Below are 70,870 nucleotides of genomic sequence, written 5' to 3'. Positions count from 1 at the left end.
GTAAGGCAAAAAGTAGTCTGATTGGAACAAATGTACATTCTTTGAGGTGATGCAGAGACTTCAGTTCTTTGGTGCATGTTCATTGCAAAGCCGAGAAACGGAGAGGGGAAGAACCAGGAAGTGAAGTGTCGGAGGGTTTGGGACTCCACTGTGGCGGGGGAGGGGTTCGTACATTTTCCAGTTGGTTGTAAACCTGTTGTTAATTAGACAATACAGCTTTTATTTGGTACTTCTGAAAATGAATCATCTCCCTTACTTCTCACACGGGCATTTACTGTGTTAATAACATAGAGTGCTTTGCACAAGACCTGCTCAGTACATGTCAACTCTTGTTAATGGTTCAGTTAGTGTCAGTCTTTTCCTGTGGCCCCAGACAGAAGCCCTGGATGTGTGGACAGCTCTTGGGCCCTGTCTTCCCTTGTACCTCCTTCCAAGTCTTCTCCAAGCTAGATCATTGCATTTTCTTTTTCAACTTTTTCTAATGTTTTATTTATTTTTGAGAGAGAGAGAAAGCATGAGTGTGGGGAGGGGCAGAGAGAGAGGGAGACACAGAATCTGAAGCAGGCTCCAGGCTCTGAGTTGTCAGCACAGAGCCTGACATGGGGCTTGAACTCACAAGCCGTGAGATCATGACTAGAGCAGGTCAGAGGCTTAACTGACTGAGCCACCCAGGTACCCCGATCATTGCATTTTCTTTAGCTGTTTATCAAGAGATAATCTATGAGAGTCACACAAATGCCATTTCCATGCTCCTTCTGCTGAATGTGGAGTGTAGGGCTCTTTGGCAGGTGCCATGATGCTTGCTCTCCTCTCACCATTACACAGAATGCTGGCTTTTCCCTGATGCTGTGCATCTGACATGGAAGGAAAAAGCCAGTGAACTCCTTCTGCCCCCAGCCTGCTTTTCATGGCTTCTTCAAAGGCCATTAAGACGGACCTCCCCTTTCCTTACCTGTTACAAATTTGGGCCATTGCACTTTGTAAAAACTGAGCTCAGATTCTCTTAGCCCTTTCCCTTCCCCCTACATTTCTCTTCGCATTTATTTTTGGTTTAGTTCCTTTACTTTTCAGGGTATATGCATATTAGCTATTAAATGAAAGCCTCTGAACACTTGTGTAGGAGAAAAGATGATTAGCCTCATCTTACAGATCAGGGAAAGGGAGACTCTCAGAAGCTGTGACCTGCCCCGGGTCCTGGAGTTATTAGCACATTCAAGGCTGGTGTCCTTTTGTTGTGTTCCCTGTTCCTGAACTCTTCCTGGCAAGGAGGTGGACTTAGTGCTCGGTGTGTTTGCAGGAGAGTGCTCCAGAACTTTCCCTTGCCCGGCAGAGACCCCCTTGGGAGAGTTGCTCAGACTGTAGCCCCTTATGAACCTGGAGGCCTCTTGAGATCAGTGGCTTCTACCCCTTGTTACTGAGGCCCAGGGAGCGAGTGGTCCAGGCCCACACAGCCTGCTAGCAGGAGAGCCAGCCCATCCTCTTCCTCTGATCTTGCTGAAGTAGATTTTTTTTTTTTTTTTTTTAATCCAGAGTCCCATCTTGGACCTGGATGGACTTAGCTCCTGCTTCAGTGTTTAGAAGCTGGATGCCCAGATTCCATGAGCCAAGGGCAAGACTGAACCTACCCCTGGAACTCCCTTTTCCTCTTTTGACTTGCTCCACTGGATTTGGCATACTAACTCCCTTCTGCGGGTCCTCTCTCAAGTTCCAGCCTGGACCCTAGCTTTCCTATCCTCAGGAATCATAAATTGCTGCTTCGTTTGGCATATGTGCTTATTTTGGGCTTTGAGACATATGGCTTTCAGTCCGGATGGTTTGGACTCCCCCCACCCCCACCAGCCCCCCTCCCCGCCCACTAAAGTCATGTACCTGCAGTGCCCCTGCCTGAGGCCTCTATAACTGCCTCCCTTTCAGTTGGCTCCCTTTCAGTTGCTATCAGAGTGTCTAGACCTAGAGCCTTTGTGTGTCTATCCCTGTGGTGGAAGCCAAAAGAAATAATTTCTTTTCAACCTGTAAGAAATTTTTATGCTCAGGATGTCAGAACTGGTAGGTGTCTTTGAGATCATGAGATCCAAATATTCCATTGTTAAGTTGGAGGAGTGGACGCCTGATGGGGAAGGGACCTGCCCACGGGCCCCAGCAGGCGCAGGGATCCTGCCTCGTTTACCTGTCAGTGCCTCTGTCTGTCTTGTTTTCAGGACAGGTCCCATGACCACAAGTTTATTAAGGTAATCTGTCTGAGCTACCTAACTGCCAAGGAAGCCTTGGACTGGAGAGACGGCTGGACTTAGGGCCCGGCCTTGCTTGCTTTCCTGAGCCAGAGGAGCAAGTAGGTTGAGAACAGGGATTGGGAAATGAGCCATGATTTGCAATCCCCAAATGGTAGGCATGGCTGCTGCCTCAAAAGCTCCTGTTGCCTTCTGTTCTGAGTACCTCCTGTGCTGTGCTTGTCCTGGCTGGGGGAGGCACGGTGCCTTCTGGCGGTACAGCCCCACAGCCTTCCAGCCTGGGGGGGACACCCCAGGCAGGACTTGGCCCCCGCTGGCCCCCTCATCTTGTTCAGGGCACATCTGGCTCAACCATTTTCATTGGGGAGTTGGTGAAGCAAGGGCTGGGGAGATGGTACTGGCTAAGAGAGAAGGTGGGACAGGTTGTCATGCAGGAGTTAACGTCTGGATTTCAGGCACCGCCACTAAGTGATTTACAGCCATTGTCTCACTCTGTGGTGGGGTGGTGTGAGAAAGCTAGGCACTCTAAAATACCCTGCTTTTGCCGGTAAGGGAAAGGGCGAAACGAGCAGTAGCTCCCCACCAGGGCACAACACTAGGACATGGCTGGAGTAGCTTTCCAAATACTCTTTCAGTGCAAAGGGGCTGGGGCAGGTTTGGCAGGAGAGCAGAAAAGAAGGCCGGGAGGGGACCATGCGGGATAATGTGTGTGTCAGCAGAGCGGCCTGAGGTCAGCCAGAGAAGTAGTTTGAGTTTGTCCACAGGCTATATTGAAGTCTCCCTTAGGCCTGGGCCTGGGTCCTGACCTCTGGGGCAGTTGGATAGCTGACAGCCTGGGGAGCCAGCCTAAAAAAACCCAGCAGGCTCTGGGGGAATAAGTGCCCACCGGAGTTTGTCTATTAGAAACAAAAGCCCTAAATCAAGCAAGCCTTGAGGCTGAGGAACATAGAATGCTAGAATGTCAGAGCTGAAAGGGATCCTAAAGTTGTAGTTTCCTGCCCATACGGAATCAGATGCTTGAATGAGCTCGCTTCCTTCAGCCCTTTTCTGTTTTCCCTTGATACATTTGGTGGGGCACGAACATGGTCCAGAGAGACTACTCACTTAGTGAATGTTTAGCATGGGCCAGGCTCAGCTGGCATGTCCACCTGGAGGTCTGGCCACTTCTGGGTCAGCCGCAAGCTCCAGAACAGGAGTTCAATCATGATGGCGTGGAGGTGTGACACGCATCACAGATCTTCTCATCTAGCTTCTCTCTGGGCTCAGGGGTCCTTCCGTGGCTGGGTCCAGGGAGCCCGCCACTTCTCGTGGTAGTTCTGTCTGTTGCACCCTAGCTGTGGTTGGTAAGAAGATCTTCCTTACATCAATCCCAAAGTGATCTCCCTATGAATTCCTCTTGTTTCAAATTCTGTCCTTTATGGCTCGACAGAGAAAGTTTGATCCACGAATAGCAAATCGGTTTCATGTTGGTCACCAGCTCCGATCGGCTGGTGGTACCGCCTGAAGTTCTCCACAGAGGGGGGTTGTAAAGCCAGGGTTGGGCCGAGAAGGGAGATCGAGGAAGCAATGCCAATTAGCCAGTTAGCAGTTCAAGGACGAATGCATTTCAACTCGAGTGTTAGCTTTAACCAGTGGAAGTGACTATCTAAAGACACCTGAGATGGTGGTTCAGTCAACAGGGAGAAAAAAAAAAAATCACAGCAATTATTAATGTCTGCCTCAGGCACAGGAAAAGGTTAGCAATGGAACATGTGCCGCAGTATTGTCATTTCTGAATCCGAGTATCTCCAAGACCCCATCTAGTTAGAGATTCTGTGATTAAAATGAAATGCTGACCTTTCAAAGATGTAGAGGAGCTGGTATGTTTGCCTTGGGATTTATGCTTTTTCAAACTCTGTCTCGCCAGGTGGAGCTAACTGTGGAAAAAGAAGTGGCTGGCTTCTGGGCCAAAGTCCCATGTGTGGAACAAATTGGCAGCTGTACCTATGAAGACTTCTGCCAAATAATTGACACTGTAATTCCCCCTGGAGAGCCCTGCCCAGAGCCCCTGCACACCTATGGGCTTCCCTGCCACTGTCCCTTCAAAGCAGTACGTACTCAGGGAGGGAGAGCATCATTTCTGGGGCTGGAGTAAAGACATGGGGTCTGGAGAGAAGGGTTCTTGCCTTCTCCTCCTGCAGACCTAGATATCTGTGGATGTAAGTGGGTGTGATCTATCCCAAACCGCTTATCTTCCGGGAGCCTTGGTTTATCCACCGGTGTTCGAACCGGGAGACTTGCACTGCAGTGTGCCCCCCCCCCCCCCCGCCCTTTAGCGATCACACTCCGTGCTCTGCAGGGCTATGGCGATCTCTAATCTTGCGTGCTTGTCGGGAGAGTGGGAGGAGGAGCAGGTTCGTGGCTGCAGTCCGACAGGCAACTGCAGGAGAGTCCCATCAGGAGGCTGCCACTGACCTGTGACCCCTGGGTTTTCCTGCAGGGCGTCTACTCACTGCCGGAGAGTGATTTCACCCTGCCCCAGCTGGAGGTGCCCGGCTGGCTTAGCTCTGGGCACTACCGCATCAAGACGGTCCTCAGCAGCGGTGGGGAGCGTCTGGGCTGTGTCAAGATCTCTGCCTCTCTGAAGGGCAAATAATGTGGCACCAGCCACAGCAGAATGAAGGGGTGTGAGGAAGATGGCCCTCTTCTTCTGTCTTGCATTTGCCAAGGTCCAAGTCTGACTCTCTGTCCCCCTTCAAGGCCATTTCTGCAACGACGCCACTACCCTTGCTGAAAATCATTCTGTGCCACCGACGTTTTAGACGCGGCCAGGCAGCCCCAACCTAGGGAGGAGCTGGGCAGTGCTTGATAGCCCGCGGCACCTGCCATGCTGGCCGCTCCATTTCCCTCCTCAACCCTGTGGCTTTCTAAGAGCTTAACTCTGTTTCTAAACAGTCAAGGAATGGGACCAATATATTTTGTACCCTCAAGCTCAGACTGACCCCATCTTGGTTTCCTGAAGTACCTTCGTGATTTTCTTTAATTTTTTTTTTTTTTTTGTCACTGACTCCAAAACAGAATGAGAGTATTAACAGTTGGTGTTTTACTCTAATCCCCTCTTACAACGAAGGGGCTGCAGTAGTTCATCTCGGTCTGTTCCTCCATTAACTCCTATGATTAATTCAGTATTCTTTTCTAGATTTACTCAGTGAACGGTGGGACATAGCATATCCTGGAGAGGCAGGGCATGTAGCAGAGGGTGGGAGAGGTATTTAAGAATGGGAGAGGTATTTAAGAATGCTCCTATGTATTTAAGATAGGTTATAAACTCAGGTGCCTACAGGGCCAAGCACAAGTGACCAGGACCACCAGGAACATATTGCTTCCAGCATGTTTTTTTCCTTTTTACAGCAGCACATATGCATTGTTACAAGGCAGCTGACGTCCAGTCTTGAGCTGGGATATTATCAGGGATGATGGGGCCTGGGATGAGTCAGAATGAGTGCATTCAGCCCTTAGGGGCAGCTGCTATGGAACTATGGCCACTTGGTGTCACCAGAGAATGTTGTGGGCCCAGTATTGCCAAATATTCTCAATTCCACCCCACCTCCGACCCCCCGGCGAGGCCAGAAATCCAGACTTTTATATGAAATCTTACAGTTTTTAAATATTGGCAACTAATTATTTTTTAAGACACTGTGCACGCCAAAAGGGCCAAACAGACTTGTCAGTGGGGAAATCTGGCCCCGGATGGCCAGTTTGCGACCTCTGACGTACAAACCTGCATTCCCCCTGCCCTTTCAGTCTTGAGACCGCTCGTCCTGTACCGTCTCTCCCTCCCTCCATACGTACAAACCGATAGTGTCTGACCCACGGAGCAGCCTCTTCCAGCGCTAGGGGATGGGGACGCAGCCTCTCCGAGCTGTGAGCCGCGGGGATCATGAGGCAGCCTGCCCCAGCCTGGGAGCGCTGTCAGGGTGAGTGGGGCAGACACTGAAAGAGCTGGAACCCACCAGCAGCTGCTCTGTAGAGCAAGGATCCAGCGAAGAACGGTGGCCTCACATCAGGTGCCTGGATTCGTCCATCGTCCCGTCCTCCATGACAACTTACTGACCCACAGATCACCCCCAGTTTCTGGGCTCATTTGAAGCCCGGAATGGCAATAAACCTTTTTAACTTGCTGACAATTCCTCCTTTGTCTTGGCCGTGTATTTGTCCATGGAGCACATCTCGGCATTTTAGGAGCTTGTCTGGGGTGAGCTGTTCCTGCCAGGGAGGTTTGTCGCGGAGCCCAGGCGATCCCGGGGACCGTCTCTTCTGTTTCTGCCTCTTGAGCTGCTTGGTATCTCTGCTTCGTTCTGCATCATCACCATCCAACTTTCCTTGGTTTGCTTTTTTGCTTTCCTGTCATTCGGTGACCTCTCCAGCCTTTTCCCTTGTTGGCCTTTTTTGGTCTTATTCTCACAGTTGTTCTTTAGCTCAGATCTCAGAATGGAGTCTCGTGAGCTTGGTTAATGTTTCCATTTCATGCCAGGCTCTTGGGTCAAATGCTCCCCCAGTTCTCGGGAGGAGGCAAGAAATCTCAAATCATAGGCAAGAGAGAATTTTTAAGAAATGGTGCTGTGCCGACTGGGAAGCCACTTGGAAAAAGTTGAAATTAGATTCACACTTCACACTGTATGCAGAATAAACTCCAAAGGGATCCAGTGTCTAAAAGTCAGAAAATGAAACCATACCTGTACTAAAAACAGGTGAGAACTCCAGAGATGGTAAAAGATGGATACATGTGACTACATAGACCTAGAAAATTCCCTCAGCAAGAAATACCATAAAGTCAAAAGACTGGAAGAAAATATTTATAGCACATATGGACAAAGGGCTGATATTTCTACTATATAAAGAATTAAACATTTAAAGGACTAAAAACCTGATAGAAAAAATTGAGAAAAGACCTAAATAAACAACTCTTCTCTATCTCACATACACTAAGATGTAAAAATGGCCCATGTAAAAATTGCGCATGAAAAATGTGCAAACTTACCCATGATGAGAGAAATGTAAATCAAAACAATACTGAAAGAATCACTTTTCAGGCTGATGAAAACACAAGTACAACCACACTTCTGGGAAAACTATAGGGCAACAGGCCCTTCACAGTTGGTGGGAGTGCAAAGTAGTATGATCCTTGACAACCTAACTAAACTTTAAAAGCGCCGCTCTTGGGGCGCCTGGGTGGCTCAGTCGGTGAAGCATCTGACTTCGGCTCAGGTCATGGTCTCATGGTTCCTGCGTTCAAGCCCGGCATCGGGCTCTAAGCTGTCAGCACACAGCCTGCTTTAGATCCTGCCCACTCTCTCTGCCCCTCCCCTGCTGCCTCTCTCAAAAGTCAATGAACAAACTTAAAAAAAAGTGCTCGCTCTTTGACCCAACATTCCAGCACTGGGAATTTCCTCTTAAGATACATCTCCAACAAGACGAAAATGCACCTGCATGAGATTATTCACTGCAGCGTTGTGATTGCAAATCTTGGAAATGCAAATGTCTATGAGAAAGTGACTGAACGTAGCATGTCCACACTGAGTACTATTTGCTATAGAAAAGAAGGAGGAAGATCTTTGAATCCATTTTGAGTTATTTCCAGGATATATTGTTAAGTGCAAAGGCACAGTACAGAGAAGTGTAATGTGCTACTTTTCATGTAAGAAAGAAGGGTTGGATATAAATAAATACAAATGCATTTGCTCACTTGTAGAAAATAAGGAAAGATAAGCCAGAAACTAAAGAGATTAGTTATGTACAGAGGGTAGGTAGGTATATTGTGACAAGAAGGGGAAATGATAGGGTGTAAAGGATGAAGGGGGTGGGACAGTTCTGACTATATCTTTTTGTGTAACTGTGGCTCTTAGAACCATAATAATGTTCCTCATAGCCAGAGCATGATGAAAATCAACCACGAGATGAGTGGAGTTCAGAATTTCACCACTGTAAATGACTTGCTTTGGTCATTGCACTAGGGTTATGGAAGATGTTAACATTAGTGAAAGCTAGGTGCAAGGTATATTGGGAACTCTGTACTGTTTTTGCCACCTTAAAGTCTTTTTCAAGATAAAAATTTGTAAAAATATATTGCTGAAGTTTCCATTTTGAGAACTAGCTCTTGGAACTTCAGGAAGGGAGACAAACATTTATGCAAATATGTGATGTGTTCCAAAATAGAGGTTAAGGGAGACTGCAGAATCTGGGTCGGTGCCTGAAGTCAGAGAGGGTTTTCGTGGGGGAAGTGATAGCTGACATCTGAAAAATGAGGAATTAAGTAGGTAAAGAGAGGAACAGCATATATGGAACCTCTGCAGCAAAGGGGGAACATGGTGCTTTTAGGGAGATGGACAAGGACCATTAAGACTGGAAAGAAAATTTGCTACAGGTGCAAGATGAAGCTGGAGTGGGCGGGGATGAGGGTGGGGGAGGGTGGGGAGGATTCAGATCACCTGGGGCCTTGCAACTGGGTCCAGTTGGGTCTCAATTGCCAGGTCCCAGATTTTGCCAAAGAAGCACAGACAGCAGAGAATTTATCCTACGTTGTTGCAACTAGAATGACCACTTGGATCCTGTCAGTGATCTCAGGGTGCTGGTTGCAATCAGAGAGTGTGTTATACTCGTCACACGGTGCCTGAGCTTCTGTGTCTGGTGGCTTACCCCCCTGAACTTTAAGTCTGGCTTCCTAAGTTCGAGTCGTCCTGAAGATTTTCCCTTTCGAGAGTCCTATCATCTCTATTTCACTTTCAAGTGGTATTGGCGTACCAGGTAAAAGTTCTGCCCCCACCCACTTTTCTTTGATCTTTAAACTCAGGAAATTGCTTGAGGGGCAGGCTCCTGTGGCGGCTGGATCAGCCCGGACATTGTTTGCCAATAGCAAATCTTGTCCAACCTTAGGAATTTGCCTTTTAGCGTCATTTCCAGGGGGGCACTGTGGCTTATAAACCATTGCACTGGGGCGCCTGGGTGGCTCAGTCAGCCTTCTGACTCCTAATTTTGGCTCAGGTCATGATCTCGAGGTTCGTGGGTTTGAGCCCTGCTTCGGGCTCTGCACTGACTGTGCAGAGCTTGCTTGGGATTCTCTCTCTGTCCCTCTCTCTGCCTGTCCCCCGCTTGTGCGCGTGCACTCTCTCTCTCTCAAAATAAATAAACTTAAAAAAGAAAACCATTGCACTTATGTCACTAATGTTCACTTGGAGCCAACTCTGAATGCCTCAGCTTCACACGGGTGACTTCTGCTGCTGCCTCCACACTCGCCCAGGGGGGACTTGTACTGCTTAGCAATCTCAGCTTGGGCTCTAAGTAGCAATCCCAGTTCTTTCTTTCAGTGGGCTTGCTGAAGATCCAAATTAAGCCTCTCTTTAAAATGATGTTGCATATCTTTCCACTCTACACCCCAATCATAGTCCAGCTCCATCATTTTAAGATTGATCATATTTGTCCAGCAGAGAACTGCAATGGGAAATATTTGTGAGGGTCCTGGGGGACAGGAATCCCCCCTCCAGCCAACAACCAGGTCCAAGGCATATGGCAGTGGAGAATTCAGCCTACGTTGTGGCAACTGGAACGACCAGTTTGGGTCCTGTGATCTCAGAGTGCCAGTTGCCATCAGAAAGTGTGTGTTGTATGAGTCACGTGGTGCCCTGGGGTTCCTCGTCTGGTAGTTTACCTCCCTAATCTGATTTTGCAGCACTCTGTTTTGCATTCAAGCCTCTGCCAGTGTCAGGTTGGCTACCAAACTGTCTGTATGTAGGTCGTTCAATGCTCTGAGAAGCAGAAAATCTTACATTCCTTTTTCCAGAGGTATTTTGCAACACAGGGTCTTTTAACATCATGGGCTTTGTGACTGTCTCTGAAATTGCATGTAAAATTTAGCATGTATGCGTCTATGTGAATTTTATGGAGGGTCCATAGCTTCCATTAAAATCTCAACAAGGTGTATGACCATCCCCTTCCCCACCCCCAAGTCATAAACCATCGTCTTACCTGCATTTTATTCTTCTATATTCTATGCGAAGGTTTCCATATATTCCCCAAAGCCTCACCTTCTCCACACTCATGCATGGTCTGGGTCCCAAAAGAGCAATGATTTTATTATTGGCTTATAGCTTTCTTATTTAGTGATGGGATGCTCCTCTCCACCTCCCTCTCTTTCATAGCTACTTCACATCTCCTCCAAGAGGTCGTTGCTTGACATTGGACCATTGGTAAAAAAATAATGATTCACTGAGGATGAGGGCTCTAACTCCAGCTGGGATTCCTGGGATTCCATAGCATCAATCACGTAATAGAGGGTGGCTTTGAAAAGTGACGTTACCTATACATGTTCATTACACTATAGACTCATGCTTTATATACTTTTCCATATACACTGCTACAGCTCACAATAAAACATTTCTTAAAAATGGTGTTTCCATTAGAGTGACACAAATCATCGTCACATTTTCCCCTCACATGAAGTTGCTTTAGTTATAAAATCAATACATCACTGTTTGTTTTTTTTTAACGTTTATTTATTATTGAGACACAGAGAGACACAGAGCGTGAGCAGGGGAGGGGCAGAGAGAAGGGGAGACACAGAATCTGAAGCAGGCTTCAGGCTCTGAGCTGTCAGCACAGAGCCCGACGCGGGGCTTGAACTCACAAACTGCGAGATCATGACCTGAGCCGAAGTTGGTCGCCTAACCAACTGAGCCACCCAGGCGCCCCAAAATCAATACATCACTGTTAAAAATGCAATAACAGAGGTAAGAAAACAAAAGAAAGAAAGAAAGAAGAAAAGAAAAGAAAAGCATAAAATTTCACTCTTAAGTCAATCGACTTGGTGAAAATTCCCAAAATGTTTTGTGTTCTGCATACACTTCAAAATTCCTTGACTATATGCATATGACTTCTTTTTAAAAAAGAGCCAAAATGGAATCATGCTTCACATTTTATTTTTAATAGCTGTATTGAGGTATAGTTGATAACCATTAAACTGCGTGTACCTTAGAGACTATACTCGGTAAGTTTTGAAATAGACACACGGAATTGGGAAACCATCTTCCCAAAATTGGGAACACATTATCCATCACTTCGAAGAGTTTCCTCATGCCCTTTTGTAATACTTGCTGCTCATTCTGCCTCCCCTTTCCCCTTTAAGCAACTAGATATGCTTTCTGTCCCTACAGAGCAGGTGGCATTTTCAACTACGATAAAGCTACCATGAACATGTAGCTTTATCATAGCTTGTACAAGAACATGTAGCTTGTACAAGTCGTTTTATAGCTATATGCTTCCTTTTCTTTTAGGGGAGTTCCAGTTCCTCCATATCCTTGCCAACACCACTATGGTCGGTCTTTTAATAGGGTCGACCTTCTAACAGATACATAGTGGTATCTCATTATGGTTTTTATTTGGATTTCCCTAATTACGACTGATGTTGAACATTATTTTCATATGTTTATTTACCATCCATATATCTTCTTTGGTAACGGGTCTGTTCAAACCTTTGCCTATTTAAAAAGATGAAGTTGTTTTCTTACCGCTAGGCTTTGAGAGTTCTTCATGTATACTGGATATGAGTGTTGTTTTTTTAAATTAATTTATTTAAATTCAAGTTAGTTAACATACTGTGTAGTGTTGGTTTCAGGAGTATAACCCAGTGCTTCATCCTTACATATGACATCAGGTGCCCATCCCTGCAAGTGCCCTTTTAAATGCCCATCACCCATTTAGCCCATCCCCCCCACTCACTTCCCCTCCAACAACCCTGTTTGTTCTCTGTATTTAAGAGTCTCATATGGGTTGCCTTCCTCTCTGCTTTTATCATATTTTTCCTTCCCTTCCCTTATGTTCATCCGTTTTCTTTTTAAAAAAATATTTATTTTTGAGAGAGAGGGAGAGAATGCGCGGGTGTGAGAGTGTGGGAGGGGCAGAGAGAGGGAGACAGAGGATCTGAAGTGGACTTTGCACCAACAGCAGACAGCCCGATGTGGGGCTTGAACTCATGAACAGTGAGATCATAACCTGAGCTGAAGTCGGACACTTAAGCGACCAAGCCACCCAGCCCCTATCTTTGTTATAATTCTTGAAATCAGGCAACATTAGCACACCAACTTTGTTCTTCTTAAAAGATATTTTGGCTATTCTAGGTCCTTTACATTTTCAAATGAATTTTAGAATCAGCTGATCAACTTATACACACACACACACACAAAAGCCTGCTGACTTTGGTGAGAATTGATATCTGAACCCCAGAGTCTTCTGAGTCATGAACAAGGTGTATTTCTCCACTTATTTAGGTGTTAATTTCTTTTAGCAGTATATTAGTCTTTATGAAGATTATATAATATAGTTTTTAACAGGTGTTTCATATCTGCCATGAGAGTGACCCCCAATTACTGCATATTTTTGATGCAATTGTAAGTGCAACTTCTGATTGTTTGCAGCTAGTAGAGAGAAATACAGTTGGATTTTGTATATTGACCTTGTATCCTGAAGCTTTGTAAACCAATTAGTAGTAGCATTTTGCAGATTCCATTGGATTTTCTGCGTTGGTATTATGCCATCTTCGTAGAAACAGTTATTTCTTCCTTTCCAATCTGGATGCTGTTTACTTCTTCTTCTTGCCTAATTTCATTGTCTGGATATCTGGCACAATATGGAATAGAAGTCTCTGATTTGCTTCTGATCTTACAGGGAAAGTATTCAGTTTTTTCCGTCAAGTATGACATTAGCTGTAGGTTTTCACAGATGCTTTTTTACTGGTTGTGAAATCCCCTTGTATTCCTAGTTGCCGGGAGTTTTAGATTAAGGATAGATGCTGGATTTCACCAAATGCCTTTCCGTGTCCATTGAGATGATCATTTATTTTTTCTTTTCTAGTTTGTTAATAGTGGTGAATTACACTGATTTCAAATGTTAAACCAACCCTGGATTTTTTGTGTGTGTGTGGTCTTGGTGTAAGAGATGATTTCTTTTGTTTCCTCCAAGTTTTTATTTTTATTATTTTATTTACATTCTAGTTAGTTAACATATAGTGTAATATTGGTTCAGGAATAGAATCTAGTGATTCATCACTTACACATAACACCCAGCGCTCGTTATATAACAAGATCCCTCCTTAATGCCCACCACCCACTTAGCACATTCCCCATCCACCTCCCTCCATCAACTCTCAGTTTGTTCTCTATCATTAAGAGTCTCTCATGGTTTGCTTCCCTCTCTCTTTTTTCCCCCCTTCCCACATATTCATCTGTTTCCTAAATTCCACATATAAGTTAAATCATATGTCTTTCTCTGACTTATTTCACTTAGCATAATACACTTTAGCTCAATCCATGTTGTTGCAAGTGGCAAGGTTTCATTCTTTTTGAAGGCTGAGTAATATTCCATTATATATATATACATATATATGTATATATATAACATTATAAATGTTTTTATATATCTCACATACTATTTTTAATAAAACAGCTTTTCCCTACTGATCAACCACAAATATATTTGCATATCAATAGGTGAATTTTTGTAATGTTTGGGGGCATCATACCATTTTATTTGGGATAAATCATAATTTAACCTAACGTTGGATGTTTGTTTCCAACTTTTTACTATTATCAAAATACAAGCTCTCCTTTTGCATAAAGTTTTGCAAACACAAAATATTCTTAGGATAAATTCCCAGGTTTAATGGGTCAGAGGGCTACACATTTGAAGACTTATGTGTCATAAAATCGCCCTTCAGAAAAGCCATAACAATGTATACCCCCATCTGCAGAGTATAAGATTGTCTATTTTTCAAAACCCTTCCCCAAACTAGGTATTTTTTTTTAAGTAGGTCGATAGTCCTTGCACATGATGAAATCCTTCTCCTTCACACAAATCGCTCAGCCTCTTCAGCCTAAATGGCTGTAAGTGGACTTAAGATATCAGAGAAGAAAAAGAAAGGTGATGTGCTTCTACGTAGGGAAGTTACCATAATGACAGATTGCTAATAAATAAATTTGTATCCCTACCCTACTTCTGGTAGGCACATATCTCCGGGGCAATAGCATGTCTTGCTGATGGCAAACACCTTGATTTTCACACGTGGTTGAAAGATAAATTAATTTTTTTTCCTCTTTCAGAATGTCAGATCTAGATGAATCCTTAACAGATCCGTCTAGTCCTTCATTTCATAGATGGGAAAACGGTGTCAGAGAGAGTGAGGGAACTTGCCCAAGATACCACGGGAAATTAGTGGCAGGGCCAAATGGTTGGGTAAAATTACTGCTAAGTTCTGTTTTTGTTCTGTCTGTGACTCTTCCACTTAGAACAACATCTGAGCCTGGGTGGCTCAGTTGGTTAAGCATCCAACTCTTGATCTTGGCCCAGGTAATGCTCTCACAGTTCGTGGGACGGAGCCCGTGTTGGGCTCAGCGCTAACAGCATCAAGCCTGCTTGAGATTCTCTCTCTCTCTCTCTCTCTCTCCCCCTCAAAATAAACAAACTTAAAAAAAAGAAGAATATGTGAATAGAAAATCCCCCTTCCCCCAATATCCACTCTTCTAAATCTTATGCCTTAAGGGCAGCAACTGCAGATTAGAGAAAACAATTGCTTTTGCGTTTCCATCTATGCTTTGTCTGATTCCAGGAATGTCATGAGTGAATGGCATTCCTTTTCCCAGTAAATGAGGCTGATGGTACAAACGGTCGGATGAGGGTTTGGTTCATAGGTACAAAAGACCTCCGAAGCAATCCCAAACCAAAAAAGGCATACCCTGAGGGGTGTGAGTACTGACTTGTGTCAGGTCCATTTCTCCTGGAAAGATAAAGATGCCGCTAATTAATATAGAGATGTTGGGGTTTGACGAACGTATATAACATCCACAACGGAAGTCAAGTTGGGGGTGGGAGGAGGGGAGAGCGATTAGAATAAAAATAGATAATTATGCATAGACACCTGTGGCGTTGGCTACGGAAGGGCCGATGGGTTGGATCAACTCATAGAGGGCTTGGTATGTCCCGAATACACACCCCAAAAGGCCCAGGATGCTGATCATGATGTCCTTTGCAATGGTGACACAGCTCATGTCTTCAGGATAAAAGGTGATGAGCTCCAGGAGGGGCGGGATGATGAGGGCCAGGGCGCTGCTGCTCACGGAGCCCACAAAGGAGATGACCAGGTCCAGGCGGGGGATGAGGATGGCTGAGACACCTGCAACGAGAGAAGAAATTTAGAATCACTGAGTGTTCCTGCAAGAAGGGAGCTCAGAAACAAACCATTTCTTTGGAGCCTGATAACCCCACAGATGCCTGATCGACCATTTTGGGAAACGATGGTGGGAAATGATGGGAAAATGGGAATGGTGGGGAAAGATCCCATTGAGGACGTGAACAGTAGGTCAGGCACTGTGGCTCTGGACTCCCACCTCTGTTTTAAAGACCAATGTAGGTGCTCTCCTTTTATTTTTTTTTAAGCTTATCTATTTATTTTAAGCAAGAAAGAGCACAAGTGGAAGAGAGAGAGAGAATCCCAAACAGGCTCCATACTGTCAGCGTGGAGCTCGGCATGGGGTTTGAGCCCATGAACTGTGAGATCTTGACCTGAGCTGAAATCAAGAGTCTGACACTTCACTGACTAAGCCACCCAGGCACCTGGGTGGCACCCCTCCTTTGGGTTTTTCACATATCATAGTTGTTAGAAAGTCTCCTCTACCACTTATCTATTATTACGTTCTCATTAAAGAGATCAGGAAATCTAGAGGTCTGGAGGGAATGAGATGTGGCCAAGGTCATACATTCTCTGAGATGAGAATCCATTGAAATGCCTATCTAAGCCTCTTTCTGCTCCACTATGCTGCCTCCCTTGTATATGAAAGAACTTGGTATATAGTAAGTGCTCAATAAACGTTTGACTCTTACTCAGACACTGAATCTACTGTGAATCTATACTACTCTACAAAATACAGCTACTGTCTAGAAGCAAGAATGAATAAAAAATGAGAGATGGATTTGTTGTCAGAATCTCAACCACTTGGTTCCCTATTCCTAGAAGGATCCTGGTAAATTAAAAAGAACATAAAACAGCCTTAGGCTGTCTGCTCCCTCCTCTTCTCTTCTCTTTCATTCCCTTCTCTTCCTCCAGGCGAGTCCAATTTCAATAATGTTTGAATGAACAAACATACAATTCATGTGACTTCACTTTGTACAACCATATGATTTTCCTATGAACAAATTAGGGAAAAAACTGCCCTGGGAAGCACCCATACTAGCTTCCTGGATCTGAAGAAAACATCACCTCTTTCTGAAATTGCTGCAACACATCCAAACAGAGAATGAGAGAGACTCATCAACTCTTGCAGGTGAGAATTCATCACCCCTCTGATGGGATGGTCCTGTCCAGTTTTCCCTCCCCAGGTATTTGATAAATTGCTTACTGGAGAAGGCACAGAGAAAGCTCAGTGTCCTCCCGGAGAGCTCACACTGACAGGGCAGAGAAAATATGTTATAGTAAAGCTATAATGCAAGATAGGCTGCAGGAGTTCTCTAGAAGGTTCATATCTGGTCATGCCAACCCACTGCTCACAGATCTTTCGCGGTTCCCCATTGCCCAGTCTCCTTAGCACAAGGTCCCTGATGATTTGGGCCCTTCCAGATCCTCTGCTCCGTGTCTTATCACTCCCCGCTGCTTTTAGTTCTCCAAAGAGGCCATAAGTACTTACCTCAGATCCGTGCATAGCGTGCTTCCTACACGTGGTACATTCTTTACTCCTCCTCTACCTCCTACTTGTCTCTTAGGTCTTAACTGAACCATCATTCCCCCGGAGAGGACTTCCTGACCTGGCCTAGGCTAAAGCATAGGACCTTTGTGTGCTTTTAGGGCATCCTCCTCTTATGATCTTAACCATCATATGTTACATCATTATGTACCCTCTTAACACTGATCACAACGCACTATAATTATTTCCTTGCATATGTTTCTTACTCGATGGTAAGCCTCATGAGGGCAGGCGCCATGTCTGCTTTATTATTCATTATTGTATCCCGGGTGCCTAGCACAATAGTAGGTGCTCAACAAATGACTGTTGAATGAATAAGGAATAAAGGAGGAGGAAGTGGTCACCCATGGTATAACAGAAGCAGTGCATATTATTAGAAGGTCAGCTCTGTCTAGCACTGCCTTCCCTGATCTCAAGTGGCCTCAGTTTTTCTCTTCAACTTAGACCATTCCTACTAGGAATGATCTCAAAACAATAGAGCTACAGGGCCCAAATGTCTTGGGTACATACTGGAAACTCTGTGATACCTTAAATCGAGCAGGAGTGCTGTTTCTGCCAATAGAACTCCATTTATGTGAAGTGTAACATCGGATAGCATATTCTTCTGCTAGAAGGCTCCTAGAATTACACAATTTCTCCTGACCCTGAACCGAGACTGGATTTCCTCAACTTTAAACTCTGACTCCTGGAGTCTTTAAGACTTCATTTTCTCTCTCTCTTGCACAGTATCCCACAGGTGTTTAAAGACAGATATCCCTTAAGGACAGATACAGAAATTCCCCAAGGCTTTGCTTCTCTAGGAAAAACATCCCTAGTTCTTTTTCCCTTTCCTCACGGGCACCTTTTCTCATTTCCTTTCTCTGGACATGCTTCAGAGAAAACATTCCCCAGCCTGTTCATGATGTTTCCCAAACATCTACAACAGCGCCTAATGTAGGATGAAAGAGTGAATAAATGAATGGAAGGAAGCATTAAGGAAGGAAGATCGGAGGGGGAGAGGAGAAAAGATTGCACCCCAAAAATGATCGCTAAGACTATAACAAATCAGCCCCTTGTTTTCCCCTGCAGTTCAACACCACTTTAGATAAGTGCCTCGATCTTAATTTAGGATAGGAAGGAATATGGCACGTGATGGAAAACAGACTTAGGCACTACACGACCTGTGGCTCAAACCCCAACTCTGTCACTTAGCAGCTCTATCATCTGAGTGTGTTACCCAACTTCTCTGGGCCACAGTTCCTCCTGTTGGTGATATTACGTCGCTAGGCTGTCGTGAGTATTCGACAATGTCAGTATGGTGCCTGGCATACATACAGCAGGCATATAGGAGCGTGATTGAATGAATGGTATTTTTTTTTCTCCCATAAACCAGCCAGTGTCTACTTTCCATGTGTAGGCAGCAGAGATGTCTGCAACATGTGATGGTTCTAGTAAGCCCGTTTTTCAGGTGGAAAGTTGAGGTTCAGGGAGGCGAAGTGTCTTGCACAAGGTCGCAAAGAAGGTAAGTGGCAGAGCCAGTGATAGTGGGACAGACGCCAGTGTGGCTCACAGGCACAGCTTTGGGCAAAGGGTGCCCTTTTATCCTACTCACAGGTCAGACAGACCAAGGCTATGCGGACAGACAGGTCTACAAACAGCGTCCACCTCTCTGACACCTGGGAGACGGCGAAGGGGAGGATGATGTCGGCCGGGACGTGGAACTGGAGGGCGTAAGTGAAGAAGATGCCAATGGAGTAAAGCAGCTTGACCGACTGGTACGGCCTGCAGAGAGATGGATAGGACGTGAAATGTAATGTGGCTCTGGGAAGGGCCATTCAAGACTCACTCATTGCTCAGAAGCTGGTACCTTGTCACTGAGTCACGGAACTGGCTAACTTCCATTGACTTGGGCTCGACCCGCCATTAGAGCCACCTGGGAAGCTTCTAAAAGTGCACGTTCCTGGAGATTCTGATTCAACTGGCCTACGGCTCAGGAATCTGCGCCTTTTATTCTTTTACTTCTTAAAAAAAGTGTATCTGTCTAAAGTTTCTAGTTCAAAAGTCATGCAGTGAAAAGCTTCCCTCCCACCCTTAACTCCCAGCCTCCAGTTTTTCTTTCCATAGACAACTCCTCTAACAGTTTTCTTGTAGCTCTTTCAGAAATAATCAGTGTATAAACAAGCTTATACCAAACGTATACACGCTTACACACATGTGGTTGCATCCTCTATATAATGCTAAGCTCCGTTTTTGTTCATTAGATATATCTTGGAGATTGCTTTCTTTCTTTTTTCTAAATTTTATTTATTTATTCTGAGAGACAGAGAGAGAAAGAATCCCAAGCAGACTCTGCACAAGCGGGGGAGGGGCAGAGAGAAGGAGAGAGAGAATCCCAAGTAGGCTCTGCGCCATTTGCACAGAGCCCTATATGGGGCTCAGTCCCACGACCTGGGAGGCCATGACCTGAGCTGAGATCAAGAGTTAGACGCTTAACCCCACTGAGCCACGCAGGCACCCCTCGGAGATTGTTTCCTAGTAGTCCACACAGATGTGGCTTCTATTTAATAGACGCTTGGTATTCCTACAGCATATACTATAACTTTTTTGACGAGTCTTCAAATCATGGATATTTAGATTATTTCCCATCTTTTGCTGGTAAAGAATGCTGGGAAGTATACCCTTGCACACAGATATCTATGCACATTTAGCATACAACCTGAGACGTATAAATGCTGGCTAAAAGTATATGCGATTCAAACTTTTGAGAGCTACTGACCTACTGCCCCTTTGTTGTCCTAGCGTATAGAAGTACTTGCTTCCCCACATCCTTGCCAAAACACAGCCTGTGTGCTGGTCTTTGCCATTCTGGGTTGTTTTTTTTTTTTTTTTTTCTTGGCATTTCTGTTATTATGAAGGAAACAAATGATCTTTTCAAATGTATAAAATGCCATTTAAAAAATCTGCCTGTGAACTGTGTGCTCATGCCCATCGTTTTCTTGGGCTGTGGGTCTTTCTCTTATTGGGAAGGGGTGCTTGTCTAAGACTCCTCTGGGGAAGCTGATGGCCAGCCAGGTTCAGAGCAGGTGTGATGTGCTCATGGGCTACGTTTTCCAGCCGAGGTCCCCGTAAGGAAAGTGCCTTGCCCAATGTAGCTAGCGGCAGCCCGAACTGCCCCGACCAGGAACAGAGTATTAGAATGATGTCTTACTGGTGTAATGTAAGTCGTGACTTCAAAGAAATCCCATATTATTATCCCATGCCTTATTCCACCACCGCACAATGAGGTGGGTGGGCTGCTGATATTTGTCTCATTTTACAACTGTGGCCTTGTGGGAAATGAATGCCCCGTCATTCTGCTCCCCATGAAAGAACAAGGCTGTGGGAAGACACAGCGATGATCGTAGCTAATACTCGATGAGTTCTTACTCTGTGCCAGATGCTTTTCTAAGCATTTTATGTGCATTAAACCAGTTAATCCTCACAATCACTCTTCGAGATCATGTGACAGTCATTTGTTTCTGCTGTTCACCAGTGCTTCCAGTTCTTCCAGACAACTGGTAGAATTTCACTTCTTCGCCCCCGGGAGTGAGGTGTGGCCCTGGGAGTTGTTTTGACCAAGGAAGTGCAAGCAGAAGAGATGTATGTCACTTCCCAGGGAACCTTTAGCAGCTCCATGGTGAAGGGCATGATTCACTGCACTCTGCCATGGCAATGTTTCAGGGAGTGGCTGTCTCAGCATTCTGTGTCCTGGGGAGGGGATGGTGCAGAGCTGAGCCCCAGCCACCCCGTAAGGGGCGGGCAACTTGAGCATAGAATCAAGCGTGTGTGTGTATTCAGCCACGGAGATTTTGGAGTTGTTTATTTCTGGAGCATAACCAAGCCTAGACAAATAGGCATTAGTATTATCCTCATTTTACTGAGGATGGGAATGAGGTCTGCAAGATGAGGCAGCTTGTCCAGGGTCACATAAGAACCAGGATGCAAATTCCTTTACTTAGTTTTGAAACCTTTGCTGTGAAACGCCTGGCTATACTGACTGCCTAGTCACAATGCACTCACTATAGTGCCGGAATAATGAGGATAGCTCACACTCGATGATGCTATGTGCCGCCCCCCCACCCAGATTGGTACCTGGAAGAATGAATGAATGCATGCATAAATAAATGAGCGATCAAATATAAAAACTCCAAAACTAAATCCCCACTGGAGCACAGCAATGGCAGCCTAGGCCCATTTCTGGAACCGGGGGCCTGAGTAGTGATCCGTGGGCAGGACCCCCAGTCATCGTTTTGGAGTTATACTTTTTGTTGTTGCTGTTTGTGTTTCCCAAACACTCCCAGATCGTTTCATTTTAGGGTCTTTAAACCACAGAGTCGGACAGATTCAGTTTCAAGTTTCAGCTTCTCACACACATTGTGATCTGGGGAAGTTGCACACAGCCTCTCCAAAGAGCAACTTCCTCATCCATTAAATGGAGCTGATGATAATAATGGTAACTCGTAGGGCTGCTGTGAGGACTCAATGAGACAATGTACAGTGTCTGGATTATCACACCTACCTGTTATTATAATACTAATATTAGCAGTTAATATCTGGTGCTAATGATAACCCTAGGGGATGCCACGTTCTGTTGCTGAGGCTCAGATCCCATGACTCACCTCCCCTTCTCCCCCCAGGCAGGCAAGGATGGGCGTACCAGCAGTTGGGCAAGTTGAGGGTGATGCTGGCTTGGGTGCTTGACCCAAACTTCATGTAGCCCAGTGTCCCCAGGCAGATGTAGAGGGTGATGACAAGGGACATCCCCAAGTACAGAACAAAAGGAAACTGCTGTGGATCCCTCATCTGATTTTTGAGAGGCAAGACCTGAGGGGAAAGGAGATTGAGAAAGAAAGAAAAAAAAAAGTAGTAAGAAATGTGGCACCTTGTGAAGGAGTAGGGTTCCCCCACAGACACAGACATCCTTTTTCAGGTGGCCCAGGGTCAAGAAGGGCCACGCCCCTTTTAATTTTCTATTTTCTATGGCCAGGAGTGCCCTACTCCATCTAGGCTAGTGAGTAATTTCACATTCAGTCTTCAAGGCTTAGTGTGGTGCATGGAGCAGTTGGTGCCCAGCGGGTGGGTCCTGATTTTCCCTCCCATCAGGAGAAGATCACATTCTGCACTTCATAAATACTTCTGGATATCTGGAAAAGCTGGCTTCCCTAGAGGGCAACAGGGACCAGCCACGCAGAGCCCTCATCCATCTTACCATACCAACACCTTCAAATGTGAAGATGGCTGTACCAAAGAACAGCAGGAAGGTCTTCCAGCTTGCCATCAAGGGGAGGTTGCTGGGATCTGGAATCTCCTGAAAGGAAGTAGAAGAAGGACCTTCGTTTTGCCATGGCATGGACGTCATCCCCAAACGTTGCCTGGTAGAGAGTTGATAGAAAGCTGGTAGAAAGCTGGGCCATACGTGTCATCAACAGAGACACGGTAGCTAGAGATAGCTAGAGATGAATCAGCCTTCCTGTTTTTAAAAGAAGTTCTTTATTTTTATTGTAGTAAATTATACATGGCCTAAAAGTTACCATTTTATAAACATGTAAGGGTACAATCCAGCGGTATTAAGTACCTTCCCACTGAGCTACAACCGTCATCACCACCCATCTCCAGAACTTTTTTATCCTCCCAAACTTAAACTTTGTATTATTCATGAAATAGTAACCCCCTATTGCCCAGCTGCACTCCCCCCCATCACCTCATATAAGTGAAATCATGTATCCGTCTTTTTGTGACTGGCTTATTTCGCTGAGCCTGGTGTCTTTAAAGTTCATTCATGTTGTAGTACAGATCAGAAGTTCATTCCTTCTTAAGGAATACATTGTGTATATTTACCACATTTTGATTTCCCACATCTTTACATGTGGGGAAAGTGGGAGCGAGGGAGGGGAAGGGAGTTGCCCGAGGCTATTCTGCAAGTTAGGGACATGACCCAGATAAGAATTCAGGTCTCCTGTCTTCACGTTCTCCAACGCCTCTTTCTCACCACTGCTCCCAGGGCTGTGCAGTCTAGTAGCTGGTACAGGTGCAGTGGGAATGATTATTCAATAGACTCCTGTGATGGGCAGAACAGTGGCTCTTTCCCAAAGATGTCTATATCCTAGTCCCTGGAAACTCTGAATATGTTACATTACATGGCAAGGGAGCATTAAGTTTTCAGACCGAATTAAGGTTGCTAATCAGCTGACCTTGAAATAAAGAGATTATCCTGGATTATCTTCGTGGGTCCAATGTAATCACAAGGGTCTTTAAAAGTGGAAAAGGGAATCAGAAGACAGAACTAGAGAGATGGTGGCAGGGGAAAGGTTCGGCCTTACATTCCTAGCTTTGGAGAAGGAAGGGGGCCATGAGCCCAAGGCATGTGGACAGCCTTTAGAAGCTGGAGCAGGCCAGAAAACAGATTCTCCCCATAAGCTTCCAGAAAGAAACCCAGTCGGGCTGACACCTTGATTTTATTCCAGTGAGACCTACAGAACTCTAAGATAAATTTGCGTTGTTTTGAATGGCTAGATCTGTGATGATTTGTTACAGCAGCAATAGGAAAGTAACATAGCCCCAAAGACTCTCCGATTCAAAGAAATGAAGCTATAATGGTAGAATTTCAGGGCCTGTGTTAATAGCAAAGCATGGGCTTGGGAGGTAAACTGGTTGGAATTCGCCGAAAAATTACTTTCAGTTTATCAGTTTCCTTGTCTGTACACTGAGGATAAGGGTAGTACTTGCAAAATAGTATCGTCATAAAGAGTCAATGAGTTAATACATGTAAAGAACCTGGCACCAAGGAAAGAAAATTTCTTTATCATATATGCGTCCCTTGTCAACCTACCATTGTTACAATTTTTGTTGGTTATTTGTTGAGGTTTATCTCCGTGAACGAATGTAACCTGCATGAAGGCAGGTAGCCCCATCAGTTTCGCTTACCAGTGAATCCCAGCCCCATTTGCACAATGCCTGGATCACAGAAGGCGTTCAATAACTAATTGTTGAATGACTCACTGTTACCCAGTGTGACGACGACGACCATGACGAAGATGATGACTAGCTTTTACAGCTCGTGGGGCAGGCAGAAGTGTTCACACATGTCCCTTTAGCAGAGGCTGCTCGGAGCAGGTTACCTTCCTCACCTTCACCTGCCCATAATGGTACTCACCTTCCCCAGGTGTCTCACAACCCCCTCCTGCAGTGGTTTCAGGCACAGACCTGAACGATATACTCAAAGATCAGAGCCATGCTCCCCAGCGTGGTGATGTTGGCCAGCGATGAGAAGATGGACAGCAGCTTGAGGTTCTGGATAAACACCAACAGCATCAGGAAGGGCAGGATTGTCAGCATGTAGAAGCGGATGTCTAGGATCGGGGCCAGCACCAGGAACTTCCTGGGTTGGCAGTTGTTGGACGTCATGTGGGCTTCTTCAACCATCTGATGTAGACACAATGCGGGGCAGTGTATTTAGAGTTGCCAGATTAAACACGGGATGCCCAGTGAAGTTTCAACTTCAGATAATAAACAAATAGCTTTTTAGTAAAAGGATGTCCCAAATATTCCATAGGACATACTCATAGTAAAAAAATAAAAAATATTTGCTACGTATCTGAAATTCCAATTTAACTGTGTGTTGTATATTTTTATTTGTCAAATCTGGTAACCTCACCTGTAGTGCCCATGACTGTCACAATAGGAAACCCTTAGAATCTTAAAATCTCAAAGCTGAAGGGTCCTTTTGTGATCTAACTCAACCTCTTCTTTCCTGCCACATGGTTTCCTTTCATTCACCCAGAGAACAGGAGTTGATAACACAAGAATATCTTCTTTAACTTAAGAGAGCCCTAAAAGTCAGAAAGCTCTGAATACTGAGTGGAATCTATCTTCTTGACTATTTCACCTAACATACTTGGCTGTTTGCGCAAAACTGATTATGCTCCCTCTAGCCCATGAAGCCAAGAAAGAATGCTGTGACTGATTCATAATGCCTCTTGGGAATGCAATGAGGGCAAGATTGCAGCTTGCTTGTCTTATATTTAGTTAGTCACCTTCTGTGTGACAACCCTGCCATACCTGAAGTGAATCTCACCGACACGTTTCAGGCTACAAATTCTATTATTTTTGATTGGACATAATTGCAAGCCTCTCCCTCCATCGTGGTTACACTCCTCAGATGTTGCTTTGGCTTCTCAATAATCCTTTACAAAAGTGATTCCCAGGACTGAGAGAACTCCCAAGTAGTCTGATCGGGGAGTCGAAATGCAGCCACTTTTCTCCCATGATCCAAACACTATGCTTTTGCTAAAGAAGCCTTAGGGATGTCTGTTTTTCTCCCACTCTGTCCAGAAGAAGCTTCTTTACCTGTTGTAAATTCTCTGCCATAAACATAAAATAAACACTGCAGAATCCCAGTTGGGTGGTGATTAGTAAGAAGCTGACAGTGTACCTGAGCCAGAAAAGAAGAGACAGAGAGAGAAAACAAATTACTTTTTAAAATGCACTTATTTTTGTTTTTTGAAGTGATCATTTCTGTTGTTATTTGTGGTATTTTCCTACATTTTTTTATTTTGGAAATTTTCAAGTTCACAGAAACAATTGAGAGACAGGTATAATGGACACTCATATATCCTTTAAACTAAATATACCACTTGTTAAATTTGGCCTTAACTGCGTTATATAAATATGTATGTGTATATGAATGTATGTATTCATCCAAACACAGACACACACACACACACACACACTCACACAGACACACACACACAGACACACACTCACACACACACAGACACACACTCACACACACACACACACACACACACAGAGACACACACTCACACACGCGGTTTTTTCCAGAACCATTTGAAAGTCAACTGCCGATATCCTAACACGTCAACCTTGACTCTCTCAGCCTATCCCTCTTAAGATCATAATATCCAGAAAATCAACTTCAATATCCTCAAATACATAGTCCATAATTTAAATAGCTCAATTATCTCCAAAATGTCTTTTATAGCTGTTAGTTATTTTTTGGATTCTGGATCTAATCATGGTTTACATATTGCATGTGGTTTTGTTTCTAGTGGTTATCCACATAGAACACGCACATTTTTTGGTTTTCCGTGACACTGGCTTTTGGAGAACAGTCCAGGCCCATTGTGTTGTAGAATGGTCCACACTGTGGACTTGGATGATTGTTTCCTCATGATTAGATTCAGGTAAGTATTTTTGCAAGCATCACACATTAGGGATATTTTGTACTTTTTCCATCATATTGGAAACCACGTGGTATCCTGTGGCTCCACTGTGGTGAAGGCCGTCAGACCTGTCCATTGTAGATGTACATTTCTCTTGTTATAATCCAGAGGTAAAACCGACATGGTATGAATATCCCCTTCCTCTCAAACCAAAGGGTCTTAATGGTCATTGATGATCCTTGTCTGAATCAACTATTTTATCAGTGGTTGCATGGTGATGTTTTTCTAACTCTCATTTTTTCTAAATTCATCAATTGGCATTTAAGAAAGATACATTCTTCCTCTTATTTTGTATCACAAAAAACTGCACGTTAATTTTTTAAATGCAATGTATCATAATCTTGTATTGTCATTACTCTTTTTGGATTCTTCAATTGTCCCAAATTTGGAGATGCGTTCAGCGTGGGATGGCTGCGGACCTTAGATCAGTTTAGAGCAGTGGTTTGCAAAGCTGCTCTGTAGTACCAATTGTATCAGAATTGCCTGAGGTTTATGCAAAAAATACAGATTCCTGGCTCTCATATCAGCTTATCAAATCAGAAGCTCGGTGGCATCATGTGAGACCAGAACAGAGATGTTCTCTCTCTCTTTATTATGGAAATTTTCAAACACATGCAAAAGCAATGACAATAATCCACTGACTCCTCGTGTGCCCCTTCCAGCTTCAATACTTATTAATTTTTTGCCAGTCCTCTTCCATCTATCCCTTTACCCCTACCACACACATGCTTATTTTGTTGGAGTATTTGTAGCAAACTAGAGAACTTAAGGCACTTCATCTGTAAATAATTCCATATGCAGCTCTTATGGACAAGGACTTAAAATATATATATATATATATATATATATATATATTCATATCCAATGTGCCATTATCATCACTTGCAAAATTAATAATTTCTTTGTGTCATTTAATAACAGCCCGCATTCAGATTTCTCCAATTGCCTCAAAACCATCTATTTTACCGCTGATTTATTCATTTATTTTTTGGAGAGAGAGAGAGAGAGAACTTGAATGGTAGAAGGAGAGGTAGAACTGGAGGCTGATGTGGGCCTTGGTCTCACAAACCATGACATCATGACCTGAGCCAAAATCAAGAGCCAGACGTTTAACTGACTGAGCCACCCAGGCGCCCCTTCCGTCTGATTTCTAAACAAGTCTATACATTGCATTTCGTTACTATGTCTCTTAAGTTTTTAGAACCGCTATATTCCCTTTGTTCTGCTTTCTTTTATTCCTTGTAACTTTTAACTTTTTGGTGGGGGTTGAGGACACCAGAGAATTTATCCTATAGTATGTTTCACTTACTAGATTTGATTTGGTTGATGACTTCTTCATAATGTCAGTTATCATATTTCTCCATCCCCTGTGTTTCCTGTGAACTGATATTAGATCTAGCAGCTTGACTAGATTGAGAGTCTTTCTTTATTGCTCTGCTAAGCATATTTCCAGGTCCCCACTATATCCCATTATAAGACACATTGTGTCTGGTTATCTCATTTCTAAACATGAGATGCTAAGATTAATACCTGGGACCAGGTGGTGTCAGTGTAGTCTTTCTTTATAAAGTTTCCCAGTTACCTTTCACCTTATGGCTTGAGCATCCATTGATGATTGTTGCCTACATCAAGTTCCTAGGTATCCCTTTTGCACACGAAAAATTACAAATCATTAAGATATTTTCCCAACTCTTTTGCAGTTACTGGGGCTCTAGAGAAATGGTGCATGGAATGGGTGGAAGCTAGGTGTTCTGGATTCTAGTTCTTGCTCTGCCCCTAAATTCCTAGGTAACATTGGGCACTTTTATTGCCCTATCTGGGCTTTATGTTCCTCCATTGAATTGCCTGGATACAATGGTCTCTAAGGATGCTTCTTACTCGAAAGTTTTATTTGGGGTGTCATCAGAAACATAAATCTTGGTGAGAAATGATGAGCAATTGTGAGTCATTCATTATTACTGCCCCATGACCTCACCTGTCTGATCATTAGAGTGACTCCTGGTCAAGAGAGCGATGACCTACTAAGAGTCCCAAGAGAGGGGCTGAAGAAGGGATCTTGGCAGCCACAATACTGACTCACTACCTCCTGAAGGGCTCTGCTGGGAAAGGCTGAAATGTTAGGTTTGGGTCAAATTTTCGCACAACCACTATCTATATCTATTTGTGGACGTGTTATTTTTTGCCTTATGAGCCTTGGTCATCTCATATTTCCAGGACAATAAAGACCCACCCTGCCTACCTACAAGGTTGTGGAGATGATCAGAGGAGCTAAGACACAGAAAAACATCTTGTGTACCAGGCACTTTCATCAAGCAAGGGACAGCCTGAATGTTCACCATTAAGGGAAGGCTTCAATGAAACTATGGCACACATCCCCACTGAGGAACACTGTGAACCTTAAAAAATAATCAGGTAAGCCTGGGACCATCTTAAGCTGCCACAGGACGCCATGGAGTTGATGCCAGTGTTGAAGCCTGGAGACAAGCCCAGGAAAGCAACATGGTACACCATGACACCACCCCTCCCCACCGCCCCTAGAGACAGCTCTTGTCCTCAGGTTGGCCACAGCTGCTCGTATTTAGCCCCAGTTGGTGATGCCAAGAGAGGGAAGGTCTTCATTGTTGGGGGGCCAGGTCCAAACAGGAGCTTCACAGATGTGCACACCATGGATCCGAGAACATACCAGTGGGATTTAGCCACCGTGGAGGGCCTTTTGCCCTGTTACAAGCATGCCAGCTTTGTTCCCTCTTGGGCACCTCATACATAGCATCTGGGTGTTTGGAAGTGCTGACTAGTCAGGAAATCAAAATTACCTGTAAGTTCTGAATCCCGAAACTAGGACTTGGACCATGCCAGAGGTAACCAGCCCCCTGCCATCCCCAAGAACATTCTACACATCATCTATAGCCATCGGAAACCAGCTGTATGTCTTTGCAGGTAGAGAGAGATGTGCCCAGCCCGTGCGGGATGTGAATGCTGTGCCCAGCCCATGCGGGCTGCATATGTTGAAGGCAAACACTGTGACTTGGTCACAGACAGAGACACTTGGAAAACCTCCATCCCCCTGGCATGGTCATGTGGTGGTGGCAGCACGGACAAAGCTCTTCATCCATAGCAGCTTAGCAGGGGACAAATTTTATGATGATCTCCATTGTCTTGATATAAATGACAGGAAGTGGCAGAAGCTAAGTCCCACTGGGGCACCTCCCAGAGGCTGTGCTGCCCACTCAGCTCTACATATCCTAGAGGGATGACTCCCACAGGAGCACTGGATACCATGTATCAGTATCACATAGAAAAGTAGCACTGGACCTTGCTTAAATTTGACAGTTTTCTCCCCCTTGGACCATTGGATCATTCCATGTGTGTCATTCCATGGCCAGGGACTTCTGAGAAAGAAGATTCAAATTCTGTCGTTGTAAACTGTGATACTCAGAAAGGGGATTCCACCAACCAAGGAGTGACCCCTGGTGGTGATTCACATGACGAAAGCCATACTGATACATGCTCCCTTTTGTGTTTGGAAGGATGAATACGGAAGGGGAAATATACAGTGATTGTACTGTGACTGTAGTTGACTAACAAATCCCACGTTTTTATTAAATCACAAAAAATAGATATAATCAGGTAGATGTCTATGTCCCAGCGTGGAGAGAAATTAGCGACATGTTGTTAGATGAAAGAGCAAATTTCCAAAAAAAAAAAAAAAAAGTTCCAATTAGTGTAAAAGAAAATGCAAAATGCAATCTACATTTCCACTCACACACGTATATTCATGCACATGCGGAGAAAAAGTCCAGAGGGATATTTACTAACTAGATGTATCAGTGGATACGTATTGGATGAAGAGCAAGATGGGGCTGTAGTTCTCAGGGAAGGTTCCCTGGGTTGTTTGGTGGTTTGTAAGAACATATTCACCTAGCCCTGTGTAACTAAAAATAAAGGAAGATCAGGTGAGGATTATCATTGTTATTACTACGCCCACCACTACCAGTAGGACAGCAACGAGTCGTACCTGCCCCACGCCGAGTGGGTCCTCAGCCAGGCGTTTGGGCAGGTTTCTAGGCTGTACATCATGGCCTCTCCATAGTTCACAAAAGTCTTTTGCCATCTAGGGAAAGGACAAGAATGTGTAACTGGAACCGTTTTTGTTAAAGGTGCAATTTACTCCCAAAGTGAGTCATTATTATACATTTGTGTGTTAACATGGAACATCCTGGGAATTTCCCAGTAATAGTATTAATGAGATATTTTATAATACACTTTAAAAGCTTTCAGGAGTCTGCCTTTTCTTCTTTTTTGTAGTTGTCTTTGAAACAAAGTTTTTTTTAATGTTTATTTTTGAGAGAGAGACAGAGACAGAGTGTGAGCAGGGGAGGTACAGAGAGAGAAGGAGACACAGAATCCGAAGCAGGCTCCAGGCTCTGAGCTGTCAGCACAGAGCCCGATGCAGGGCTTGATCCCATGAATTGTGAGATCATGACCTGAGCCAAAGTTGGACGCTTCACTGACTGAGCCACCCAGGCACCCCTATAGTTGTCTCTTTAAACACTAATATTTAAGTGAAAGAAAAATTTTAACTTAACAGTAGCTGTGCATTGACTTAGGTCTGTAAACCAGGAAAGCAGGGACATGAAAGGTGTGAGGTGTGCAAACCTAGTTAGGGGGAAGAGGAAATAGGGGCAGAGGGGTGTGAGTATGGCCAAGCCAGTAATGGTCTTTTCTGGACTTTATTCCTTCCTTCCCACTGCTGAGGATGTTGGGACATTTGAGATGCCTGCCTCAGACCAGATCCCATGCAAACGTGGTACTTAGGCTTTTGCCCAGCACCCCTGTAGGATGTGACACCCAAGTTCCAGTCTGTCGTATCCCTCTTCCCTAGGTGGCCCTTCCTAAGGGCAGGGAAGGCCCTACTGAGGAACCATCTCTAAGCAAGTGGGAGCAGCAGGTAGCCAAGGAACGGATCCCCAGTGCTAACTGCATGACTGAGGGGAGTAGCTGGGAGAAGGCAGGAGACCGAGACTTGGGTCTTGGGTTTAAATCCCAACACACCCCCTCAGACTTGAGCAAGTCTCTTTAGACTTCTGAGCCTCAGTGTTTTTCACACGCAGTCTGGGGTTGGGGGAAGGGACAGGGACAGATGAATGTGGAGACGCTTTGGAAACATGGCTCGATCCTTATTTTTATGATTGCTCATTGTGCTTGGCATTCCAAATACAAATGAGGTCACACTGCATAGGAGTGGCAAACGTATTAGTCTGAGGGTTACAAATTCAAAAGCTATGGGGCCAGACAGGTATCAGTAATATGGTGAGAGGGGCTGGTGCACCAGAAGGGGGAACAGTGGAGACAGTAGCATATACCACCGTCTGTTCTGAAAGTGATTTTTTTTTTTTTTGAGAGAGAGAGGGTGCAAGTGAGCGAGGGGCAGAGAGAAAGAGAGAGGGAGGGAGAGAGAGAAGCAGGGTCACCTGAAGCGGGACTTGAACTCACAAACCGTGAGATCACAACCTGAACCAAAGTCAGATGCTTAATCAACTGAGCCACCCAGGCGCCCAAAAAGGGATTGTTTGGGATTTGGTGCCCCCTGAGAAATGACGGAATGAGACCCCGGAGGTGCCAGATTGTCTAATTGGGAAGGAGAAGGTGGAATTTGCTTTTTTTTTTTCTTCCAATGTGAAATCTCCAGGCCAAAACAAAACAAATCAAAAACTGGGAAGCTCTTAGGCCATCAGTCTGTCACCTCTATATTAGAAAAAAAAAAAAAACAAGTCATAAAAAAAAAAATCAGAAAAAGGCTATCGTGAATGGCTGAGGTGTCAGAAACCTTCATGGTGATATAATTGTCCCAGTAGGCTTGAGGGGAGAGAAGATACGCAAAATGGTTAGAGTGGGGTCAGATCAGACCGGCCTTCGAAGACCGGCTCTGCCATGTGACCCTGAGCCAGGCATTCAACTCAACTGAGTCTCAGTTTACTCATCTGTGAGATGGGAATAATAATAGTGCCTGCCATAGAGGTTTACTGTAAAGAGTAAATAAAAGGCTCGTTAAAGCTCTGGCCATGTACCCGGCACGTGTAATTGGGCAATACATTTAATTGCTGAATAAGTTAAGTGCTCTTAAAAGTGTTTTGCGAGCTGGAAAGTGGCCTACAAGTTAGGTGTGACTCATGTATGCTCCAGATACACCTATTTGGGTTTGATAATTTGGCTTTATGAGGAGTTTCAGTTGATGTCTCTCTCTACTCTGACCTGGGGGGAGTTTCTGATCTTGGGAGCCCCTAAGTGCTGCAGACAGAGAACCACCAGGCAGGTGGCTGTAAGGAATTACTAATTACCCTCGGCTTGTTGGTTTATAAATACGAAACTCTCCGCATTGTTTGTGTTCATTGTATTTGACTTCTGTTTCAGGATTTTTTTTTTTTTTTGCATTGGGATTTCAAATATGTAAACACTGAGTATTGTATGTATGCTTTATTAATGACAGGGGCCACTGCGAACTATTCATTTCAACTATGCTTTTTGCTCTTACTAAATTGTCCCAAAAGAGGCTTACCTAGAACAAATCACCCTTACAAGGTGTGCGTCTTGGGGCTGGGGGAGGCTGGGCAGGAGGAGATAAGAAGGAAGGAAGGACATCCTAAGTATCTTGCATATTTATGGCAGTGTTTAGAGCATGCTGGCATCTTTTATCACTTTTGATCTTGCCAGGTACGGATAGTTAGGGTCAAAGGGTACAGGAACTTGACAAAGTCATCCAGCAGGTTAGCAGAGCTGGGCCTAGACTTACTTAGGAGTTTCCAGTTGGGACTTTATCATCCTCTCCACCAGCTCTATAGAATCTACGGCAGCAGGTGCAGTGGCTGGAAAAGTGGCCGGTCAACTGGGTCAGTGGTCAAAGGAAACTTAACACAGATGGGGCCTGATACAGGGGTGAGAGAGAAGCAGGATTCTCACCTCTGACTGAGGTGATGGGCGCAGTTCAACAGGATGACCATGCAGTGCACGGTGAGGACCCCAATGCCCAGCAGGCTGATGGGACCCACCTGGAAGGGAAAAAGAAGTGGGGACAGTGAGCCATAGACTGATCATTCCTATAACTGGCCCTCTCCCAGTCTGGGTGTTGGGCCCCTCTCATCATAAAGCTGCCTCTGGGATGCAAGTCCCTGCCTGAACGTCCTTGTGCTCCCAGACACTCTAGTTCTTCTAGAACACTTCTTAGCATCACTGCAAAGTGACCGCCCAATCTCTTCTAGGATACTGCCCGTGACTATTCCACCACCTCCACAGACAGCCCATGCTTTTCCTCATCTGCCTTGAGTTCTGCCTTCTAGATCCCTCATTCCTTTTTCACACCCTGGCCCTCACCTCCTCCAAGATACTTGAAGACCCAGGTTCCTCTTATGACTGGGTGCTCTTCCTCCAGCATAGAGTTGTCAACAGGGGCATTAGTGATATTTTCCAGGTGAGTCTTTGTTGTGGAGGCCCTGCTTGCATTGTAGGGTGTTCAGTACATTACTTGGCCTCTATTCAAGGTGTCAGTAGCACGCTCTCTCCCCATGAGTTGTGACAGCTTAGACACTGTAAATGTCTTGGGGGGTGTATGTGCAAACGTGTCCCCAGTCAAGAATCCTTGCCCCTGTATGTCTAATTTGTCATTAATCCTTTTATTTTTTTTAAAGATTGTATATATTTAAGGTGTACAACATGATGATTTGACAAACATCTACATAGCAAAATGATTACTACAGTCAAGCTAATAAAATCTTACTCTCACATAGTTTCCATTTTTTATTTGTGTGATGAGATTAAAAAACAGAGCCAGCTCATTGTTAATTCTAATCTCCCAGATATGATCAGAAGGGCATAAAGAAGGACTCTTTCACCTCCTCTGTGCTGGACACTTGTGCCTTTATAGATATGACCTGATGTAACATTATCACAAAGAAACAAATGAGAGATCAAGGACACCACTAGATTTCACTAGAATTCACTAGATTTCACTAGCTTCCGTATAAGGGAGACTTCCTTTGATCTCATTTACTTGCGCATTCCGAGGACCTAAGAATGCACATAGTAGGTGCCCAATATGCATTTCTTAAATGAATCATGGTCAGAAGTTCTGATGGGAGTGGGGGGGGGCGGAGAAATAATCTAATGACTCTTGAGAGGCAAAAATCAGGATAAAAGAGATAACAGCAAATACCACACTGACAAAGGCAGTTTGCCTGAGGGCCATGTGGTAATAATACTCTTCAGAAGTTCTAGAACCCTGAGGATTTCAAAGGGGGAGAGTCTCATCTCTGGGTTGGAACTGCGACAGATTGGAAGTCATATCAGAAGAAGCCGGGGTCTCGATATGCCTTCTTTTGACATGGGGACCACTAACCAGGCCTGGGAGAGAAGGAGGAATTAGCATCATCTAAAAGGAAATCGTATACTTGGCCAATTCAATAGACATGAATTGGGACTTCCTGTGTTCCTGTCTCTATAGCAGGTTTTGTGAAGAGGTGTAAAAATACATCAGAAAGTTCCTGCCCTCAGAGCTTTCAGGGAAGTGAGGAAGGTAGGTATACTAAAAAATTATGTCTCCTCTTTGTGAGTGCTGTAAGGATTCCAGGTGAGGTAGATAGAAGTTCTAGAAAAACACAAGGTGAAGGTGGCATTAATTTTAATAGGAAAAAGTAAAGTTTCACAGAGGAGGCAGATTTCGAAAGGCAGAACCAAGGGAGAAGGAACAGCATAAGCAAAGAGACAGAGGTGGGGTGACACAGGGTGTCAGGGGACTGGTGAAGCCTTCATCATCCTCGTCTCTCAAGCCATGTTCTCACAGCCACTATAATGGTGTGAAACAAGAGCTCAGACTCACGTATCTGCAGGGACCAGGCTACTAAGGTAAATGAGTGAAACGGGCTGGATATAGTTCTAGGGAGTGGGGACGACTGTGGCAAAGTAGCTTGTGTGCCAGTGTGTGAGGATGGTGGGTGTTTAAGAAGAGCTGCGGGGTGGGGGAGTTGTATGAAGGGGTTCAAAAGGTACAAGCCTCCAGTTAGGAGATAAACAGGTACTGGGGATGTAATGTGCAACATGATGACCATGGTTGACACAGGTGTATGGTATGCTTGCTTGAAATTTGCAAAATAGATGATATATAATATATATACATACACATGAAGAGATGATGTTAACTAAACTTATTGTAAGCATTTTTCAATATACATGTGTGTCATTATGTGGTACACCTTAAACTTATAGGGTACTCTGTGTCATTTATATCTCAATAAAACTGGGGGGACAAAAAAGAGTAATGGCCTGTCCCCTCCAGCCACACTCCATTTGACTCCACTGGATTGATGCCAAGAAGCACCTTTCCTATTGCAGAGGGTATCCCCAAACTGCCCATTGATAAACAGTGCAAAGACCTTAGGGGCCTACTACCTTCCCCCCCCCACCCCAAACAGTGGGTAAACCTAGTTTCCATCACACAGACCCCTCTTACCAATAAGCCGGCATTTTTCATGGCCAGGGGAAGCCCCAGGAGTCCTGTGCCAATGTTGCATTTCAGTAAATGGATCAAAGTTTGCATTCTCCTGTAGGGAAGAGTGGGGAGACAAGAGGGTTAGTGGGTGGGAAAGGTGATCCAAAGCTCAGGCTCCTTCCAGCATCTTCAGCACCTGCCACCCTTTGGGAGGAGGGACAAAACCCGATGAGGTGAACTCTGGAACATCTGATCCAGGGCTGGTGCTAGTTTAGGTGACTCAACACATACTTAACCCACAATAGGCTCGAAAGAAAAGGTTGACAATTGCTACCATTCTGGATAAGCCTCTAGTATCAGTTTATTCATTAATTCATCTAATGATTTCTTTCAGTTTATTCACTAAAATAATTTTTTTTATTTTTTTTAACGTTTATTTATTTTTGAGACACAGAGAGACAGAGCATGAACAGGGGAGGGGCAGAGAGAGAGGGAGACAAAGAATCTGAAGCAGGCTCCAGGCTCCGAGCCATCAGCCCAGAGCCCGACGTGGGGCTCGAACTCACGGACGGTGAGATTGTGACCTGAGTTGAAGTTGGACGCCTAACCGACTGAGCCACCCAGGCGTCCCTAAAATAATTTTTATTGAGACATACTAGGCCTTGGCATCTAGATGGACAATGAAATAATTAATGATTTTCTTAATTTATAGAGTAATTATTGGTGCCAGTTTATTAATTCATTCACTAGAAAAAAAAACCATAACTTCTCCTGCTATATGGAGTATTTACTGGTTCTAGTTCATTCCTTCATCCGTTTACTCAACCAATATTCCTGTGAACTGTTCCATGCTCTGCATTGGATGCAATTTAGTAACAATTGTTATTGTGCATACAGAACGCTAACTATGTGTCTTGTAGGGTGCTGGGTACCAGGGTTCTAAATGCTCTCCATGCCTGTGCTGGCAGTTTCTGCTAAGGTACCACCCATTCACTGTGGGGGGGGGTGGGGGGGGGTGGGGGGGTGGAAGGTGGGGCAGGATCATGAGAAGAGAATCAAGAAGGAACTGAAATGAAAAGCTGAGTGCAAGAGCAATGAACTCAGAGGTATGGAGCACTGATTTCTGAGTTCTAGCTCTGCCATTAACCTATGAAATTTGGTTACTACTTTGGAAAGACCCTTAGCTGCTTACATCTTCTGTTTCTTCATCTGCCAAAAAAGAAAGATAGAGGGAATAATTATTGCCCTGCCTACCTCCCAGGGAAGTGCTAAGAATCAGAAGAGGTAATGACATGATGAATCTTGGAATCGTGAAGTGCTTCTAAGATGTGAGGCATCATCACCGTCACCACCACCATCATCATCACCATTCTCGTCCTCATCAGCGACACTACCACCTTTGGTCTGACGTTATGGTGCCTACCTGCTAGAAGGGCCTCCTTGAAGGGGAAGTAGAGCTGGGTGGATAGAAAACAGATAAGAAAGGGCTGGTTGAAGCAGGTGTACGTGTCCCTTCCTTGTGGAATATGGTGCCTTGAGGAGGCCTTTGGAGGTACCTCCTTGTGCAGTCTTGGAACTGTCTAGAGGCAGCCTAGCATGGTCACACAGCTAGTCCCTTAGAGACTGTGCTCATGTCTCTAGGTCTTTGTCTCAGTGGTTAGGGAGTCAGGGCCAGTTCAATACCGACCTGGGAGAGGGTTGGGACCACCCCCCCGACTTCTTGCGTCTTCATTAGCTCAGTCTATTCACCTGAGGATGGTGGGGGGGGGGCCCTGTTACACGTTCACTTCCAAGAGGTCATTTTTATAACCTTTATTTCTTGATAACTGCAGTCATTGGAAAATACATCAAAGCAAAAAGCAAAACAAAACACCACTTTTTATCTTTCATCAATTACTTGATAGTAGTGTCTCCAAAAGATGTGCTCTGTCTCCCCGCTTCCTACCCTCTGTCCTTCCATCTCCCATTTCTTTCCTACGGCAGCATCTTGTCCAAGTTGAATCAGATCTCTTGGAAAAAGTGAGACCAACTTTTGGAGAAACGATGTGCCCTAGCTAACAGCATCCTAGATCAGGGACTTGGAGAGTAAAATACATGTTGGGATTTTTAAAAGCATAACTTTATTTTTCCTTGAAAAATGATACATTGCCCTTATAAAAACAAAATAGTGAAATTCCACTAACTGGAAATAACCACTGTTAGTTTTGGCTAACATTCCTCTGGGCATTTCTGTCTGTTTCGAAATGCACTCAAGTTTACACAAGGAGAGCCATTATAATACTGTATCCTATATTAATTTTATGAATAGTGTGTCCTTCACGCTTTCCACCAACATAGGCATTCTTCATCACTTATAATGGCTGTGTATACAGGTATCACATTTTATTTAAATAATCTCCTATTGTTTCCAAATTGTCAATATTATCATTGGTGCTTCAATAAAATTATCATGCACACTTGTGTTATTATTTCATTTGGAAAAATTCCTAGAAGTGGTATTTATCCATCAAAGGATATACTTATTTATATCTATACTTAAAAATACCTAAGTAACACACAGTAGGAAACTCAAAAGGTAAAACAAAAACGAGAACCAAGAAACCTTACATAGTGCATATAAATCTGCCTCTCAGTTTCCCAATTCTTTTACCCTAAGGAGCTACTGCAGCCAGTTGTGTGTGTGTGTGTGTGTGTGTGTGTGTGCATGTGTGTACTTCCAAAGGAAGCATATACCAAATAAGTATTTGCATGGTTTATTTTAAATTTATTTATTTAAATTCAAGTTAGTTAGCATACAGTGTAGTATTAGTTTCAGGAGTAGCATTTGTATGTTTTATACAAATACGTGTTAGGATTTGACATACATTACAACACTGCTATCTGGAAAGGTCCCAGCTTAATTCTTCTTAAAAGGTCTAGAGGAAGGACATTTCCTGACATCCTTATCAACACTGGGTATGGTCACTTACAACCTCGTTATGCCCAAGGTTATTATCTGATCTGATTAGTAGATAAGAGTCTAACTGGCAATAAAGTTCTAAGAAAAAGTTCCATGTGTCTGAGTTTATAGCAGTGAAAGTAGGGACATGGGGCCAGGAGGGTTTATAGGGGAGAGGGAGGGAGAGAATAAATACTAGTGGATGTAGCAAGAGAGGAGAGCAGAGGAGACTGGAAGGGTGAGCAGCCAGCCTACGACAGAAAAGCGTTCCTAGAATCAAGCTCGTGCTGGGATGGCTCCTCTATCTGGGTTCTCGGTGACAACCGGGAAGCACGTGTAATACCCAGAGCCGCACGGATCAACCTTCTTAGTTTCTGCTTTCCTGTTTCCTCCATGCGTCTCCTGTTCCATGGGGGTGCAGGTGTTAGGAAGACAGAAGTGGGCAGATGTGGCCCAGAGCTGTGAAGGCAGCCGCGCTTGACCTCAGATCTAGAAGGGCAGGACAGCCACTTACGATAAGCCGCTGGCTTCCTCAGCAGGATGGACGTTCTCTGCAGTGACATTGCTGTTCCTCTCCAAAAGTGACTTGGACACATCATCCAAGGAGCTGTGGAAGTCCCTTCCAAGCAGTGACATCTTCAACAAGGTGGGACAGGGGTGGCAGCTCAGGGGAAAGGCCTGTAACAGCCTTGAACCAGCCTCCCATGGGTTTTTCTCCAGAGAAACCAGGGCTGCAGGCCCAGGACACTGGTTCCCGTTTCCCGAGGGTGCCTGACCCAGACTGACGCCCAAGTGTGCGGATCAGTGGAGCACTGGTGGCAGGAGAAGCTGATGTTGACTGGGCCTCACCTCGCTTTGGGGGCACTTATGAGAGTCTCATCTTGGCATGACCCTCAGTGCCCTTCACGATCGGTCGGCCACACGCCAGGACTCCTCCGGGCTTCCAGTCCCTCCCAGTTCAGCCCTTAACGCTATAGGGCAAAGTGAACAGTGTGCCCGGGAGGAGGAAGGCACCATTGGACTGCAGGTCCTGGTGCCTGGATGTGGGGCCAGGCTCCGTGCCCGTCTACCTCTGCGAGGAGGAGGCCAGAGCTACCTCACAATGGAGGCTGCCCAGCCAATAAGGACGCAGTCCCAGGATGCAGGTGTGGCCCAACCCAGGGCGGGAGTGAAGAGTGGCTCTTCACGGGCCCGAGTGCTACCTGCTCAGAATTCCTGTACAGGAAGGGTGTGTGGACTGTGCCTATTTGGAATGGAGTACAAAAGTAAACTTAAAAAAATCATTTGTTCAATAATATCTACCTGCCTATTAAAATATATCTATTGGGCATCTAAGATATACTAGGCACTGTTCCGCCTGCTGGGAATACATTAGGGTAGAAACATACTACAATCTCTGCCCTCATGGGACTACAGTCTAGTGAGGAGACAGATAATAAATATGTCAAGTATGTATTGTTGGTAATAAGTACTATAGAGAAAAATGATGCAGTAAAGGGGAATGGGAAGGGCTGGCTGGGGGGAGGGTTGCAATTCTTTGTTTTTAAATAAGTTTAAAAAAATGTTTATTTATTTTGAGAGAGTGTGCATGCGTGAGTGGGGGAGAAAGGGGGGGGGGAAGAGAGAATCCCAAGCAGGTTCTGCGTTGTCAGCACAGAGCCGATATGGGGCTCAAACTGACAAATTGTGGGATCATGACCTGAGCCGAAATCAAGAGTCAGATGCTTAACCAACTGAGCCACCCAGGCACCCTGGGGGGTTGCAATTCTAGAGTGGGTGGTCAGAGAGAGCCTCACTGAGAAAGTGACACCTGGGTAAAGGGCTGAACGGGATGAGGGAGCACGCCTCATGTATGTCTTGGGTGCGAAACTTAAAGCAGAGGGAAGAGTAAGTACAAAGGTCCTGAGGCAGGAGAGGGCCTGGGTGTTTCGGGAATGGTAGGAAGGCCATGTGGCTGGCTCAGCATGCACAGAGGAGAGGGGAGATGAGTAGAGTGGGCATATGTCTGGTTTGCCCAGGACTGTGTTGGTGTGTGTTTATTGCCTGGACATAATTACCAACAGTGCCTCTTTCCTGGTTTGGATGAGAAATTACATGGTCACACCAGAGATGCACTTAACCGAAGTGGAAGTAATGGAAGGGGGTGGAATGGGACGGGCAGGAACTTGTAGGCCACTGTAATGCCTTTAATTTTTACTCTGAGATGAGGAATCATGGAGGGTTTGAGAAGGGAAGTGATGTGACTTGCATTTTAACAGGATCTCTCCAGGCCATTTGTTGGGAGCAGATGGAAGGAGGGCAAGGGCCAAAGCGGGGAGATAGTTAGGAGGCCACTGCAATGAGCCCGGTGCTAGTCAACAGTGCGGTTTAGACCAGGGCGGTAGCTAAGGGATGATAAGTGCCTGAAGTCTGGGTACTTTTATTTTTATTTAATTTTTTAAATGTTGATTCATGTTTGAGAGAGAGTGTGAGTGGGGGGAGAGGCAGAGACAGAGGGAGACAGAGGATCCGAAGTGGGCTCTGCGCTGACAGCAGAGAGCCCGATGCAGGGCTCGACTTCACAAGCCGTGAGATTGTGACCTGAGCTGAAGTTGTGCTCACCCAGCTGAGCCACCCCGGCACCCCAGTCTGTGTACTTTTAAAAGGCACTTTTAAGAGGCACCCCAGTCTGTGTACTTTTAGAGGATGTGCTGATGGGTGTGAAGAAGGGGTATAGAAGGGTATAGAAGGAGGGGAAGGGTCAAGAGGACCTCACGAATTTTGACACAACGGGAAGGAAGGAGTTGGGGCACGCAAGCCTTGTCTCGAAGATGCACTTGCGGGCACGCCGTACTTGGCTTGTTCATTCGCGATGGTCTAGACAGGCTATGTATGAAGATCATGGCGGCCAGGTGCTGCCCATGGCAACTGGGTATGGCCACAAAATCGACTCTTAGGGCTTCTCCCTTCCTCTGAATGTCGAATGAGACTTCTCCCTCCTCTGATGCGCTAAAGGCTTGTTCTCGCATTGAGAATTCCCTTCCCCTACAGCATGTATTCGCTGCTTTAATACTTCTTAGAGTATGCCTACCCTGTCAGGCACTGCAAGCTAGCAAGGAGCACTTTTAAGGAGTCTGCGCTTCAGTGGAAAGTAGGGAGAGGGCACGAAACCAGAAAACTAGACAGTGAGAGGTTATAACAAAAGCCATGTTCATTTTAAAGCAAGCAAAACACAACTCAAAACTACCAAAAGAAGACAGAATCACCGCCACCATCCAGGGAAGACAACTGTGAACACTTGGATGTGCTTTGTTCACACACACGTGAGCACTTGCACACAGCTCGCCACCAACTTAATGCGTAATAAAAAAAACCCTGTGATACATGTAACATCGAATTGACCCTCTTAACCATTTTTAAGTGTGCAGTTCAGTAATGCTAAATGATCCCCAGCCTTGTGCAACCGATCTCCAGCCCTCTTTTCTTCTTGCAGAACGGAACGTCTGTACCCATTCAACAGCCGCCTGTTCCACCCACCAGCCCACCCCCGCCCTTCTGGGTTTTTATGAGTCTGACTACTCCCGGTACCTCATAAAACTGACACAATGCATCATTTGTCTTTTGGTGACTGGCTTGTTTCACTGGACACGTTTTTGCTCTCATTTTGACCACCACCATTTGCGCCCTCTCTTGGGCCCTACAAAGGTGTTGTGCACAACTGTGTGAGTCCTAAACCCAACTGTCACTGCATGCTTGATCACCTACAAGTCACTTCATATCTCTAAGCCTGTTTCCTTACCTGAAAATAGGGACAATGACAGTACATACCTCATAGGGTGGTTGTAAGGATTAATTGGGAGATAATCCCATGTAAAACACAGTAAGCGCTCAGTGAGGGAAGGAAGAAAGGGTTTTCTATGATTCTTGATTCAAGCACAAGCTCTGAAACTTAACAGAATCAGTTGGGATGAGGAGAGGGTGGAGAGCCTGTGTGTGTGTGTGTGTGTGTGTGTGTGTGTGTGTGTGTGCAAACCAGTACCAATAAACAAACAAAAAAAACCCCTTAATATCCTCACACTCAGACACAGTTCTAACATTTGGTATTTTTTAGTGTTGCCGACAATGACTAATGAGTCTCACTAGCTTACTTTGATCAGTTACATCTATGTTACTAAGTTTTTTTTCTTTAAAAACATTTTTTTTAACACTTATTTATTTTTGAGAGACAGACAGAGACAGAGCATGAGCAGGGGAGGGGCAGAGAGAGGGAGACACAGAATCTGGAAGCAGGCTCCAGGCTCCGAGCTGTCAGCACCGAGCCTGACGTGAGGCTTGAACTCACAAATTGCAAGATCATGACCTAGGTTGAAGTCGGACACTTAACCGACCGAGCCACCCAGGCGCCCCTAAATTTTTTTTTTCTTTGCAAAGTTGAGCTTTAGCCAGATTAGCATAAGTGATAAGATTAGCCTGAGCATCTTACACTGTAGGGGTTTGTGCCTGGACAAGGAGTGTGACAGTTTTTTAATAACAGGACAATCTTAAACTTAGCAAGGTTGGTTGGGGTGATGGTGGAATACGGTGGGAGAGGCGAGCTCAGAGAGAGGAAGAACGCTTTGCCGCAGCTCTGAGCCAGTCAGTGGGAGGGCTTTGGGTTTGCTGATGAAACAGAGAAGTACAGGGTGGAAGTGATGAGCCAGCTCCCTGGCCAGGTAGGTTGTGTACCATTGCATAGGCTAAGGGTGTGCTGCCTCCCAACAGGAACTCTGCAGACAGACTATGGGATGTGGGTGTGGTCTGCTGGCCCTCCTCCCACCTGAGCAAGGCTAGTGCTCATGAAGTACCTTCTTGAAGTCTAGCAGGTAGAAAGTAACACACAAAAGGAGCAGACCAGGATTTAGGAATTAGGGCAGACACTCCCCCAATATCTTCCCTAGGCCATATAGGGAGGATCATGGTTGAAAAGAAGCAAGAAAGGGCCTTTCAAACACCGTCTTAAAATGAAGACTGAAACAAGCATGGGTCATTCCCATAAATTACAGGAAGTCCAATGGGAAACTCTCTCCCTTGGGACTACAGACCTGCCTCTAATATCTACTCAGTTATTTGGGGGCACTTTCCCAGTTTTAGTAATTTTAGGGATGAAGGAGCAAACGCTACCTGGAAGGTTGAGCTGGTGTTTCAGGTTGGCTGGCTCTTGCTGTCAGCCGAGCGCAGACATGAGAAAAGGCCCAGGACTGTCAAGGAGGCAGGTCGGAGTGGAAGGAGGGAAAGGTTCAGTGTCAGGAGACCCAAGTTTTACTCAAAATCCAGTTTGATGGCACCACCTGTGGAAAGCCATACTTTGTCCTCAAGAGCAGTTAGTGTCCCTCTGTCATTATAAGGACCCGTTATGGTATCGACTTAGGTGATTACCTATAATTCTTCCCCCCTTGCCTCCCCCCCCCAGTGAATAGTAAATTAGCTTTTTTGAGGGCAGGGATGCTTTCTCACTCATTGGTATATCTCCTTTAGAGTATCAGTTAACTTTTGCTGCATAAAAACTCCCACTTCTTATGGCTTAAAACCACATTTATTATTTCTCACAATTCTGTGGATCATCTGGGCAATTCTTACGACTTGGGTCAGCTTGACTGGAGCTGGATGTAGTCTAGGAGGCTTCCCTCATGTGTCAGAAGTTGGCAGGCTGGTTGATCTGAGGGATGGGCTCAACTGGGATGATTCGTTTCTGGGCAACATGGCTTCTCATCCTCCAGTAGGCTAGCTCAGGCTTCTTCCACTGGTGGATCTTCACCCCATAGTGTAGGGAGAAATGAAAGTCCTGATGCACAAGCCATCACCAAATCTCTGCTTGCATCACATTTACTGATGTTCAATGGGCCCAAATAAGTCACAAGGACAAGACCAGATTCAAGGAGTAGAGACATGGATTTCACCTCTTGATGGGAGGAGCTGCAAAGTCACATTGTCAAGAGGAATCTGTGGCCATTTTTGCAACCTACTGTAAGAACCTTGAACTATGCTTGACACACCGTAGGGAGAATGCTTGTTGCAAGAGCTAAGAGGTAAATAATGCCAAATACTGTAATGGCATTATCCATTCCCCTACCCCATGCCATTGGCACATCAACTTCCCCATGCCATTGGCACATTGGCACATCAACGTTGGACCTCTTTGCCCTACCCATTTTGACACAGGAGCCATGCATACCTTGTTGGATTATAGGTTCTGTCCCCTAGTCTTTGCTCACTGAACAGATCTGGAAAAGGGGAAACCCTTGGTCTACCAGATCAGGGTCAGCCTTAGCCAGCTGCACGTCCTTCTGCCAGTTGCTGTCACTTGGTTTCCCCCTGGTGGCTTCTTCGTGCCTAGCACCACTCAAGGCGACGTGAATTGCCCAAAAGTTGGATGGAATCAAGAGCCTTCCATGGGAGAGCTCTCGACTTAATGGAAAGCTAGAGATGGAAAGAAAAGGAATAACAAAACCAAATTTTTAAATTACCATCTAGACCCTGTAGCCAGTGAGTCTTTGCTTGTTTCACCACGACTTGGCCCAGAAAAAGGATAAAGCGGTAAAATAAAGATAGTGCATATAAAAGATATCCACATCAGTAAAAGTCAGGCGCTGGTGGGTACGGACAGGACAGTGCCATGCTCACTGAATAAAAACGGTGGAGTTGGAAAAGGTGAGAGGGCCTCCCGAGAGGATCAGCTCGTCCAGCGCCTGGTAGGTTCCTGCCACAAAGCCCGCAAAGCCCAGGATGCTGATCAGGGCGTCCTTGGCGATGGTGAGGGGGCTCATGCCCTCCGAGTAGTAGGTGGTGATCTCCAGGAGGGGCGGGATGATGAGGGCCAGGGCGCTGCTGCTCACGGACCCCACCAGGGAGAGGACCAGGTCCAGGCGGGGGACGAGGATGGCCAAGGTGCCTGCAGGAGATGATATGCGATGCATGGATTTTTGGGACTTAGCCAAGTTTTTCAAGTTTGGTTTTAAAATCCTTTTCTTAAAACACAAACCAGTTTTTTCTCACATTTAATTGCATAAGTAAAACATCGAAAGTCCTGTAATACTCTGATCATATTCACTAGAGGTTACACATTAAAAATCTGGCGTGTCTCAGGGCCCCTGGGTGGCTCAGTCGCCTAAGTGTCTGACTCTTGACCTCGGCTCAGGTCACGATCTCCCGGTTTGTGGGTTCAGGCCCCACATCAGGTTCTGCAGAGCTTGCTGGGGATTTCCCTCTCACACACACAAAATAAATAAACTTAAAAAAAATTGGTGTGTTTTTAACGATTTTTCTAAAATATGCATTCATATTTATTGGGAAGAGAAATCTTCCCTCTGCCTACTTAGGCCGGGTGGGGGCGAGGGGAGGCAGAGGCTGGGGATGAACTGACAATGGATTAACCGGTCAAAAGACAGTCTATTTAGGGTTAGGGAACCTTCAGATGAGTTGGCTCCTCCCAGAACAGCCAAAGATAGGGGTCCACATGCCTGTCTCATAGGGTGAAAGGAGTGGGCAGAAAGAGCATCTATGTAAGAAAAAGTGGAAGTCATAACTGGTTCCTATCATTTATTTAAGGAATTTGTCTGTGATGATGGTTAGTCTTTTTTTCTGGTTGAAAACCTTCCAGAGAGGGGATCTATAGAGGCTGTACTTCTTCTGGGATCCTCCTTAATTCAGCAATGGACGTTTAGACAAGGGTTTATTTTTCCCTTCCCTGTGGCTGCTGTTTGTTCAAATTTAGTTTAAAATAATTTTTATGCCACCGAGGCACACTTTGAATCCTCCATTATTCAACAACGATTAAGCTCTTACTCAATAAATAATATTAAATATCAGTTCTGGGAACTGTCCCATCTGTTTGGGACGCATCAATGTACAAAAAGACAGAAATTAAACACACACACACACACACACACACACACACACACACCTTGGGAGGGGGGGATGGGCTAAGTGGGTAAGGGGCACTAAGGAATCTACTCCTGAAATCATTGTTGCACTAGATGCTAACTTGGATGCAAACTTAAAAAATAAATTAAATTAAAAAAACTTTTTAGAGCTAACATTTTAATAATTAACACAACTATAAGCACCTCTTACTTGCAAACAATTAGAATGTGAAATTATTTATAGGGGAAAGGGGTCTTCAGCTGGAACAAGATTGCAGGGGCTCATTAAAAGAGTATCTTCTCCAGGTTTTACATCCATGTCAGAAAACATCTAACAGACACTAGAAGCTAAGGATTTTGAACTTATCCATTTTTTACTAGGATATCTTACAGGTGTGGGCTTCTGCATTCCTTGTTTGACCTGTTGGCAGATTTTCACCAAGAAAGCCCAAAAGCCTCCCCCGGGCCTGCTGTGGAGGAGTGTGGTGTATCAGAACCGCAACAGGTCTGGAAGGCAGGGTTCTGGCTTCCCCTTGTGTGGCCTTGGGGAAGTCCCTAGCCTCCTTCTCAGCCTGTTGCCTCCTCTGCAGAATGGGGATAAATGCTATCTATCTTTGTAGGTAGCATGGCGCACACTGCAGGCGGTGTTAAAGTTTTAAACTGGTTTATGTCCCTAGATAACAGAGTTAATTGATGTAAAGCCCTTAGAAAAGTTATCTTTATTGTTACTTCAATTTGTTTCTTCATTTGTGCTGATTGAGGCAATGCATTCAGAAGCTGGAGGCCTCAGGAACTCTTATCTTCGAGGACAAAGTCCTTGATCTCTAAGGTTCCAAATGGTAGTGTCCCTGCTTCCTGGGGTAAACTGGGGACAAATCACTTTAAAGAAAGAAAACCAGTGTCCATTGAATTGCATAGGTTGGTCTAGTACAGCAAGAAGCAAGAATCTCCCTGAGAAGGAGTGTTAGAATCACAATTAAAAGGAACCTTAGAGCGGTGCCTGGGTGGCTCAGTCGGTTAAGCGTCCCACTTCCGCTCAGGTCATGATCTCACGGTTCGTGGGTTCAAGCCCTGCATTGGGCTCTGTGCTGACAGCTCAGAGCCTGGAGCCTGCTTCGGATTCTGTGTCTCCCTCCCTCTCTGCCCCTCCCCTGCTTGTGCGCGCGCGCGCTCTCTCTCTCAAAAATAACACATTAAAGGAGACTTAGGGATAGCTGGGGAATACCACACTCCACACAGAAATCTCTGTCATCTCCTTCACCCCTGCTAAAACACCTGCACAGATGGGGTGCCCTGGATCATGGGGCCTGGAGCATGAGGAGGGCTGCCAGGGGGTAACCGCGGCCAGCTGAAGCCCAGGGGGCAAGTCCAGCTCACTGCTGCCAGTGGGAATGTGAGCCTAGGCTTGCCAAATCATTTTGTTTCCTCCCCCCCCCCCCCGCAATGTTAGAAGTCTGGATGTATATCAGATCTCAGACATTTTAAACGTTGGCTGAAATTTATACAACACTCAGGCTCAAACAACACACCTCTGCTGTCCGATTAGACTCACTGGCCACAAACCTCTGTCTTGGAGGGTGTTGGCTCTGGACTCAGATGATGTGGGTTCAAATCCAAGTTCTGGCACCTCCTGGCCAATTATTTACTGCTCCCTGCTTCAGTTTTCTCCTTTGTAAAGTGAAGTGTATCATAGTCTTACCTCATTAGGGTTCCTGCGGGGCTGAATAAAATACTATGAAATACGGCCTATGGGGTGCCTGGGTGGCTCAGTCGGTTGAGTGTCCAACTTCGGCTCAGGTCATGACCTCACGGTCTATGAGTTCGAGCCCTGCGTCGGGCTCTGTGCTGACAGCTCGGAGCCTGCAGCCTGCTTTGGATTCTGTGTCTCCCTCTCTCTCTGCCCCTCCCCCACTCATGCTCTCTCTCTCTCTCTCTCTCTCTCTCTCTCTCTCTCTCTCTCTCTCTGTCAAAAATAAATAAACATTAAAAAAAAGAGCACAGTGGCTGGTACACTGTAGGTATTTAATATCAGTTCTTATGATGATGATTATTGTTCAATAAGCTGTCACTCCCTCAGGCTGGACACCTGCAAATCTGACTAATTAGGTACCTGTAAGAATTAGGTTGTCCCTGAGGCTTACATGAGTTACTACTTGTAAAGTATGGTCCTTGAAATACAATTAGTGCTCAAACAATGCTGGTTATCATGATTATCCTTCACCATCTGGCTGATTCCTGATAGCCCTCAGGGAAAGAGCACCATTTTGCTGTGCCTTGTACTCACATGTCAGGCAGACCATGGCGAGGCGGATGGACAGGTCCAGAGGCAGTGCCCAGCGCTTTGACACCTGCGAGGTGGCAAAGGGGATGATGATTTCTGCAGGGACGTAGAACTGCAGGGCGTAAGTGCACAGGATACCCACGATGTACAAGAGCTTGACCGACTGGTACAGCCTGCGGGACAAAGCAGAGCATTGCTCCCTGAGGCCACTGTGCTCTGATGCCTGGGCCCTAGGAACATTAACCTCTGACCTTGGGATAGTCCCCGGGGCTGCAGTTTCCTTGTCAACATGATGGGCAGGGGGCTTCTTGGAGCTAAGAGGGAGTCACAGCAGAGCATGCAGTGAAAACTAAAGAATAAAGTATCACGAATTCGAATGGAAACCAGTCATCTCCAAATAGAATCTTGAGCATGGTTACATGCAACACCTTCACAAGCCACTATCACTTGGTGGTCAAGTTTAGGTTTTAGGAACTACAGGCTCAGGCCAGGTACCCCGTGCAGCGAGACAGAAGTGTTAAGTGGTGAAGACCAAAAACCCTGGGTCTAAAATACTCTCGTCCCTTGTGATCTAATGTCAGTCCTTAGCAATGCTCTGGATTCCCCCAGAGCTCTTGGCACATAACAGGCCCTCAACAAATGCTTCTAGTGGGTTGAGAGAACTGCAGAGTCCTGAACCCTTGCAGGAAGACGTGGTCTACAAATAGGGTCGTGTGCAGGCTGGGGGTGAAAGTAACCCTTGTAGGCCTTGGACTGAGGCAGAGACGGTGTGTCGGGTTTTACCAAAGCCTGTTTTGACCTATGGAGATAAGACTTTTTCCTTTAGTCCACTAATGTGGTAGCTACATCTCACATACTTAAGAAATGAGTGTGTGTGTGTGTGTGTGTGTGTGTGTGTGTGTGTGTGCTGGGAGCCATTCCTTAGACTAACTTCCACATTTCTGAGTTTCTTGTTCTCACTAGTCCTTCTTCCTGAAACACCACTTTACTCCATTTCCACCTGTCCAAATCCCATTGATTTTTTTGAAATTCCCATCTTTTGAGCTGTACTGCACGCCAGATATTTTTAGACATGCCCAACTTAATCCCCGGGGAAACTCTGCATTATCGATGAAGAAACTGAGGGTCAGAAAGGTTGAGGAAATCACCCATGACCACAAGCTAGAAGGTGGCACAACAGAGACTTGGGCCCATGAGTGACAGAGTCGTCCTTGTCTGGACAGAGCTGCCTTGTTGGACAAAAAGATTCCCGTTCTGATGGATTTCTTTCCTCAAAGGTTCCCAAAGCCTCTTTGCTGCTCTGGAGGGCTCCTTTTTCTGTTCCATTTGTGTCTATACACTACCTATCCCTCCCCCATCCTCGCTGGATCACGAGCTGGGGCAGGTAGCGAAGTTCAAGATCTTAGCCTACTCAGTCGGTGCCCCCCAGCTCCCTCGTGCCTAGACTGGCGTCTCCACGTAACTGGCATGCAGGAAATGCTTGATGCATGACATTATCAACTTGAGAAAGGGGCCCCATTTAGGTAAATGAAGCCTCCAAGTGACCCTTAAAAAGACAAGCCCCCTGTCATTAATGACCTGCCTGGGTGTGGGAGACAGTGCCACACAACGCGATATGGGTTCCTGTGTCTATTTAAATCCTGGCTAAGTCTGGGTCAGCTAACTGTTGCATGAATTGGTTGCATTTGAACATAAAATGTTCACAGTGGTCGTCCCAAATTGGTCCTTGCTTCACTACTTTTTTCTCCTACTCTGACCGGGAGGATGTATACCCTTGGCTGTGGCAAGGAAGGCTTGGTAGCATAGGCCTTAGGAAGTGTCGCTGGAAATGAGTGTTGCTGCCCAAAGACTCCTTTCTCTGCCTCTTATTCTCCCCGAGGGCCCCTCCTTTCTCTCCTTGGGTGCCCAAGGACTGTCACTTCTCTCTCTTCCTAAATCCTGTCCTCCATACTAAAGCTATCAAGGCCTCACTCAACACGGGAGGCCGTTGTTCAAAGAGGAGCTCCCTGGACAGAGAAACCAGAGCCCAGGGTGCCAACGAGAGTTCTGCTTCTCGCTGTGGAGGCCCTGTAGGCCTCAGTTGCCATCTGTGGAAGGCCGGAGGAAGTAACTCACACATTTCTACCCGGCCCCACGTCCCCCCCACCTGAGGGCCTGTGAAGTTACCAGCAGTTGGGTAGGTTAAGGGTTATGCTGGCCTTGATGTCGTTTCCAAACCGCAGGTAGCCCAGGGCCCCGATGCCAATGTACAGGGCAGTGATGATGGACATTCCCAAAGACAGGATGGCTGGGAAGCGGCGGGCATCCTTCATCTTGTTTTCCAGGGGAAGAACCTACAGAAGCATCATAGCATAAAAAGAGAGAAGAAGGAGAGAGAGGAACATGAACATAAAGAAGAAAGGCATGACACTTCTGAGTATATCCCAACATACCGGAAGCAAGGGCTGGAACTGATATTCATAGCAGCATTATTTCCAAAGCCAAAAGGCAGTAGCAACCCAAGGGTCCAGTGATGGATGAATGGATAAACAAAGACGGTATATACGTACGACGAATATCATTCAGCCTTAAAACAAAAGGAAATTCTGACACATGCCGTGATACGGATGAACCTTGAGGTCATTATTCCGAGTGAAAAAAGCCGGTCATAAAATGGCACATACTGTGTGACTCCGTTTACATGAGGTGCCTGAAGTAGTTAAATTCAGAGAGTCAGAAAGTAGCATGCTGGGTTCATGGAGGGGGGAGTGAGTGGTTATTGCTCAATGGGTACAGAGTTTCGGTTCTGCAAGAAGAAAAGAATTCTGGGGACGGATGGTGGTGATGGTTGCCCAATAATGTGAATGTAGTTAATGCCACTGGACTCTACACTTAAACATGGTGAAGATGGTAAGTGTTGTGTTAGGTGTATTTTACGACAATAAAAGACGAAGGAAGGAAGGCCGGCCGGCAGGCCTGGACTCACAAGATGAGCCCTGGAACATTCAGAGCTGGAAGGGCTCTTCAGGTTGTGCAGACCAAGGAGCTCAGTGCCCTGGGGCAGCCCCATCTGGCTAGCAGAAGCATTTTGTTAGGCCAGCCATAGCCTTTTAGACAATTGAAGGTGAATGCCTTTGGGTACAATATTCTTGCCCCATTCACCAGGCCCGCCTCTTCCCTCACACTGACATATACCTGGCCTCTTTGCCCACATTGCCCGCTAAAGGCATTTGAGTTTGAGACTTCCGATTCTAGCGCATTTGCTGCTTTCTGTCCAGAAGGGGAGGCTGAGACTCGGCTTACACAGTGAGCCGGTGACAAGTGTTGGGACTGGGGGTTCTTGGTTCCCCAGCAGGACGCTCCACTGCACAACGCATTCTCAGGATCCTTTTTCCCCACGTGTATATCTGGCCCTAAGAGCGTCCCAGTTGAGACCGCCTACCTGGAGCCTGCTGGGCACCCCAAGGTCACGTCTATCTTTGGAACCAACCTTCTGGCCTTCCGTCCCATATACGTTCCTCCTTAGGCTTCTCTCAGCTGACAGTCCGCTTCCACCTTCTCCTTCTCCTTGATCAGGCCGTGGGTAAAGCGCACTCTACACACACCATTAGGCTGATCTGTGCTTCAGTTTCTGTATCTGAAAACTTATCTGTTGGAATTTTTTTTTTTTTTTTGAGATTTACGTGAGGACTGTAATGGCATACAGTAAGGGCTTAGTAAATGTTAACTGTTCTTGTTTTTAATACTGTGAAGACCACATCTCTATGAAGATGGACCCTATATAATTCTTATTTTGCAGATGAAGACTGCGGCAGACTGGGGCTGTCCCCCAAAGTTCAAGTACTTGCTTGTATCCAATCTTGCCTGTACCCCTCCAGTGCTAGATATATTTATTACTCGGTAGGACCTTAGCATCTAGTCCCTTGTACTGTTAACTCCTTTTTTTGTCCTATACGCATCCCAGCTCCATGCAAATGGAAAATGCTTGAGGGGGATGCCATGTCAGGGTCATGGTTGTGTCTTTCCACTTTCTTCCAGATGAGGGGCAGGCTTCTAGCTGCTGCAGGTGCTCAGGAAAATGTCTGGGGGATTATATGGAAAGCGAACAATCCAACCTGAGTTCTCCCACCCTGCAATACATTTTTGTTTTTAATTTTTAATGTTTTATTCTTTATTTTTGACAGAGACAGAGCATGAGCAGGAGAGGGGCAGAGGGAGAGGGAGACACAGAATCTGAAGCAGCTCCAGGCTCTGAGCTGTCAGCACAAAGCCCTATGTGGGGCTTGAAACTCACGAATTGCGAGATCATGACCTGAGCCAAAGTCAGACACTCAACCGACGGAGCCTCCCAGGTGCTCCTGCAATACATTTTTGCTGCATAAATTCTCCAGGCTCACAATGACTTTTTTACGCAGTAGCTGGATTTCTCCTTCTCTCCTTTCTCCTCCCACAATCAACCAAGGAGATAAATGGCCATTCACATAAAGTGGGAAGTCCCTGGACTGGGAGTAAGGAGTGCTTGGTTTTAGCCACAGCTGCAGCTGTTCCCAGCTGGTGACCTGACTCAAGTCCTTTTCCTGTCAGGGCTTAGGCTCCTCTTCTGTAAAGCTGGACACTGGGCTAGAAGATTTCTAGTGGTAATCTGAACTCTGATACTGATCATCATTAGTATCTAGTAGGTGTTTGATACTTACTGAACAATTACTTCCATCATTAGCTGGGGAATTAGAGTTCAGAGAGTCACCCATGGCTGAAGTAAGATTCCAGCATAGTGTGCCTCCAAAGTCATTTACTCAACCACGGCACTCTGCTTTTTGCCATGAGTATCCAACATTCTAAATATAAAGTGCTTCCATTTCCATTAAGATGGTGTAAGCACGTTCCACCATAGCTCTCTTCCTGATTAAACCTAAAAGCCCTGGGCAGGATACACAAAACAACTACCCAAGGACTCTGAAAAGTATGAAGAGGGTCCCTACTTTTTTGTTTCCTTTTTTACTCTCAACGCCACACTCCCAGGGCAAGTCCCCGTCACAAAGCAGCATCTTGGTGGACCAGTGACTGTGGTGGTCACACAGGCACCTAAAAATCTGACACAAGCTTTTCTCTTTGAGCAAAGGAACTAGGGGAGGGGGACTTGGGGGTCTATAGAATGTAGGGGTAAATCAGCACTGGTATATAATTTGCAGGGTCTAATGCAAAATGATAATGCAGGGCACCTTGTTCAAAAATCAAGAATTTCAAGACGAGGAAGGCAGAGCATTTAACCATGTAGGGGATCCTTCCAAAGGCAGGTCTCTATGTGATTGCACAGGTTGCATGTCCATGAAGAAGGCCCTGGAAGGAATCCCTATTCATTCATTCATTTGTTTTTATTTTAGTTTTTCCCTCTCTTTTCTCTCAGTGCTTAACCCCAGTCAGACTCAGTCACAGGAAGTGTGCATAGCACTATAGGGAGGCTAAAACCCTAGCTTTCTAGCCAGAGAACCAGAAAAAAAAAAGCCACTGGAAGCTGATGAGTGTGCAGGAAAACATGGATAGGAGGATGCTGGAGACACTGGTCTCCTGCATCTGTGGGTGAAGTCCTGGGCTCAGCCCTAAGTTGTGCATGTATGGAAATGGGATGTGAAAGATCAAAACATTATTTAAAGAAATGAAAGAAGACCCAGATAAATGGAAGGACATCCCATGTTCATGGAGGACAATACTGTAAAGATGCAAAGGCAATTCAATGGAGAATGAACAGTCTTTTCAACAGATGATGCTGGAACAATTGGCCATCCTATTAAACAAAAATGAACTCCAATGTATAAACATCTTTATCAAAAATTAACTCAGAATGGATCACAGATCTAAATGTACGATAAAATTATAAAATATTTAAAAGAAAATAGAGGGGAAAATCTTTGTGGACTTATGTTAGGCAAAGTGGTTTTAGATAAAACATCAAAAGCAGGATCCATAAAACTAAAATTTTGATCTATTGGACGTCATCAAATTTTAAATCTTTTGCTCTATGAAAGGCACTGCTAAGAGAATGAAAAGACAAGCTACAGACTACAGAAAATATTTGCAAATTATATATCCAATAAAGGACTTGCATTTGGAATATGTATAGAATTCTTATAATTCAACAACTGTTAGGTCATTTCCAGTTTATGACTATTATGAACAATGTTGCCATTGTCATAAATTGGAAACAACCTAGCTGCTCTTCAACAGGTAAACCGATAAACAAATCGCGGTATTGCCCACACAGTGGATGTTCAGCCATCGAAAGCAAGGAGCTATTGATGGATGCAACAACACAGATGATCTTTTAAAAAAAAATATATATATATATATATATAAAGTTTATTTGAGAGAGAGAGAGAGAGAGAGGGAGAGAGAGAAAGGGCACTCATGTGCATGTATGCACAAGCAGGGGAGGGGCAGAGAGTGAGACAGGGAGAGAGAGAGGATCCCAAGCTCCGATGCGCGGCTCGAACTCACGAACAGTGAGATCATGACCTGAGCCGAAATCAAGAGTTGGGCGCTTACCCAGCTGAGCCACCCAGACGCCCCACAACACAGATAATCTTACATGCAGTCTCAAAAGGTTACATACAGCATGACCCCATGTGTATGATATTCGGGAAACAATAAAACAATAGAGACAGAGAACAGAAAGAGGGTGGTTGCCAGGGGTCGGTGGCGGGGGGGGGGCGGGGAGAGCAGACTACAATGGGAGCAGCACAAGGGTTTTTTTTTTTTTTTTGTGGTGAGGGAGTTGTTCTGTGTCCTGATTGTGGTGTATCTATGACTCTATGCATTTCCCAAACTTAGAGAAATGTACACCCCCCCCAAGTGAATTGCACTGTATGTAAACTAAAAGTAAACAAAAATTACATGCACAGCACTTCCCTTCCTCAAGTGTGGAAGCACAAACTATATAATAATCCATCGTAAACGTGTAGTACTTTCCAGCTTAAAACTCCTTTTGTTTGCTTCATTACATCCTGTAAATTGTATACCTCCGTTTGCCTTGCTTTTAAAAGATTAGGAAACACATGTTGGCATGAAGATAAATGTTTAATAGATGTATTGGGACAAGAGGTTACTTTCTCCTATGTGCACACAGAAACCCAGAAACCCAGAGCTCCCGGCTCCTGTTCAGAAGGCCACCCACAGCACCGGGGAAAGGCTACCCCAATTCCAACCTTACCACGCCAATGCTTTCAAATGAAAAAATGGCTGTTCCAAAGAACAGAGGATAGGTCTTCCAACTTGCTACCAGTGGCAACCGGCTGGGGTCTGGAATTTCCTACGGGAGAGAGAAATGTAGTAGGACCTTTATTCTTAAAGCGTGTTTGGGCTCATTTAAGAGTCAGAATAAGAATATTCTGACAGTAAATCTAAATTAAAAAACAAAAACAAAACCAAAAACAAATGTCAAGAAATTCAGAAAACTTCAAAAGGAAGTAGGCACCAAAGCTGATTTTAACACCACACGATACCGAAGAGCCAGAGGAAAGAGACATTGAGGTATTCAAAGTACTGAAGGGTCAGGACCTCATGATGTGAGTATGGCTTACCAGAATCCTCCAAAAGAAAATCTTACACACCACAGATTGGTACCAGCCTGAAATGCCCTTGGACACTTGGTATGTACCAGAGGTTAGGGGTGACAGAAAGTGCTGTGTGTATAGTTTGAGTGATATTCTAGGGAGTCCGAAGTAGTTAGATAGATATGAAAGTCCCCTTTTATAGATCCTCAATGAGTTATAAATTGAAGGGAAGAAAAGTACTGGAATAAATATTTTATGTACCCTGTGACCTGGAATATGACACCAATTACAGAGCTATTTCTCTAACTGGGCCACCTCAGGAATGGTCTAAAAATGACTCGAAGGTAGCTATCTCATTAGGAAATTCACTTTTGTAGGATTTATTAGTATATTGTCTTAAGGAATATAAGACCGATTTGTAGTCCTCCTACAATACTTAACTAATTTGTTATTTTTATTAAATTCCATGGAAAAGGGGCGCCTGGGTGGCTCAGTTGGTTAAGCGTCCGACTTCAGCTCAGGTCACGATCTCATGGTCCGTGAGTTCGAGCCCTGCGTCGGGCTCTGGGCTGATGACCCAGAGCCTGGAGCCTGGTTCCGATTCTGTGTCTCCCTCTCTCTCTGCTCCTCCCCCGTTCATGCTCTGTCTCTCTCTGTCTCAAAAATAAATAAACGTTAAAAAAAATTAAACAAAAAATTCCATGGACACGATAATTTTTTTTCTTGTGACTTCTGAAAGAGAATAACATCTGAAAGGTATGAGGTAGGCCAAGGGTTTAAATTTCTATGCAGCCTTGTCCAATAAATACAATTAGAAAGGATGGAAAAGTAGAAATTGAGGGAAAATCAGTATCCATAATTCAACGTCAAAGGCGTCATAATTTGCATTGTGACAGATTTGCTTGTGGTCTTCTGAGATTAGTCTCTGTGATAATAGGATCCAGTAGGGGATCCTATTTTTCATTTGCCTTTTGCTGCTATCTAACCATTAGAGGAATGGTCTGGTAGTTCACCAATCAAGATGTTTTCCTTACAGAGTATAATTTTTTTCAAAGCCCAGAATTTGACAAGTATTGGAGAAGCAATATAAAAGAGGAGATACCGAGAAGAAGGAGATTGCGCAGAGACACCTTTGCGGAAAAAATGGTACAATGGTACTAGGCTGGAGAGTCAGGTACATACCTACCCTCAGGGCTGGCTCTAGGCAGGTATCTAGAGAAAAGCCTCTGCCCACTGGAGGGGTCAGGTGTGTGGTGTGCACTAACCTGGGCAATATACTGGGTGATGATGATCAAGCTGACCAGCATGCTGATGTTGGCCAACATGGAGAAGACGGTCAAGACCCTGAGGTTCCGGATGAGGACCAGCAGCACCAGGAAGGGCAGGAAGGCAAGCATGTAGAGTCGAGAGTCCATGGTGGGCGTCAGAATCACTGTCTCATTGTAATGGCAGTTGTTGGTGGTGCCATTAACTGCTTCCACTACCTGAGGAAGAAATGGGAAAAGCAAGGGGGAAGATTCAATGTATCTGTTGGCCACACGATGAGCTTAGTGCGTGGCCCATAATCAAATCCCTCACAAAGAGCTGGAATGTCTCACACGCCAGGGCCTCACAAGGAGTTAGGGTGGGTGTCTCTTTTGCTTCTAACCAAAAAACCCATGGCTTACTGTTTCTTAATTGGACCAATACTGGCATTCTGAGTGAGAGAATTATTCTTTGTCAGGACTGCATTCACTGCAGGACATTTAGCATCCCTGGACCCCACCCAATAAAAGCTATTTGCATCCCCCAATCATTGTGATGCACAAGAAACACCCCTCTGCACACAATACAAACATCCCCTGGTAAAGTCAGGGGGAATGGGGGAGAAGAGGGTCGGTACTACCCTCATTTAGAATCAGCCTGAATTAACTGATACAGTTGTATTCTGCAAGCAATACAATTAGAACAATTAGAAACTAGAGTTAGGCAAGAAGAAAACGTAAAAGCAATGATAATCTCAGTACCCGTTGGTAGCCAGGGTAATGTCCTGGAATATATTCATCTATGCATTTTCTTGTCTTTTAAAAAAAAAATGTTTAAATGTTCTTATTTTTGAGAGAGAGAGAGAGAGAGAGAGCACGCACACATGGGGGAGGGGCAGAGAGAGAGGGAGTCACAGAATCGGAAGCAGGCTCCAGGCTCTGAGCTGCCAGCACAGAGCTTGACGCGGGGCTCAAACCCATGAACCTTGAGATCATGACCTGAGCTGAAGTCGGACGCTTAGCCTACTGAGCCACCTAGGTGCTCCCCATTTATGCATTTTCTATACCATATCACAAATTACATGTATCATATGCATCCTTTTCATTTTATAAGACTGCAATCACAGCATATGCTCTTATTTTGAAGTCTCCTTTTCATTTAACATACCACAGCTACTTGAATGAACGATTAAGTCTATTTTTTTTCTGATTCCTCACTATAATAGGAAAAATATTTGGCACATTAGCCAGCACTCATGGTCCTCTATACTGGGCACCATTCAATCTGGAAGGCTCTTCCTCTCCCAAAGCCGACACCTTCTACAACCAATTTTATTGCCTCTCCTGGCCAAGTCCTGCACATTCCTGCCTCCAGGTGTTCATGCCTCCCTTCTTGGCTGCCAGAACCTCTCCTCCAACCTTCCTTCAATACCCAGCCCAGATGGACCTCCACAAGGGAGACTTCCCTTGCTCTAATGATCTTTTCTGCCCCCACGTATTTTGCCCCTTAAGTTCACAATTAAGCAGCCCTGCCCTCAGAGTGTTGTCAGTGGTGTCCTGACCCAGCACCAAAATACACTGATGCTAACTTTTTATTTTTTAGAATACATTCTACTGAGCCTGCAAACTCTTCAAGTGAATGCTTGTTATGTCTTTAGACAGAGATGATAACGTTCAGCAGACTGATTTCCAAGCGGCCATCTGATGACGTGTTTTAAGAGCCTTCAAACAATCAAACTCTTTGACCCCCATAATTTTACCTTAAGGAATATATGCTAAGGAAATAAAGGGGTATACAAACATTGCCACAGATTATAGTAGAAAAACAAAGGGAAAAAAAGAAAATATCCAACGACAGAAGACTAAGTCATGGCTAATCTGTGTGATGAAATATGAAACTAGCAGAAGTTATATTTAAAAATATAAGGACATTACAAAATGCTCACCAGCTGATACTAACTTAAAACAATAACCTGAGTGGTTGAATTAACAATAATTTTGTTTCATTTTGAAAAGCAACATGGTATGGTGTTCAAGAACTGGAGCTCTGATGTCAAAAGGCCTGGATTTTTGACTGTGCTTCTGTGATCTTGTATACATTATAGTTCATAGCTTTAGTTTTCTTATCTGCGAAATGGGAATAGCCACAGTACCTACTCTGATAAGGCTATGGAGAGAACTGAATGAGGGGAAGCCCATACCATGCTCCCTGTTCCTGACATAGAACAGACGTTAACTCTGAATGCTTACTATTTTTTCCTTCTAATTTCTTTACATTTCTAAATTTCTAAATCATTGACTAAGGATGGCCTTTGTTACTACCCATATTATTTTGCTTATATTGCTACAAGATAACTTCTGGGCTAGATCAAAACAACGTCCTAGAGACAACAACTGTTAAACCGGAGGTTAAGAAGCTAAAGGTAGATAAAGATGGTCCAAAGAATGAGGCGCCTGAGTGGCTCAGTCGGTTAAGTGTCCAACTTCAGCTCAGGTCATGATCTCACAGCTCATGAGTTCAAGTCCTATGTCGGGCTCTGTGTTGGCAGCTCAGAGCCTGAAACCTGCTTCAGATTCTGTCTCTGTCTCTCTCTGCGCCTCCCCTGCTCATGCTCTGTGTCTCTCAAAAATAAATAAACGTTAAAAAAATTAAAAAAAAAGATCATCCAAAGAAGATTAGATATCATCCAAAAAGAACCATATCCATTTTAGGAGAGTTAAGGGTGATTAAGCTCCAAGGCTGGACAACTGACAAAATCCAAGGTTCCTTCCAGCTCAGTTTTAGAGATGGGCTTTGAGAATGGGTCCAAGGTACCAGACCAAGGGTACTATGAAAAAAGTAACCACTTGTAGAACAGACACATGAATTGGGGGAAGTCTAGGTTCTTTGATAACATCTAATTTAACTTCCTTTGTTGTACTGATGAAGACACTAGGAGCCCAAGAGAAGAAGCCACATTTGCTGAACAACTAAATGAGGACCCTCCTCTTCCACATCTTTTTCCCTTCCACCTTCTCTAGAAGACTCTACCTGTTTTAAATTATCAGCCAGAAACACAACGTACACACAGCAGAAGCCCAGCTGGGTGACTATAAGGAAGAAGCTCACGATATGCCTGGAAGAGAAGGGAGAGAGAGAAAATGCGTTATAAAAGAAGAGTTGATTTGTCAATTCGATGTCTGTCCCTAGGGCTTGGTGTCCCTGTACCAGCACCCTCCGTTCTGCTACCTCAGTCAACAATGGGGCAGTAAGAAGTGAGGTAACGACAGTTCTTTTTAAAAAATGTTTCTCAACCATCCTCACACTCTCAGCTCAGCAAGTGGTGAGATTCCTCGTGGTTAGGAACCTCCCCCATCCCTGGCTCTGTGGCATTCCTTACAATCGATACTAAATTGATGTAGGGCAGTAGGCACCACATTTTTAATTAGCTATCATTAACATTAAAATTTTTTCCACCAGGTGCCAGACACCTCATTAGGCTCTGAGGAAACACAAATAACACATGGCGCCCTCCTCTAGGGGTTCATAGAGTCGTGGGTGAGATGGACAAAAAAGAATATGGCACCAAGGGCCACGGTGAAAAGGACACTTTCCCCAAATTATAGAGCAGGGAGCCTTCCTAGAAAAACCAATACCTCGGCGGGAATCCCTTGGGGAGGGGGAGAAAGAGAGATATTTTTAAAAAGAAGACGAGGAGGAGGAGATGGAGAGGAAGAAGTGAGGAAAGCATTTCAGCAGAGGAATTAGGCAGATTTCTCTGGCTGTGTGGAATCCATTGGAGGGGGCAAGACTCAGGATGGGAAGACTGGATAGGAGATTCTTACAAGAACAGAGGTGTCCAGCAGCCTGGACAAAGACAAAGGCATTAAAGCATTTTAAGGCGTACCAGGGATCTAGAACTTAAATAACCTGTTGACCACCTACATCTGGGGGAAAGGGAAAGGAAATGATGAAAGGTGACTGATGGGCTTTGGCTCAGACAACAAAACGAACTGGAAGGAAGGAACAGGTTTTAGGAGAAGGGCATGAATTGACACATTCAGTAACTGAATTATTGAGCCTGAGGTTCCTAGAAGAGACATTCAGGAGACCACTCATATAGACAACTTATATATAAGGAGACCCTTATATAGGGTCTGGAACTGCTGATTTGTCAGTAATGGATAAGGTCTTGAGAAGGCAGGTCAGTGCTGGGGAGTGTGTGGGGGGGAGGAGAAGAGACGGCAGAGTTCCAAACCCTAGAGAACACCAATATTTAAAGGGGAGACAGAAACAAAGGAGCCTGCAATGAAAGCAAAGGACTGGCCAGAGAGGTAGGTGGGAAACTAGGAGTGGGGAGAGGGTTTAGTAGAAGCCAAGGAAGAGGGTTTAGTAGAAGCCAAGGGAAGAGAGAATGTTTGAAGAAGAGAATAGCCAATTGTACCCACACTGTTGAGAGGCTCTCTAGGGCAAAGAAGGTGCAATAAAGAGGCCTTTTAGGACACTGGTGGAAAGAGCTTCAACAGAAGCGTAAGGACAGAAAATCTAGGTGACCCACGGAAGTGGTGTGAACCAGATGTACAGAAGCAAAGTCAGAGGGTGTGCTGTTCTTTCACAGAGCTAAGTGTGAGTCTGGGCTTGATGGGTCCATTCCTTCCATTCATCACTGTAGACCCATTGCCTAGAACACATCCTGACACACTGCAGGCATTCAGTACATATCTGCTGAATAAGCAGCTGCTGAATGTAAGATAGGATGGTTGCTGGAGGATGGCATGAGGTCCAGGAAACTTTATGAGTTTATTTCATTATTTTTAAGATGGCGATGCATGAGTGCATTTAAATGTTGAGAGGAAGAGGGGCGCCTGGGTGGCGCATTCGGTTAAGTGTCCAACTTCAGCCAGGTCACGATCTCGCGGTCCGTGAGTTCGAGCCCCGCGTCGGGCTCTGGGCTGATGGCTCAGAGCCTGGAGCCTGTTTCCGATTCTGTGTCTCCCTCTCTCTCTGCCCCTCCCCCGTTCATGCTCTGTCTCTCTCTGTCCCAAAAATAAATAAACGTTGAAAAACATAAATAAATAAATGTTGAGAGGAAGAGACCATGGATCAAAATAGAAGTTCAAGTTATAGGAGAGGGGATGATTCATGGAGCAAGAGCCCCAAGAAGAGCAGGAAAAGCTGCTTTAACTTCATTTTAATTTTAACTAGGCTCAGGGCACTTGGGTGGCTCGGTCGGTTGAGAGTCCGACTCAGCTCAGGTCATGATCTCATGGTTTGTGAATTCGAGCCCTGTGTCAGGTTCTGTGCTGACAGCTCAGAGCCTGGAGCCTCCTTCAGATACTGTGTTTCCCTCTCTCTCTGCCCCTCTCCTGCTCATGTTCTGTCTCTCTCTCAAAACTGAATAAACAGTAAAAAAAATTAAAAAAAATTTTTTTAACTAGGCTCCACACCCAGTGTGGGGCTTGAACTCATGGCCCTGAGGTTAAGAGTCGTATCTTCTACTGACTGAGCCAGCCAGGTAAATGCTGCTTAATATGTCCCATGATGAGTACAAGGATTTGAGGGGTAAGTGATAGGGGAAGCCTCCTCTTGGCTCACACTCTGGGAAAGTTCTGGTTATCACCCCAAAGTCTTCCCTCGTCCGCTCAGAGGCTGAATTTATTGATTCAGTATGTGAACAGGCTTTGGGCCAAAGGAGGCCCCAGACCCATGATGGTCTGTCGACTACATTACATGAGAGGGCACAGCGCAGGGACTGTAATGGTGTAGGGTATCCGAATTCAACAGCGACTTTGGCATACATGGTGCTCAGAAAAGAGTATGCAGACAGGGTGGGGACAGGCCTGAAAACAAAAACGTAAGAGTAGATTTAGCCCCAAGTACCACAGAATGGAAGGGGTTGACTTGTCAGTGTCACCCCTGAAAGCAAAAGACAGGAGTTGCCGGAGGAGGACTTCAGCACAGCCAAGGGTCCTTGATGTCTTGGTCTTTCTTCCCTTTTCTTCTCACGATAAATTCTCCCTGAGGGACCTCTTCTGACCCCTGCCACCATGGCTGATGACTTCGGTTCTGTATCTCTTGCATGAAGATATGTTCAAATCCATATATATCACTACCCACCTGCCATCTCCACTTGAACTTCAAACTCAACTTGTCCAAAACAGAAGTCCTCAGAAATCTGAGTCAACCTTGCCTTTCCTTTTCCCACAGTCCACAGTCCAAAGCATAACCAAATTCACTTTTCCCCATCCCTATTGCCACCAGCTTGGTCCCAGCTGTCACTGCTATCTGCCTTGATATTGTCAATAGCCTTCTCATGGGTCTCACTAAATCTATGGTTGCTTGCTTACAATGTATTCTCCTAACAGAAGATTTTTTTAAAAGATTTTTTTTTTGGGGCGCCTGGGTGGCGCAGTCGGTTAAGCGTCCGACTTCAGCCAGGTCACGATCTCGCAGTCCGTGAGTTCGAGCCCCGCGTCGGGCTCTGGGCTGATGGCTCAGAGCCTGGAGCCTGTTTCCGATTCTGTGTCTCCCTCTCTCTCTGCCCCTCCCCCGTTCATGCTCTGTCTCTCTCTGTCCCAAAAATAAATAAACGTTGAAAAAAAAATAAAAAAAAAAAAGATTTTTTTAAATGTTTTTTATTTATGGAGTACTGGGGTAGCTCAGTTGGTTAAGTGTCTGACTTCAGCTCAGGTCATGGTCTCACAGTTTGTGAGTTCGAGCCCCACATTGGGCTCTGTGCTGACAGCTCGGAGCCTGGAGCCTGCTTTGGATTCTATGTCTCCCTGTCTCTCTGCCCCTCCCCTGCTTGTGCTCTCTCTGTGTCTCAAGAATAACTAAACATTAAAAAAAAATTTTTTTTTAATGTTTTTTTATTTGAGAGAGAGATTGAGAGAGTGTGAGTGGGAGAGAGGCAGAAAGAGAGAGAGAGAGAGAGAGAGAGAGAATCCCAAGTAGGCTCTGCACTGGCAGCACAGAGCTCGATGTGGGGCTTGATTCCACAAACCATGAGATCATGACCTGAGTTGAAATCAAGAGTCAGACACTTAACGGACTGAGCTACCCAGGCGTCCCAAAGCCAGAGAGATCTTTAAACAATACAAATATGATCATTTGCCTGAATAACACACTCCGGTGGCTTCCTGGTTGTTTTGAAGAAAAGAACAAAGCCTTTAGGAGGGTCTAAAAGGTACAGGTTGCTTGGGCCCCTGGGTCATTCCTCAGCGTCATCTCCTTGATTCTCTGCCCTCAAGCTACCTAAGTATTTCTGTGCCTTGAAACTGTCATGCATACTTTCGTGCTTCAGACCTTCACACCCTGCTCTTCCTTCTTCCTGGAAGGCCGTCCAGGCTCCTGCCCACTTCCCCTAGGTAATTCCTCATACTCAAGAATTCTTCCCTTCTGGGCTCATCTCAACTGTTCCATCTTAGGCAGCCCACATGAGCTCATGCGCATCTCCTTACCTGCCCGGTAGCAACTAGTATTTTTTTTAACTTTTTTTTCTAAAGTTTATTTATTTATTTTGAGAGAGAGAGAGAGAGAGAGAGAGAGAGAGAGAGAGACAGCATGAGTGGGAGAGGGACAGAGAGGGAGAGAGAGAATCCCAAGCAGGCTCCACACTGTCAGCACAGAGCCCGATGTGGGGCTCAAACTCATGAACTGTGAGATCCTGACATGAGCCAAAATCAAGAGTCAGGTGCTTAACCAACTGAGCCACCCAAGGCACCCCAGAAACTAGTATTTCTTTCCTTCATCACACTTATCCCAGTGGTTATTAAGTGGCTGTCTCCTAAACTGTGTAACGCTGGTCTTTGCCACTGGATTATGGGTTCTTTGAGAGCAAAGCCTCCTTGCCTTGCTCTCCACAGTATTTCCAGGGCCTAGTACATAGTACAATTGGACAAATGCAGTTTAATAAATAAGCAAACAATATTAAAGCTGCAAGACAAAGGAATGAGCACCCTGTCACTGGAGGTATACAAGGAGGGGGGCTGGATCGGGAAGATTGCCAATGAACCCCGTCCATGTGGAAAGTCCAACATTCTGTGCCACACGAGCCAGCTTTCCAGGGAAGAAGGCATCCCTGACAGCCACACATGTCCTCCTCCTGTACCTTACTCCACTTCAGGTAAAGCAAGAACAAGGTACCTTCCCCAGTGGGCATGGTTCCGGAGCCAGGCGCTGGGGCTGGCTTCCAGTCCGTGCAGTACTGTGTCCCCATAGTCCATGAAGGGCTTGTTAAGCCTGTGGGAGAAGGTACACACACAGTTACCAAGAGGCACTTTAACCTAAGATCATGTACTGAAAAGTCAGGAGACACACAGCAAGGCAGGACCCCGCTAGAGTGGAAAGAACACCGGGGCAGAGACCCAAGTTCTAGTTCAGACTTAGACACCTGGAGGTACTTCTTGGGTGGCTTGTGTTCCTTCCCTGTCAAGTGGGGTGGTTACTACACGACAAGGGTAATAATGCATACCTCACGTGGGCACAGCAGTTTTCAAGTCCATGATCCCAGTGGATTCTCATCACAGTTCTCTGAGGCAGGGTTAGGCATGGATTGTTTATGCCTGATTTCCAGATGAGCCAAGCAGATAAGCCCAGTGGCCTGATCAATATCACCTATTGAGTCATATGGCAGAGCCTCGCCTTAGATCCCTGTCCCACTGCTTTTCTCTTTTCCTTGGCCTTCTTGGACGAAATTCAGAACTCTGGCTTATTTAGGAGGTTTCTGGGATGTCCCTGAGACCCGAGTATCAAAGGAATCACCAGGAGGATGCTGTTCTCCTTACCTGTGGCAGAAGCGCCGGGCACACTTGACCAGGATGTGCATACAGTGGCAGGCGATGAAGCCCATTGCCAGCAAACTGAGCGGGCCCATCTGGAAGAAGGGGGAGTCAAGGGAAATGGGAAGAGAGAAGAGGATGGATTTATGAAGAGCACTGCAAGGAGATACCTGGTAGCACAGACGCCATTCAGCACTCGAGGGCCTTTCCAGCAAACTGCTTTGCAAGTCCCTGCTTGCTAAAGCAGCAACAGCTATTCTTTCGAATATAATCTCAAGTGGTACTCCGATAAAGTACCTAAAGCAATTCCAGTGGGTGTTGTGGTGGGAGTAGGGGGCTCCTTCTGAGACCCCCTACTGAGCGCTAGTGCTCCATAGGACACAACTGGAAAACTAGTCATAGTCCAACCCCTGCGTCCTACAAGGGAGAAAATGGAGTCCCAGAGAAGGGACAGAGTGGCCAAGGCCACTCAGAGTCTGTGGCAGAGCCAGAACTCAAACCCTGGCTAGATGTCTAGACTCTAAGTCTGGACCCAGCTGCCTCCCAGAAAGACTGCTCATTGCAAGCCACTGAAAACCCTTAGAGCCTCTCCTCCCACTTCCTTCTACAATCCAGTCATACTGGTCCCCCCCCCTGCAGCAGCCCCTCTTACCAGGATGCCTGCATTCTTCACAGCCAGGGGAAGTCCCAGGATCCCTGTGCCCATGTTGCCTTTTACCAGGTGAACCAAGGTCTGGAATGCTCTAAAGGAGAAGAGACATGAGGGTGTAGGTGTTTGAAGGTGAGGAGGTCCAACAGGCTCCTCTCACAGCATGCCAACACCAGAGTTCAGCTGGATAGGTGGGTTCCTGGCCATCTCTCGGTCCCCATGGCCTTGACTGGCACCTCTGGGTTTCCTGTGGGGTAACCAACCATCTCAGTTTGCCAAAACTCTTCTGGTTTTAGCAGCTAACACTCAGTGTATACGATTCTAATATTTAGTATATAATAGACACTATGCTAAGTACTTTACCCATATTACCTCATTTAACCCCTTGTCAAGACTAGGAAGTAGGTTATTGCTTTTATTTTGCTGATGAGGAAACTGAGCACAAAGATCTTTTTTTTTTTTTTTTTTTTAACGATATGTCCAAAGATAGACTAGGGAGTCAGGATTTGAACCCAGAACTGCCTCAGAGTCCTTGTTCTTTACCCCACTTTCACTGGACTGCCTCCTAGAAATAGGCCATAAAGGGATGCATAAAGGGATAATGCTATTTCATGACCGAGGAAACAGAAGCCCAGAAAGGGAATGATCCAAGGTCAGAGAACTAGTAGCTGAAATAGGACTGAACTCAGGGAAAAGGGAAAAGGGCTGGCAGTAAAGAGAAATCATGGTGACTTCCGAATAAATAGGTCAGATGACTTGGGTCTCCAGATGGGGTCTATTGAGACAGGATCATTTGAGGACTGGGCTCCAGAGGAATTTCTTTTGCCCCTCAGGCCAGGACATCAAGCTAGGGAGTGGCTTGCCTCCTTCAACCCCCAACGAAAACAAAACCAAACACTCAGACCCCTTCTTTAAGACAGACGGAAGGTTGTGTGAAGGACACCATCAGGGCTAAGTTCCAGGGAGGTGAATTACAAAACAATCTATTGCTATACCTCTTTGTACATGGACCAGGTTAAACCAAGGTGGGTGTTGGGTTCACATCCACAACTTTAGAAACACTGGAAGTTCCCTACGGGAGCTTTCCAGCAAGGACACTGACTGTGAAGGACACTGACTGTGATGTGTTCTGGAAGGAGCCTGGTCTCTGAGGTTGGAGAAACCCAGGATTAAATCCCAAGGCCACTACTTAACTAGCTGTGTCATCTTGGGCAACTCGTCTACTTTGCTAAGCCTCTGCAAATGTTGGAATGTTGGGAGGAATGATATTTTTAAAGGATTGCCCCAACCACCCTCATCTTTATGTTAATCCCTAGATCCTGTAGCTTTCCAAGGATCTGCCCATCCATTTGTTAAGGGTTAAAGAGAACAATTGAGGGGGAAAGAGGGCAGAGAGTCGGGTGCCTTTCTCTCTCCCTGTGGGTGTCAGCATCGCTGACTGAGCACTTGTGCTGGCTCTCCAATAATAGGCTTGTTTTGCAACAAGGGAAGGGTCAGTAGGTCACATTAGACATTTCTAACCAAAGGACTTAGGAAATCAGAGTTTAACTTTGGGCTACTCAGCCAACTTAAAAACTGAGTGGGGTGAGCTGGGCAAAGCACTGGGCTGGGAGGCAGGAGACCCATGATTTATGGCCCTAACTCATTTGTTGACCTTGGACCTTTCTGGGATTCACAGCATCCAGCTTTTAAGGGTGCTGTACTTGAGGGCTTTATGCACAAATCACCTCTGCAGCCATCCTGGGAGGAGTGAAATGTCATTTCACAGAAAAGAAACTGGGGCACAGAGAAAGTTCCGTCACTTGCTCAGGCCAGTTAGCAGCTAAGTGGGAATGTGAACTCGGGTGAGCTGACCTGAGTTCCATGCTTGCCTGACTTGTTTCTCTTTCGCTCCAAAAGCCACAGAGGATCCCTCTACTTCTCTCATGCTTTTATTTCTTTGATTCTGGAGTAGTTGAAATTGCCTCCAAACCACGTGTCGTGTCGGTTTAGGACGTGAAAGCTAGTCTCTTCCCTGAAGGTCTTGGATTGAGAAATATCCCTACTCAGCAGTGGATGGCCCCAAGGCCTGGAGAGTTCGCCCTCAGTGTCAGGAATTCACAGCCCCCAGGATTAGCCCCCGGGGCAGCTGAGCCCTGTCTGGTGGAGTCATTGTGTCCACAGGGTCCTGGGCAGCAATGGAAAGGAGCTTTGCTCGCCCTCCCCGCTGCTCGTCCCCTCCCTTCAGGTGTAATTCCCACAGGCAGCCTCTCTAAATTCGCGCTGAGGCCAAATTAGCCCCATTTTGCATATGGGGAAAACTGAGGCTTGGGGAAGGGAAGGTGCAGAACCACAAGGTGAACGCGGGTGTTTTTTCTACTACACCAGTGGGGTCAACAGGTTCTCTTGAAGCGGCGGCACTCTCCACCACGCCACCTCACCCACATTTCCTAAGTGGACTGGCCACTCTGCTTGAGTGGTGGACACCGAGGTTGCTGAGCCCCGTAGCTTGGCTTCCCCACCTAAACTCCTTCTGCAGACCCTTCCTTGTCATGGTTTGCAAGCCCCCTCCACTCCCAAACACACCCCAAGGAGGTGGAAGAAAGTCTTCCTCATACTGTGCTTTTGATGTCCTCACCATTGAAGTAGAGGCCGAAGTAGAGGCCAGGGTAGCTTGAGGATGGGGTGGGTGGTGGGTAAGGCGTGGCTGTCGGTGAGGCCACTGTGGTTTTAAGCCCAGATCTCACCTTCTCCTCTGAGAAGTTGGGGATTCTGCCCCACTTCCCAATGGTCAGGATTGACCAGGAACAAAACTGACGTAGGGCCAGCACTGGATTCTAGCGCCCCTCCTGCCAATGGCCCAGTGCATGGCCTGGGGTAACTAGGCCTTAACGTCCCCATCTGCACCTGTGGAGGGCAGGACCACAAGTCTCCGCTCTCATCTGGACCCGGTCTCTGACTGCTCCGTTTGTGACCTTGGTTTTCCCATCTGCACAATGGGGTGGGGGTCAGACGCAGCCACTCGAGGGTTTTTGCCAAGGCAAGCGTCCGGGCTCGAAGGCAGAAATGGGGGTGGCAGAAAAGAGCACTCACGTTATGCCTGTGGTTTTCTCTAAGCCTGGCGACTCGGAAGGGTGTCCATCCCAGAAACTGGAGTCCTTGCTGTGCAGCCTCTTGGCACTTTTGGGTGGGTACCTGAGGTCCAGTTTGAGGTCAACGGCTCCCTGGGGGCCCCCGGCACTCTTTGTCACGGGCATGACTGCTTCCGAGAGAGGGCTCCGGGTGATGAGGAGGTCTGCTCTGGAAGGAGGCAAGCAGGAAGGTATCTGTCAGGTGCAAACCCGCAGCTCAGCGGCTTGGCTCCTGCCTCAGCAGGCTCTGGTGGAGCTGGAATGAGGACCCGCCCACCTCCCCCGGAGCGCACTCGTCCTGCCCCAAGGAGCCCAGTGCAAGAGAGGCTGGAGCAGGACAGGCAGGAAGGGATCTGGGAGGGGAGTTACCCACCTCACCTGCACCAGTGACTGCAATACCCATTATTTTAAGAACTCACATTTATGAAGCCCTTCACTAAGAGACAGACGTTCTCCTGAGTGCTTTGCCTACATTTTCTCATTTCATCCTATAAATTAAATGCCAAGGAAATCAGACCCAACTAAAGGGACCTGCCTGAGATCACATAGCTAGAAAGTGACAGAGTAGGGACCAGAGCCCAACTCGTCAGGCTTTTTTTTGTTTTTTAATGTTTTTATTTATTTTTGAGAGAGAGAGAGAGACATAGAATCTGAGAGAGGGAGACATAGAGACTTGCGCGTGCGCAAGTGGGGGAGGGGCAAAGAGAGAGGGAGACATAGAATCTGAAGCAGGCTCCATGCTCTGAGCTGTCAGCTGTCA

General features: G+C 45.6%; 3 protein-coding genes and 1 pseudogene across 4 annotated transcripts in view; 2 read left to right on the top strand and 2 right to left on the bottom strand.

Moving 5' to 3' along the window:
- GM2A (ganglioside GM2 activator) overlaps positions 1–6,394 on the top strand; it is a 14,469-nt gene extending 8,075 nt beyond the window's left edge. The window contains exons 3-4 of the mRNA XM_047092270.1: positions 4,135–4,317; positions 4,708–6,394. Of these exons, the coding sequence (XP_046948226.1) occupies positions 4,135–4,317; positions 4,708–4,863 (339 nt within the window). The 3' untranslated portion in view covers positions 4,864–6,394. The remainder of the gene's footprint in view (positions 1–4,134; positions 4,318–4,707) is intronic.
- Positions 6,395–14,935: 8,541 nt separating this feature from the next.
- Positions 14,936–39,299, bottom strand: SLC36A3 (solute carrier family 36 member 3). Of its 2 annotated transcripts, XM_047073592.1 has the most exons (11): positions 39,178–39,299; positions 35,747–35,837; positions 33,205–33,293; positions 30,263–30,358; positions 25,352–25,436; positions 24,209–24,427; positions 22,215–22,313; positions 21,663–21,829; positions 18,579–18,748; positions 15,169–15,423; positions 14,936–15,027 (listed from the first exon to the last, which is right to left on the bottom strand). In XM_047073592.1, exons 1-11 carry the CDS (start codon positions 39,297–39,299, stop codon positions 14,936–14,938), a joined length of 1,485 nt encoding a protein of 494 aa, XP_046929548.1. The 2 variants fall into 2 exon arrangements, with proteins under 2 accessions (XP_046929548.1, XP_046929558.1); XM_047073602.1 differs by lacking the exon at positions 14,936–15,027 and having other exon boundaries at positions 15,155–15,423.
- Positions 28,697–29,869, top strand: LOC124507227 (rab9 effector protein with kelch motifs-like; annotated as a pseudogene).
- Positions 39,300–45,298: 5,999 nt separating the features above from the next.
- On the bottom strand, positions 45,299–70,236 carry SLC36A2 (solute carrier family 36 member 2). The gene is made up of 10 exons (XM_047073580.1): positions 70,073–70,236; positions 67,004–67,094; positions 66,358–66,446; positions 65,717–65,812; positions 60,623–60,707; positions 57,613–57,831; positions 56,005–56,103; positions 50,988–51,154; positions 48,825–48,994; positions 45,299–45,570 (listed from the first exon to the last, which is right to left on the bottom strand). Exons 1-10 carry the CDS (start codon positions 70,234–70,236, stop codon positions 45,299–45,301), a joined length of 1,452 nt encoding a protein of 483 aa, XP_046929536.1.
- Positions 70,237–70,870: the final 634 nt, after the last annotated feature.

Source organism: Lynx rufus, unplaced genomic scaffold, assembly GCF_022079265.1.
Source record: "Lynx rufus isolate CCGP_SWC_20201006 ecotype Redwood Valley unplaced genomic scaffold, mLynRuf1.p SCAF_1, whole genome shotgun sequence".
Classification (NCBI taxonomy): domain Eukaryota; kingdom Metazoa; phylum Chordata; class Mammalia; order Carnivora; family Felidae; genus Lynx; species Lynx rufus.
The sequence above is the reverse complement of the archived record's forward strand: the minus strand, read 5'-3'. Positions and strand labels throughout refer to the sequence as shown.

Bases quoted from the DNA above. Each gene is read 5' to 3' on its own strand.
- SLC36A3 (XM_047073592.1), bottom strand. From the start codon at position 39,299: ATGTCACTGCTTGGAAGGGACTTCCACAGCTCCTTGGATGATGTGTCC. The intron at 24,428-25,351 runs GTAAAGAAGCTT...TGTCTACATCAG, and splicing joins TGGCAGAGAATTTACAACAG to ATGGTTGAAGAAGCCCACAT. The intron at 18,749-21,662 runs GTACGCCCATCC...ATCTCTCTGCAG, and splicing joins CTCAACTTGCCCAACTGCTG to GCCGTACCAGTCGGTCAAGC.
- SLC36A2 (XM_047073580.1), bottom strand. From the start codon at position 70,236: ATGCCCGTGACAAAGAGTGCCGGGGGCCCCCAGGGAGCCGTTGACCTC. The intron at 66,447-67,003 runs GTAAGAGGGGCT...CCCTTCTTCCAG, and splicing joins TGAAGAATGCAGGCATCCTG to ATGGGCCCGCTCAGTTTGCT. The intron at 51,155-56,004 runs GTAAGGTTGGAA...ATGCTTCTGTAG, and splicing joins CATTTGAAAGCATTGGCGTG to GTTCTTCCCCTGGAAAACAA.